Source organism: Motacilla alba, chromosome 1A (genome assembly GCF_015832195.1).
Source record: "Motacilla alba alba isolate MOTALB_02 chromosome 1A, Motacilla_alba_V1.0_pri, whole genome shotgun sequence".
NCBI lineage: Eukaryota > Metazoa > Chordata > Aves > Passeriformes > Motacillidae > Motacilla > Motacilla alba.
The window spans coordinates 6,782,528-6,839,466 of record NC_052031.1 but is presented as its reverse complement, the minus strand read 5'-3'; the positions used below and the strand labels follow the sequence as shown (position 1 = coordinate 6,839,466).

At 45.1% G+C, this 56,939-nt stretch overlaps 3 protein-coding genes across 7 annotated transcripts; 1 reads left to right on the top strand and 2 right to left on the bottom strand.

Annotated features, from left to right (window-relative positions):
* Positions 1 to 5,901: 5,901 nt before the first annotated feature.
* On the top strand, positions 5,902 to 15,212 carry PHYH (phytanoyl-CoA 2-hydroxylase). The gene is made up of 9 exons (XM_038155117.1): positions 5,902 to 5,991; positions 8,183 to 8,238; positions 8,355 to 8,465; positions 8,557 to 8,722; positions 9,318 to 9,399; positions 10,347 to 10,528; positions 11,298 to 11,447; positions 12,464 to 12,595; positions 14,202 to 15,212. The coding sequence occupies exons 1-9, from the start codon at positions 5,905 to 5,907 to the stop codon at positions 14,253 to 14,255; spliced, it is 1,020 nt and encodes a 339-aa protein (XP_038011045.1). The 5' UTR covers positions 5,902 to 5,904; the 3' UTR covers positions 14,256 to 15,212.
* Positions 15,213 to 18,983: 3,771 nt separating this feature from the next.
* On the bottom strand, positions 18,984 to 36,394 carry MCM10 (minichromosome maintenance 10 replication initiation factor). 2 transcript variants are annotated; one of them, XM_038154214.1, is made up of 20 exons: positions 36,358 to 36,394; positions 35,338 to 35,388; positions 34,225 to 34,545; positions 33,316 to 33,420; positions 32,597 to 32,731; positions 32,207 to 32,381; positions 31,332 to 31,497; positions 30,632 to 30,799; positions 29,225 to 29,341; positions 27,998 to 28,197; positions 26,982 to 27,082; positions 25,878 to 25,979; positions 25,662 to 25,779; positions 25,082 to 25,310; positions 24,098 to 24,257; positions 23,312 to 23,430; positions 21,703 to 21,816; positions 20,809 to 20,954; positions 20,555 to 20,597; positions 18,984 to 20,183 (listed from the first exon to the last, which is right to left on the bottom strand). In XM_038154214.1, exons 2-20 carry the CDS (start codon positions 35,342 to 35,344, stop codon positions 20,100 to 20,102), a joined length of 2,610 nt encoding a protein of 869 aa, XP_038010142.1. In that variant the 5' UTR covers positions 35,345 to 35,388; positions 36,358 to 36,394; the 3' UTR covers positions 18,984 to 20,099. The 2 variants fall into 2 exon arrangements, with proteins under 2 accessions (XP_038010142.1, XP_038010141.1); XM_038154213.1 differs by having other exon boundaries at positions 20,089 to 20,597.
* Positions 36,395 to 38,126: 1,732 nt separating this feature from the next.
* On the bottom strand, positions 38,127 to 54,865 carry OPTN (optineurin). Of its 4 annotated transcripts, none has more exons than XM_038154953.1 (14): positions 54,746 to 54,865; positions 53,912 to 54,088; positions 51,989 to 52,191; positions 49,576 to 49,731; positions 48,416 to 48,492; positions 46,189 to 46,323; positions 45,003 to 45,084; positions 43,628 to 43,743; positions 42,807 to 42,956; positions 41,740 to 41,833; positions 40,896 to 41,054; positions 40,091 to 40,221; positions 39,272 to 39,351; positions 38,127 to 39,111 (listed from the first exon to the last, which is right to left on the bottom strand). In XM_038154953.1, the coding sequence occupies exons 2-14, from the start codon at positions 54,075 to 54,077 to the stop codon at positions 38,990 to 38,992; spliced, it is 1,671 nt and encodes a 556-aa protein (XP_038010881.1). In that variant the 5' UTR covers positions 54,078 to 54,088; positions 54,746 to 54,865; the 3' UTR covers positions 38,127 to 38,989. The 4 variants fall into 4 exon arrangements, with proteins under 4 accessions (XP_038010881.1, XP_038010884.1, XP_038010882.1 ...); XM_038154956.1 differs by having other exon boundaries at positions 46,189 to 46,320; XM_038154954.1 differs by having other exon boundaries at positions 53,912 to 54,124; positions 54,746 to 54,802.
* Between the last annotated feature and the right edge of the window lie 2,074 nt (positions 54,866 to 56,939).

The following is a 56,939-nucleotide window of genomic DNA, read 5'->3' as shown; positions in this document are numbered from 1 at the left end:
AGTGCTCCTGTGCCTGCTGTCAGCGAGAGGAGGGCTCCTGGAAGATGCTGGAGCCGCTGTTTGCCCAGCCAGCACGGGAGCTGCCCCTTGCAGCAGCCTCACCGCTGACCCTGCTCTGCCCACACTCCCTGCTGTCCTGAACTGCGCTCAGCCCGCTCGTGAAGCTTCCCCAGCTTCTGCAATTTGCTCCTTGCTACTCAGACCAGCAAGAAGAAAATCGTGGATAATTGTTACTGCAGCAAGAATTACAAAGGCTTCCATCTATAAAAAACGAGTTGCTGGGTCAGATCGAGTCTTGCATCATGCACAGTTTAAATTTCCAGTCTTCCTTGTAACGGCATCTCTGGCAAAACTTGGCTCATCTTTTTTCCACTCAGTAGTGTTTTCAAGAGACACCTTTTGCAAAGCTAGAATTTTTTAATTCCCCCCGGTGAGTAGCTTAAACCACACAGTCCCTCACGCTCCTTTTCCTGGAAAAGAAGTCTGAGAGTTGTGGGTTCACCACAAAACCTCAAAGCAGTAACCAAGTTTTTGACTTTGCTTTGAGAGAAAAAAACAAAAACAAAAACTGTTAGGTTTTTCATGGCAGTTCTGAAAATAAAGTATCAAAAACCAGTTGTGCAAAAAATACTGATTTAATTCTTTTTGTTTTTCCTGCTGGTTTGTGATGTTTGTTCTGTTCATTTTCTCTATGGTCGTGGGCAAGACTGTATCTATATGGGTTATTTTAGTTTTAAAACACCCTAAGTAGATCCGATGGGTGCGGAACAGTTGAGTTCTGCATGGGAGTGAATGCAGAAAGGTCAGATGTAGTTGAAACGCTCTGGATGTGTGTCAATTCCCCTCCGGCAGAAGAAGGTCCTTGTCGGTCGATGCTGTTGGGTTTTTTCACTCGTGATAATGGGTTCATCAGGCAGGTGTGAAACCAACACTTGTCCTTGCCTGGACGTGCCCTGAATGGCAGAAGGTCCATCTCCAAGGGAAGGTGTCTGAAGGAGGCTGCTTGTCTCTGGACGTTCGGAGGAAGATTTCCTGTCGCGGCCGCTGGAGGCAGCTACGAGGAAAACCCCTCGGGTGAGCCGATTAAAAAACCTCTCTCCCAATGCTTCCTGGAATGGCTTCCTGATGGCTGGAATTTACATCCCAAAGCGCCTCCTGCTGCGCCGCTGAGTGGGTGATAACTTGGCAAGTCCACTGTGAGCATCACCCTTGTTGACGAAGTTTTATGATTTGTTTGGCTAAATCAGAGATTGTAGATCCCAGTGAGCTGTAGGGGGGTATATTGTAGGGCACTGGCAAGTCCTAAATCCTTCACCATTAAGCAAGATACCTAGAGATTCTTCTTAAATGAAAGGGGTTTGTGAGATGCTGGTGTCAAAAAGCTGTGAGAAGGCAACAGTGAACAGTGGTTTTTAGTAGCTAGGTCATTTATACAAACGTAATGTACTTTGTTCGTATAAATAGGAATCTCGGAATGCACCAGCTCCTATTCCTGCTTGGAGAACTCCATCCAGGTTGTGAAAAGAGTGGAGAAAAAAGATATCTTTCTTTGAAAAGAAAGCATCTAATAATCGAAATATTCACTAGGCTTTTGATAAGAAGCATATATTTTTGGGAAGTTTGTAACAGCTGTTGCTCTCTTTAGCCTGTTGTTTTCCTCAGCGTTTTGCTTTCCCCCCTGCATCCAGGAAAAACAACACTTTAAATCTGTGGCAGTACATAAAGCCAGAATAGCTTGGTCCTTTTTGTTAGGTATTTTTTGATTTCATGTTCTGCTCTAAATTCAGGATTAAAGCTTTTCTAATAAGGAGATAATGAAAGTTAATGTGACTGCTGCAGTGAGAGGGCAACAAACCTGAGTTGGGTGGGCACGGTGGCTGATGTTTAGTGTGTCACTGGAAGTCAGGTGAACATTTGGGAAGAGCCACCTGAGCTCATGTCTGCATTCTGACCCCAAGATTGCATCCCGTGTGACTGGTGCTTGAAAAGGGGAGCAGTAATAAAATACCCTCTTGTTCAGCCCTTTGGTAGGTGTTTTTCCCAGCTAGTTGGTTATGAGGGAGAATGGGATCCCTTTTGGGAGCTGTGGACATCAATAAGAGCAACGTGTCCGTGAGGGAGACTTTTCTTCTGGCTCACTGGCTGCTGAGTTGGCTGGCACTGCAAGAGCCAACCACAGCTGGGGTTCCTACACTCTGCTCAGAGCACTGGTGGATCCAGCTGTCTCTGGTATTTCCAAAGGGATGTGTCAACATGGAATGGCTGGGCACCCCCAGCTGAGAAGTTTGGGACAGCTGCAGAGAAGCCTGGCAGTAGCTCCTCCTCAGGATAAGGGTTGGCCAAAGCTTGGAATTCAGCAGAGGCCAGGAATTAAAGCGAAGCCCAAGGCAGAGAAGTCATGGAGTGCCTTGACCCTTTCCATGTCCTTTGTCACTGTGCCCCTTATTTTGTTCTCTGATTAATCTGTATCTCCCTTTCCCTCCTTCTCCCTTCCACCATCCTTAGAAGCCTTTCTTGACTCCTCTGGTGATGAGAAATGAACCTGCATGTTGGTGGTGGATTTTGTTGTTATTGTCTCATCAACATCTGTTTTCCCTGGCATCTCAGTTAAAAAAGCTAATTTTGCTGAGTTGGAGCAGCTGCCACTTCCCACCACAGTAAATTAAGCTTTCAGAAGACCTCATCTTTGGAATTACAGTTCTGATCATAATGTGGATTTTAATAGTCAATTGAGATGCTTATTAAATTATAAGGCTGTGCATTAGAAATGTTCCTGTGCTGCTGGAGGAATCTCAATCGTTTAGTTTTTATTAGTTTTGTGATTTAATGAACAGAAAACATTAAAACAAAAAGCCAAATGCAAACCATCTGTATAAAAATGCTCTATAAAATTCAGGAAACTGACAGACATAGCTGTAAAAGTACTTTGCAAAGACACAGCCTCTCTTAAATGCCATCCATTTTAATAAAATGATTAATGCCACCATCAGCTTCCTTAACAAAGAAAATTCCTCCCTTGTTTCTTTTCCTGGGTTCATGAGATTCAGCCAGGATTTCAATGATGCTTATCAACAGATTTGAAAATTATTCACTCTGGACTGTTTAGATGCAAAGGATGGGGATTTTTTTTTAGGTGTCCACACACTTCTAATTCTAGGGGGTGTGGCTCCAGCACCAGCAGCCTCCGGGTGCCAGCACTGGCCGAGATCGATCTTTTGTTGTGTTAAAGTTCGATCCACCAGCAGGAGGGTACAAACACAGGGCAATGACCTCAGCCACCCGCTGCTCCTGCCCAGGCGGGAATAGTTCTACCCACTGATTTATAGAAGGTAGATGGGATCATTATGAACATATAATTTTATTTCATATAAAAAAGCCAGATAATATCTACCTATTATTGGGTAGATTAATGATAATCCAAACAGCCTTTGACCAAAAAGAATTAACTAAATGTCATGGTTAGATAACCTTTTCCATCAACCAGTTTATTAGGTAATTGTCATTTTATGTATATTCAAATTAATAAAGTGGAAACTCACTTCTAAAGCTGATCAAAACTTACAGTCAGCCTTGGAAACCTAGTTTGTCATTATTTCAACCCACGTAAATGCTTGTTTATGAATTGCAGCACCAACTTTAACAGATTCTGTGATAATATCCTCTGCAGGTGGAACTGGACATGAGCAGAGTGTCCTGAATTCTTTGGCATGTGATAGAACACAACGGGGCAGTGCAGTGACACGGGAGTCACTGGTATCGAGATTGCCAGAGAGGCTGTATGTAAAATGGGATAATGGTATTTAATGCACAGGGATATTAGGGATTTTTGAGGCTCTTCTTGTTTATAAATGTATATATTAGGAAAGGATTCTTCATCCAGAGGATGGCTGGGCACTGGGACAGGCTCCCCAGGGAAGTGGTCACGGCACCAAGGCTGACAGAGTTCAAGAAGCCTTTGGACAACATTCTCAGGCACAGGGTAGGATTCTTGGGCTTGTGTTGTTCTGGGACTGATGGTTCTTGTGGGTCCTCTCCAACTCAGGATGTTCTATGATTCTATATGTATTTATGAAAGCGTGTATTATGTATATATAAAAGCATCTCCTAAATCAGTACAGCCAAATCCCTACTTTTTGTTCATTTTTTACAGGTATGAAAGACACCTTTGCATAAGATGTTGTCAAACACATACCCGTGGAAGAAATATCTACATTGCAAACAGGTCCATGCCACAACAGGTGTGTGTAGTATTATTCTGCTTCATCTTTTTGATAGGGTTTTTACCTAAACTTTGAAACACATGAGATTTATTGAGGTTCCTGTCTCAGTTGGGATTGTGAAAGCAATTGCAGCATAGATCTAAATTATATATAGGCCTTTCAATGCAGTTATAATTAGGAGTTCAGTAATAAAGCTATTACTCTAGTTGCTTTTTTTTTCTGTTCCCTCTTACTAGTTTGATTTGAGGGACTTTTATTAACTTTCTGTTTTCTGATGACTAAGAGTTTTCCTATGGCTCAGGAGTCAAAGGTCTGATTTTATTGGCAATGAAGGGTGCTGTCACTGCTGCTGCTGTTGTACCTCCACAGTGCCTGTACTCTTGCCTCTGTGACTACACAAAATCGTTTAGACAGGGTTTTTTCCTGGGTTCCCAACCTTGTTTGTCCCACTTCTGTGAACAGCCCATTCAGTTTTGCATCTGAAGGGAGTGACTCCACCAAGCATACTGTAAAAGCCATAAACACGAATGCACCACAGACCAGAGCAGTTTGTAAACCCGCTGTAGTTTATTTAAATCAATGGGAGTTTTGCCACTGAATTTTAAAGGGAACCAGCGTCCAGGACACAGGTTATGTACAGAAACCCCTTCCTACCCATGCCTTGGCTTCTGTTCATCTGCACCACTAACAGGAAGCTTAGTGTATTGACAGCTGAGTTTTTGATCTACCAACATGTCACCTGCTTCCAGCAAAACCTGTTGCAGAATGGGAGCTGAACTTCCTAAAGCAGCTGTAAGCAGAATTTTGCTGCTCATCCTGTCATTATGGGCCTGCCTGGAGCTACAGGAGACTTGTGATGGTGCCTCTTTGGGAACAGGTCCTGGACTGCTCATGAACGAGGGGTTTATGGACAACCTGGCAGGTGTGAGATCTGTTTTCATACTGGGGCCGCAAGAATTTCTCCAAACGTTTTCATGGAGGAATGAAGCGAACTCTGATGGTCTCCTTAGAGCCAGGAGATAAGGCATCGATCCATGCCGGCCTCAGGAGTGCACTGTGCCAAGCGCTGCTCTCCACACAGGGCTGATGAAATTCACTGCTGGCACAGAACGGGAAAAAGAGGGGAAGCGGCAGGACGAACGCAAAGAAATCCGCCCGGAAAATTCCAAGCTCTCCGCACGCCCGGCCCGGCCTCCCTCAGGCCCTTTCCCCCGGGGTGCTGCCGGCCCGCGGCTCCGGGCTCTGAGGGCGCGGGGTCCCTCACGGCCGCCTCCCGCCCCGCACACCCATCGCACCCGGAGCCCGCGGGGTCCCTCACGGCCGCCTCCAGCCCCGCACACCCACCGCACCCTGAGCCCGCGGGGTCCCTCACGGCCTCCTCCAGCCCCGCACACCCACAGCACCGCGGAGCCCGCGGGGTCCCTCACAGCCTCCTCCGGCCCCGCACACCCACCGCACCCTGAGCCCGCGGGGTCCCTCACGGCCTCCTCCGGCCCCGCACACCCATAGCACCCGGAGCCCGCGGGATCCGACCGCCCGGCTCCGCCCCGGCTTCCCTCAGGCCCTTCCCACCGGCGTCCCGCGTCTCCCGGCTGACCCGGGGCTCGGAGGGCGCTCGGGCTCTGAGCATGCGGCGGCCCCGGCTCCGCCCCGGCCGGGACAGCGCTGAGGCTGCCTGGGCGTCATGGAGCGGCTCGGGGAGCGCTCGGCGGCCCGGCTGGACACCATCCTGCGGCACCTCTCCCCGCGGCTGGCAGCGGCCCCGGCTCCTGTATCCTTCCTGGTGTGGGATCGGGAAGGGGCGGCAGCAGCGCGTTGGCCCCCCGTGGGTCGGGGCTCCGCTTCCCCCAGCCCGGCGCGCTTTGCCCCTCGCTCCCCGCCCTTGTGGGCCCGCGGTTCGTCCCACAGGGACACCGGCCCGGGAGGGACACACGGGGCGAGGGCTGCCCTGTGTCCTGGTGCTGGAGGACAGCGCTGCCCTGGCAGCCCCGACTGGAATTTCGGGGTCGGTAGCTGACCCACCCCAAAGCCTCTCCCTGAGCTTCAGCCCCGCAGGCGGTGGGGAGCTGCCGTGTGCCCCAGCACAGCCCCCCCAGCACCGGGCCAGAGGCTTCCCTGAAGCGAATTTTCCTCCTGGAGATTCAACTCCGCATAACTTAGAAGTTGCACGGCAAGTCACAGATGTCGTTGAAAGGTACAGACTCGACTGGTAGAGCAGCAGCAGGAAGAACATCAAGGTTTGATTTGTGAGTGGGAACCGAGTGGAAATGTTGGAGGCTGCCAACGTGAAGCCTGGGTACAAATTGGTTTTTGCGTTGATATGTCCCGTGGTTCCAAAAGTTAAGTGGAGACTGCTTGCTGAGAATATTTTTAAAGCTGCTGTCATAAATGTTGCTTTAAAAAAAAGTTTTTTCACAGAGCAGGATGCTGACAAGTTACCTCTGAATTATAGTACATAGAAGAGGATGTGATCAAACGATGTAGAAGTCCTCAAATCGATTAAAAATACGAAGGCATATGGATAGTTTTTGACTCAGATTGACATAACACAAGTAGGAGCACAAAATTAGGAATAAATTACAGGAAAAACACCTTGGTTGTAAGATACAGGAAGTAAGGAGAGGTGCTGCACAACCTGTTTGTGTTTAAATCTGGGTCATGATGCAAATAGCTTTGGACCAAAACATGTCTAAGCTGGGCTGGAGCAACAAAGGTGTGTGGGTAAAGTAAATTACAGACTCTAATAAGAATGATTTATTTGATACATCAGATGGTACATCAGTTCACTGGTTTTGTTTTAATATCTGTGCCTCATGGTTTCAGTTGTCCAAGCAGCCCAGACTTAGTCCTCTAAATGTTGCAAAGCATGAAGAGCAAAACCAGTGAGAGGAAGAGGCAGTGCAGAGCCTGGGAGGAAGGTGCTGGAATGGAGTCCAGCCCTGGGTGGACATGTCTGCTGTCCCCCTGTTGGGGAGGTGGAGGTGCTGGGGAGGGTCCCATGCTGGGGTTCAGCCACTGCCTGTGTCTCCATCAGCTGTCTGTGGACATTTAGGAGCCTGAGTGATCAGGAGTCCCATAATCACTGAAATTAGGCCTGAAATGTGGTGTGTGGAGCACTGGTGCCCTCAGTTGGGGGACTCCTTGCTCTGGGACCTGCTGGCAGTTGCCAGCTGGTCTCCCCATGTTCTTCTCTCTGTCTTCCATCCAGTTCCCAGCACCTTTTCCTCCCTCTGGCTCATCATTTTTGCCACACATTTTTGCATGTGTTGTTCTTCTCCCACTGTATGTGACTCTTGACAAGATGATGTTTAAGCTTCCTGGTGTGGGGACCATAGACACAGCTGCTGTGATGAACCCTGTTTCTCATTCCCAAAGCATTCATGGTTTTATGAGCAGTAGAGGAAAGTCAGTGGTTTTCAGAAAACCCTGAAGCAGACATGCATGTGCAGACCAAAATATCAGCGTGAAAATGCTCATTTTTGTTATGGATGACACTTCAGTACCATGCATAAAGCTCTTGTGAGGCTTCTTTAGCAGGTGGGGTTTAATTGCCCTGTTGATGAGAATGTGGCTCTGCATAAGAGAAAGAAAAAGCTTTTTTAAAACCTGTTGAAATGACTTGGAGGACAAGCCTAAAGCTCTCCTCTCTTCCTGCTATCCCTGTCATTTGGAAGGGACCTGATCTCTGCAGTAACTGGAGAGAAGGTGAAGGTTTGCAACACTGTGCGAGAACGTGAAACCTCAGGTTTACCCCTATTGCTTTATTGTTGTAGATTGTTTTCATTTAGAGAACATTTTCTATTATAATTTATTATTATGGGAGCAAAATGAAGACGAGCATGGATTGAGTGTCCAGCACAGCACCTGCCTTTAAGATGAACAGCACTGTAGGATCAAGGACTCATACCTGTAGATAATGTTCTAATTTTGTTTGATTGTATATTCCTTAATTCCCACCCCAGATAAGCATTCCTACTTCAGCCCAAGTCAGTGTTGCTCCTCATTCAGGGAGGTTCTGGTAAGCTCCCTCTTCCTTGGTAGAGATGAAAGCAAAACGCCCTTCAGAGCTCAGCTCTTTCTCCCCCCAAGCACACGTGTTGGTCACTGTGGTTAACGTGTCCCTCTGTGTCCCAGCTACACCGTGGACAATGATCTGCTGAGCACAGAGCAGAGGCAGTTCTATGAGGACAATGGGTACCTGCTCATCAAGAACCTCGTGTCTGACCAGGACATCGAGCGCTTCAGGTACGAGGCACTTGCCTGACGGGCTGGGGGAGCTCTGGGGAGCTGCAGATTGCTGGGTTCTTCCAACGTGGACGTGCCCTCTGGTTTGCAGCAAGGAGTTCACGAGGATCTGCAAAAGAGAGGTGAAGCCTCCAGGAGTTATGATTATGAAGGATGAGTCCCGGAGATCCCAGTTTGGTCAGTCTGAAAACGTGGTTAATAAAGTGCAGGACTTCCAGGAAGATGAAGAGCTGTTCAGATACTGCACTCTGCCAGAGGTAAAACAAAGGGTGGTGCTGGTGGAAGAGCCTGTATGGAGGTATCTGACCCTGCAGGTCACTCCCATGAACACACAAGTGCGGAAGGAAGATAAGTCAGCCTTTATGAGAGTTCTGCATGAGCAGGGGCTGGATGGAGGTTGGGGCAGAAGACTTAAAGCAGTGCTGCTCTGCCCCTGGTGTGGAGCCAGTCAGGAATGTGCCTTGGCCAAACCATGCCAGGCTGGAGGGGCAGATCAGCCACATGCTCTGAGTGTGTTTTGTCCAGGCAGACATCTGTCCCTGGCCAGGTCCAGCCTTGCAGCCAGTATTCATGTGGCAGATACAGCTCTGTGGGAGTACCCTCCCCATCTTTTCCACCCCTCTCAGCAGCCTGCATCTTCCCTCTTGGCCTCCTCCCACCATTCCCATTTGTGTGCCAAGCCAGATCCTCCCTCCCTCCCTCGTGTCCTGCATCCCTCCATCCTTTCTGACCCCCTCCTCCTGTACCCTTGTCCTCAGCCAGACATCCAGCTCCCAGTGCTTCCTCAGCAATATTTCTTCTTGTTTTTCATGTTTCTGATTTTTTTTTCCCCTAATGTTTTCTTCTTTGTAGGTCCTCAAATATGTTGAGTGCTTCACAGGGCCAAACATCATGGCAATGCACACCATGCTGATTAATAAACTTCCAGATTCTGGTAAGGAAAACTTGGATTAGAGGAAAATGGTGAATTATTGTGTGTATGCCAGAATTGAAGTTAGTGTTTTAGAAAAGCTATAAAAAAAATTAAACCCAAATAACATTGAAAATTTACAAAGCCATTTTGGTGATAGTTAGTTTTCTTTTTACCTTGGTTTAATGAGACAAGATGAGAAAACACAGGAGAGTTTTTGAGGCTGCACAAAGTCTAAATAGTATGGCCAATGAGGCAAGTAGAAATACCCTAACTGTATCTATTTAAGGAGCAAAATCAATGGCCAAATAAGTAAATAAATTATATATAAAAGGCTCTTCTGGTGTGGATGATGTTTCCATTTCCATAGGGGGAAAAAATAACAAGCAAGACTTCAAGAATATTTATTTATGTTTAGACTTCATGGAAGAGAGCCTCTAGGGCAGAGACTCTCTGTGGAGGCTGCAGTCCATAAATTGAGATTTTTTTTTCCCTCTTTTAAAGAGAAAGCTAAATAAACATGAGCAGGGTGCAGCAGAGACAGGGTTGATTCTGCTTGCATCACAGCAGTACATCCAGTGCCCGCAGAGAGCACAGCTGTTGGGAGGTCTTTGTGCTCAGGAGGTTTGTGCAACACTGTGCTGGTTGAAGTTCTCAAAACTGGAGAGCAGCCAAAATGAGCGATGAAAAATGTGTGCTGGTGGTAAAGGCCAGCAAAAGGAGACTTCTGAGGGGCCACAGGCTAAGCAGCCTCTTGGCTTTCACTGTGTGACCCAAGAGCCACCACCATGGTCCATTTGGGGCTGAGATGGCAGCTCACCTGCTCGGCTTCCATGGCTGGGCCGGAGCAGGCACTGAGTACACCAAGTGTCTCCAGCAGGAAGCAGCAGCTCCTTAGGATGTGGTTTAACAGGGAGGAGAAGGCTGTGCCACGTTGGATGAGGCTGAAGGTTTGTGTACCTGTGTTGCAGACAAGCAGACCTTTCTGCACCCCATGCACCAGGACCTGCACTATTTCCCCTTCCGGCCCGCGTCGCGCATCGTGTGCGCCTGGACCGCCATGGAGAGGGCTCACCAGGACAACGGCTGCCTGGTGGTGCAGCCAGGGACACACAAGACAGCCCTGAAGCCTCACGGTTACCCAGAGTGGGAGGTAGAGAGCCGTGGAGGGCTTGGGAAGGGCGTGCAGGAAGGGGACGTGTTTTGGCTGGGAAGGACTCGCTGTAGGGGGAGCCTGTGCAGGTCAAAGCTGAGGTTTTCAGTGATTTTTTTTTTCTGTTTATGCAAATACTGACATTGATTTGGGAGAGAGTTTCTTGAGTGACCTCGCTCCATGTGACAAGGGTAGATTTGCCTCTGTTGCCACCTTCACCTGGAAAATGTCCAGCACGTTGTGGCATGACTATAAACACATACCAACATTTTCCACTGCCCTTGCCAAGTGTGAGGGCTCTGTCTCCTCCTGTCAGCTTGTTCCTGCCTGGTAGCATGTGTACTGTCCCAAGGAGAAGTCTGACAGTAAACGGCTGGATGGAATAAAATACCAGTTGCTGTCTTCCTCTTAAGAGTGTGTGTTTCCTGGCCTGGACTGTCACTGGTGATGGTTATGCCAGGAGCAGAAGGCTGGACTCCAGCAGTGGCATCAGGCCACCCTTGTGGGGTTTTCCAGTGCTCTTCTCTGTTCTTTCCAGCTGAGAATGTCTTTGTCCAAATCCAGCTGCAAAAGATACAGAAAGTATCATTTTTCTGTATGTCAGGCTTGAGGTAGAAGGACTAGTAGGCAATAGTCAGATTTTTAGTTTGGATATGGAATATTCTCTCCAGGGGAAGGCAGATCCATAGCTGTCCCTGCTGTGCTCTGAGAATCAGCACTTCTTCTAATTCTAGCTGAGTGATTTCAGTTCAGCCTTTTTCTTTCCTAGGGGAAGACCAACAAACTTTTCCATGGGCTGCTTGAAGAAGATGAGAAGATTCCCAAGGTTCACCTTGTCATGGAGAAGGGAGACACAGTGTTCTTCCACCCCCTGCTCATTCATGGCTCTGGGATAAACAGGACATCAGGTTTTCGAAAGGTAGGAAAACATCTCTTGATACAGTTTTTTATATTCTTGATTTTTAAAACAAAATTATCCAACCATCCCTCTATTTTTATCATCCACCCCCTTTGAATCCTTTCTCAGTTCATGAATATGTGGATGAATGTTTTAAAGAATTTTTATCTTCCTAATATACTTCAGCACTCTCTTGTTTATTTATAATTTTATTTTTAAACATCTGTCTTCTGTAAGAAGAGCGTGCTGTGCAGCTGCTTGAGAAAAACAGAACAGGAGTAGAAATTAGATGTTGAATCTACATTTAAATTAAAGCCTGTCTGGCTGTACTTGCTTTTCTGAAAGTTCCCTTTCAGCTGTCCCAGATATCAGAACTTTACCTAATCTTTTTTCCCTGTCTTCTTGGTATCCCATCTCTGGATAACAGGAGTCTTCATCATTCAATAAATAATATTTATTTATATGATTGCACAACCCATTTTTCTATAAAAGATTTGTTGACATGTATGATTCTTTAACTGAAACAGGCAAAAGTGCCCTCCTTTGGAGGCCTGGTCCTGTCCCAGAAGGGATTCATCCAGGCACTGCAGCATGGGCTGCTCTGTTTTTATTTTGGTTTGCCTGTTGTGTGGCCTGTTCTTTCAGCCCCTGTGGCAGTTTGTTGGTGAATTCAAAATAAGTGGGTTGTGACCCTCGGGGTGCAGGAGCTAAGAGCCCTTTCAGAACACACAGGTCTGCCCCAGCCCTGACTCTCCCTATTTCCACTCCAGCTGCTGATATTCTGAGATCAAGTAGAACAGCTCATGCTGAGGGAGTGAGGGGGAGAAGGGAAGGAAGAAGAGCAAGGGAAGGAGGTCAGCAGCAAGAGTATTTCTCCAAGGAGACACTCTCCAGAGCGCTTGGAAAGGAGGAAGGGTTTTGCTGGCATGATCTGTAAGGAAGGAGCGATGTGTCCACAATCTGGAATGCAGGAGTTTTTGTCCAGCAGTGGTTTGTAGCCAGTGTGACAGTGAGTGACACCCCCTTTCCTCACACAGAGCATCAGCTGCCACTTCGCCAGCTCAGAGTGTCACTACATTGATGTCAAGAACACAACTCAGGAGCACCTGGAGAAGGAGCTGCAGGAAATGGTCTCCAAGAAATACAATGCAACTTCTGTGGACCTCAAGGTGAGACTTGGCCCAGTGCCCTTTGTTACAGACCAGGTCAGTTCCCTTTCCCAAGTCTCTCGTGTGGCAGATTGATGCTCTTTGCTGTGCCTCGTGTGGCAGATTGATGCTCATTGCTATGCCTTGTGTGGCAGATCAGGTGTACCAGGCAGAGGTGCTTGGCAGGATAAAACACCTGATGTTCAGAGGATGACTAGCAGGCTTTTTTGGGGCTTCTTTCCTCATAAAGCCCAGTTCACTGGCAGCCTCTTCACATCCTATGATCTCCAGAAATTCCTTCAGAAGCTCTGCTTGTAAATAAAAAAATGTGGTCATTTGCCCCGAATTCAAAAGTGTAAATTGGAATAAATTCAGTGCTTGTCCAGTTTTTATGTCCACAGTTCTTACAGTTCCCCTCCCAATGGTGGGTGGATTTTCCTTTTAAAACAAGTAGCCACATCTGATCACAATAACAAATGGGTTTTTTTTGCTTAAATATAATCCCACGTCAGTTGTTTATACTCGAGGCTGTAGCAGGTTTGTCAGCAGTGATATATATCTGCCTCAAAAGAATAATGGGACTAATGGACTCTTGCTGAATAACTGAGACCACTGAGTAAAATAGAAAGCAAATGTGAATTCTTCAGGGATCCAGCCACTGAAAGAAAAATAAACCTTGTTACTGGGGTGAAAACGTTCTGAATATCTTAATCCACAGCAGTTCCCAAGCGTGTGCAAAGCCAGTAGCAAGGCAGTAAAGTCTAGATGCAAAAGCAGCAATTTTCTTTTAAAATGTACATGTTTTACAATATCTGGGGCTTTCTGGAGGGGGGGGGGACACTTTGTTTTTCATTGTCACTGCAGGTCCCCAGCCAGGTATTAATTAGCATTGACTCCATGATTCTCAGAAGGCTGATCAATCACTTCATTATACTAATTAAGAAACCCATCGCCCTCACAGACAGTCATGATACAGGTGGACCCAGTTGGTCCTTGGATCTAAACACCATCACCACTGGCCAATCAAGAATCCACCCTTTGGTTAATAAATCTCCATAACACATTCCACACGTTCACAACAACAGGTGCAGCAAGTGAAGATAAGAATTGTTTATCATTCTTTTCTCTGATCTTCCCACGGGATGATGCCTGTTGCTCTCGTTGCTCTCTGTGGCCAGAGAGCTGCTGCCACCTTTCACCCTTGGCCTTTTTGTGTTGTTCTGCGTGTTTCCCCCAGTGTGCCTGGCTGTGGTGGGGTGCCCAGTTGTGTTTTGCAAGCTGATCTTTCATGGCTGTAAAGCCTCAGCTTGCTTGGCTTTCAGTTCCTGGGGTTGTTTAGGTGCTTGGTGAAATCCAAAGGGATGTGCAGTGAGGCTCTCTCCTCCTGAGTGGAAATGAGGTTGTTCTTACAAACCTCAGAGAAGTCTCTGTGTTCTTGTGTAGCTTTAAGGATTTTTTTTTAGCCAGAGTTGGAGTTTTCTCCCAGAGGAGTGCCCAGGTCTTATTTCACCTTCACAAGATGATAAGAACTAAGTAATCCTCTATTTCCATCTCTCTAAACTGGAATCGTGGTAACTTTTTTCTGGCCCTCAAGGTGCTTTTTCTTTGTCTCATTTTTGTTCTGAAGGATATTTGGAACTTCCGAGCACGGCTTGTGCAAGGGGAAAGAATCAACCTGTAGAAGACCCTGTGAAGAGCAGGATGGAAAACACGGGCCTGAGAATGAGCTTCTCTGAGGGAAGAACACAGACCCTGCCTGGGCAGGAAGAATTCCCTTTGTTGACCTCTAATGGTAACTTAGCCAAATGCTGCACTGCAAAATCGTTCTATGCTAATTCAGAATAATTGCACTGAGCTTGGGGCAGCTGATGTACGTCAAGGGAAACCTAACCTAGCAAAACACATTTGCTGCAGGTGTCTTAGACAATCGAAGAATCAAAGTCTTGAAAGAACACCTTGATTTTCTCGCTGTTTTCATTCATGTTTGTTAAAAATTTTTAACGTGACACACCTTTAGAATACTGCTATACTAATGTAGGATTTTGTGCAAGAATTTCCAGTATTTCCAACTTCCTTTCCTGTGCCAAAAAAAGAAATCACTTTCAGACGAGCCCTCAGTGACACGGGGAGTTAGTAGTGTAGCTGATGAAAATGTGGGTGTTGGTACCAGCAGAATCAACAGTGTAAGGAGGTGGCTGAAGAGAAAGCAGCAACCACTCCCAGAGAAAGATGGGATTTGTGGACAGGAATATGATTGCTGGTAGAGCTCCTCAAGCATGGCTTGGTGTGGCATTGGACCTGACCAGGCAGCTCTGGCACAGGTGAAATATGAGTCTGACAGTGTTGGGAGCTACTGGGCCAGCAAAGCAGCCTCCCACTGGCCTTGCACAACTGCTCCAAGGCTGTGTGAAGTGAGGGAACCCTTTGAGTCTGGCAGGTCTGGGAAAAGGAGCCTTTTGCTGCTGCCAGGTTGAGGAAGTGTTTGGATGCTCCCCAAGATGCAGTAGTGGCAGGGTGGAGTGATGCATACTAAAATTATCCTCTTGCTTTTGACAGTGTTTTTCCTTGCTTTCTGAAAGATTCTTTTGCTTTCAGAATCTGTTTTTTGAAATAAACAATAAACCAGAGCGAAACTGCACTCGAGGGCTGTGTTGTGTCATTGCTGCTGCTCAGAAACTGGCACTGGGGGTGTCGTTGAACACCCCAGTGCAAAGCATCAACCCTCAGCTTCTTTCCACTCCCCCACAGTCCACCCAAAACAGGACCAAAGGCTGCAGAGATGGGCTCTTTTGGCACCTTCTGCCTTGTTTTGTGATTCTTCATCTTTGTGCAACATCTCTAGGTTTTCCTGTTTGTTTGTTTTTAAAAGAAGGTGACGTCTGAGCACAGTTCAGTATTGGTGGTCCTACACCCTTGGTGCTGGAGTGAGGTGTCTGGGCTGTCCAGGGTACAGCCTGGAGCCAAACATAACCTCTCAGCAGCCTCTGGTTTGACCACAACACCAGAAGTCTGATCAGGGGTCACTTAGGACAGACCCTCCCAGCCCGGCTCAGCGGGTGATTTTGGGTGTCCTGGTTCCCATGCCCTCAATAACCCTGGCACTGACCAGCTCCTGCTGAGAGCATGGGCCCAGGTGGGTGATTCCAGTGAGCTGGAGATCCCTCTGGTGACTTTGCTGAGTCCTTTCCGTGGGATTTTCGTGAGAACTCGGTGTATTCTGTCTGGTTCACAGCACAGGATTGATGGAGAGACTTCCCTGTCTGGCGTCACTGGTGGAGCTGGTTTGACTGCAGAGGGAGCTGTGACCACAGAGAAGAGCTACAGGTGTCACATTCCCAGTTTTAAGACTGAGTTTCTCTTACTATAGCTAGGGAAGAGAAGAAAAGGAAGAAGTTTACCTTTGTTTTTAAAAATTTATGCACCTCTGCCTATGGCTTTCAGCTTACAATTGCCTCTTTGAGAAGAACAAACCCATCAACGACCTCAGAGATCCTCTAAACTCAGCACCTGATAAGAGACTTGTGTCCTCATTCCTTCCCACACCTTGTTGGGTAAGTGCCCTCTGGGGCAGGCTGTGCTCGTTCTGCTGGGCAGAACACAGTTGGATGAAGCTGGATTCTCCCAGAATGGATGTGTGGTGTTGCTGGATACCTCCTCTGTAGCAATAATACCTTTGAGAAATAAACTTCCAATCCGTTAGGCAGAGCTTCAAGACGCAGGGAAACGCAGAACCTGTTGACATGCTTGGGTTGCTGTGTGTTTTAGCAGCACTTACTCTATTAGAAAAGTTGCTTGAATTGAATCAAATTAAAAGCAAAATATTTATTTTGGTGATAGTGTGTTTTAGTTTGGCCCTGGCTTAGTGGGATGTCTGCTTTGCTGTAGGTGTCCAGGTTCACATGTTGGAGGTACGTGTGTGCTCCTAAACTGATGTCTCAGCATGTTACATCTAAAACTTTCTTTCCAACTAACTTCTTGCTCCTGCAGGTTAGGTTAACCATGTTCGCCCTTGGATGATTTTTTTTTTTAATAGCAACATCCAAGTTTCCAAAAGAACCATGTAAAATTAGACATCTGGTGGCTTATTTGGCCATCTGCAGTTGTGTGAAGCCCCAGTGTTTCAGACACTTTTTTTTTCCTGCCTTGACGTTTCACATGTGTTGAAAACAAAGGCTTCCTGGAGCTTGGTAAAAGACAATAAACACAGAGAACTTTTACTCAGAATTTATGTGCTATTTTCCAGACTAACAGTTCAGAAATGTCAGATTTAGTCTGACTCCTGACCTTGCTGACAGCGGTTGCACGCTCAGCGCTTTGATGTGAAGACACTGGGTAGGTGCCAAAGGAAGGATTTTGAATCCCAGCTTTGGCTTCTAGTGCTGTAGATCAAAGTCTTACTTCGTGCAAGAGAAATGGGGAGGAAAAGCAAGTTTAATTAACTACATTATAGTTTTTTCAAAGTAGATTTGACTCCATAAGCTGATCTGGGATGTAGGAGATCCTTTTCCAGCAGTCATTTGTAATCAAAGTGGCAGTGAGTGATGCCCAGTGTCCTCACACAGCTGTCACCTCACCAGCTTAGAGTGCTACTACAGGGATGTTAAGAACATGATCCAAGAGCAGCTGGAGAAAGAAGTAATTGAATTTGGACATGTAAAATATAAAACGGTTTCTGCTCCAGAGCTTGTGCTAATCTTAAATCACTACCTTATCTTGTAACTCACAAGTAATTGTGGCCTTTCTGCTGATAAGGGTTCTTGCTGCCTGCCTGTGCTGGAGAAACACCCTTACTCCACAGACAGCCCCTCCACATCCCTGGAAATCAGCCCAGGAGCTCTGCAAATCCAGCTCTACTCATCACTGTTCCCACCTCTGGGCTGCCAAATTTGATTTCATCCACGCTCTTTGCTATCTTTTCAGTGGAAATCAACCCAGGTAGGACGAGCTTGTGCCAGCAGGTGTTTAGATAGGAGAGGCTGTTATTCAACCCTTCTGTGACTGGATTTGCAAGAAGAGGACACAGTTTATAAAACACCCATCTGAGTGCCTTCTCTGCTCACATCACTCCAGTGAGCCTTTTGGCTTACACCAAGCAGGGGTTTGTGCCTTGGAGCTTGTAGCTTTTAATTTCATTAAGTGTTGTCTGTTCATTTCTGTTTGAGACTTTGACGAGACAGTGAATAAGTTAATTGGTGTTTTTATGGCCAAACAGATCTGCTTATACCAGGAAGGAGGAAACACTGCATTCAGAGATGCTGTTCACCAGGTTTGCTGTTGTTTTCTGCACAAAATCAACTAATTAATCATTTTCAGTTTGAGCTTACATGGGAAGTGACTGGTACAGCTGATGGAGAACGTGGATTTTATTTTGTTTTTGAAATAAAGATTAAGTTGTAGCAAAACCAGCTTTAATGGCTGCACTGGATTACTTCTGTGGCTCAGAAATTCTGTTGAGCCTTGTGTGGCTGAATAACCAAAGTGAACCCTGGAAAGGCAGGTGCTGGGTCTGAGGCAAACATCGGGCTGCTGCAGCTGAGAATCACCCAAAAATCCAGTAACTGCTGCTCCTGCAAGATGTTTGGGCCAAGCCCATTTTGGAGACAGCTTTGGGCAAAGCACCTGCCAGGATCTCCTCCTCTCCTTGCTGTGACCATCCTGACTGATCCCAGCTTCCCTGTTGTTAGAGCCAAGTATTCAGGGATTGGGGTAGTAGTGCAACCTCTGGCACAAGAAAAGCATCTCACAATAGTGAGGCACACAAATTCCAATACATCCATCTCCCCCACTCCTTGTTTACTGCTAGAGCTTAAGCAAAGGAACTGCTTTGGTTTCTTTACCCTATTTTTGCATACAAGCATTGCTTTCACTCCCATGGAGATATGTGTCTTACATATCCCAGTCCTGGGGACATTTATGAAAATAACACATTAAACACTCCTTTGACATTTTAATTTCTGCAGAATCTCCTTTCCTTGGGCCCAAGAGACAGAAACTGGAAAAAGTGTGAAGCTTTCAACATGCTGGCTGAAGGCTGATACCACTGTGGAATTCCATGGTGGTTTTGTGGACTCCAGGTGAGAAACTCCTGTTAAGGCTGAATGAGCAAATTCTGTGAAAGCTGAAGTTACAGATCCCAAACCAGCTCCTTTTGGTGATTCAGCACTGAGCTTGTAAAAAAAAAAAGATGTTGAGGAAGCAGCTCATCTTCCTCAGAGAAATACCATGCAGACCCAGGGAGTGTTTTATTCTGCACTCTATTTATTCTGCATGAGGAATCCACAGGAGATGCTGCCAAGCAATGTCACAGTTACTGATTTTGTCCCCTAGCAGTGACACCCCACTCAGCAAATGGTACAACAGGAGACTGAAATGAATGCCACAGGCCAAGCTGCACCAATAAAAGCACCAGTAAGAGACGAGGGCTGCAGAATGCTGATGTGAATCTGTCCAGTTGCTTCAAGTGAAGTAACTTATTTCTCTTCCAGCCCCTGTGCAATCAAACAAGAGACACTGACAAGACCACTGGGACATATGAGATGTTTAGTGGCCCTTTGATCGAATCACTAAGGTTAGGGGTGGTTTAGGCACTTAAAAATATCCTGTGATCCTACTGGGCATGAGCTAGGGGCAGGAAAAGGCTCAGGTCCAGGAAAAGCTGGTTAAATGCCCCAGGCATCCCTAGAGAGATGTGCTGTCAGAAAAATGCCTGTATGGAGACAGCATTGCTCAGGAGCCACCTCCTGGAGGGAGATTTCATCCTGCTTGGTCTGAGACAGCTACTGCTCCTATTTAATGTACCAGAAAAAGAGTAAAAACTTTTAAATATAATCACATAGCTCTTTAAAACCACTCACAAAGTGGTGCCAGATTTGTTAAAATGTTTTTCAAAGTGGGAGCTACAGGTGTGTAGCCACAAGAGCACTGTAGTGTGGATGGTGCTGGGGGACAGGGAGCTCTGAGTTTCCAACACAAACACTGCTGGCTTGCAGGGCCAAAACCATGGAAGGGTTTTGTAACAGCTAAGCCAAGGAAAAACACAGGACATTGGTTTGACATCTATTTCTCAGGGTTCAGAGTGAGTAATTTTGAAAACAATGGAGAATGCTCTGTGCCTACACCCCTCTCACACCCCTTTTGTCCAAGAGCTGAAGACAGGCTGGCATGAACACATCAGAGTATTAATTTATAAGTGCTTATGGATTCTACAGTCATTGCCATTCATGATGATTTGTGAGATCACTCACAAATAGAATAGTGTGAATAGTGAGATCACTCTTGTGGTGTTAGCTGGAAAGAACAGGCATGACTGTGCCTTTCACATGAAGTCTTATTCAGTCAATTAAAAGAAGATCCAAGTTCAATATCCATGCAGCAGCCTAGTTGACACTTGGCAGATGATCATTTCATCAAAAACTGATTCCCCTACTGATTCATCACTAAAACCTGAATCCTCCTGGCAGTCCAGTATAAATGTGTTTCAGACACAAAAATTCATCCATATGTTATGGAAAAAATCAACTCCAGGTCACTTGAGACTATTGAGAAATTTTGGTTGTTCTTCTCCTCTTGGTAAAAGCGTTTCTCCACCAATCTTCGGACCTTTTTTCTCCTGGAAACACAAACCATGGAGAAAAGAAGTTAAATGTGTGGTAGGCATCTCCCAAACACTTCTCTGGCAGAAATTGTGGTAGGGCTGAATTACCTGACTAAACATTGACAGACCCTGTAGGGACCTTGACATTCTGAATTCTTACAACTTTGTTCAAATGCCATTTCCTCACGGTTAAATAAAACAAAGCTTTGAGAACAGAAAGCAAAAAGTGGAAGTGCACTATAACACAGCCTGCAGGCACCTGTGTGTACCTGACAAAATGCAGAGCTGTTGGCTTTGCTGGGGGCTCGTAGGGGCACAGAACCAAAGAGGGGGACAGAAGCACCACAGGAAGCAGCTGGAGTGCTGAGGTGCTCACTCACACTTACCTTTAGCATCCCATCTCGCTCCCACTTGAAGAGGCCACAGTAACTGAAAGATGAAGATGGCATGTGAGGAGCACTGTGCTGAGTTTGCCACGCAGTGTGAGGGGTGCCTACAGCAGTCACACACCCAGCCCATGCTCCTTGGCACAAGGGCTAACACTGCCCTTTTAGGACATGGTTATGTGACTCACAAGAAGTTACTTGTGAAGGGACAGTACCTAAGTCCCAGTCACTACTTCATGAGGTTCATTTCTTACCTGCAGGGCTTTTTTGGAAGCCTGTCAAGGGAAATAGCTCTGCTTCCACAAGGACATTTGAAAAATCTCTTGATGGCATCATGCCAGAGGTAGTTGTGGTTATCCTGCACACAAGTCTCCAGAGGCTTGAAATAGGTGTAATTACACTGTCAGGGAGGAGAGAGAGAGCAAATGAGACCTGTTCTGGGGACTGGCAACAGCTGAATGTTCAGAGGAAAGCATCCCAGTCGTCTCCCATCCTGAGGAGCCCAGCAGTTGGATCACCACCCCAGGCTGTGTCACTGCTCCTTCTAATGCCATCCTCCCCTTGCCACCACCCTGTGGTCCTGCTCCTAGCACTTCATGGGGCACAAGTCCCTCTGTGCAATCCCAAAACAGATAGGGAAGGTAGCAGGAGGGAAAGTTCAGCAGGGGCTGAAACTTTGGAAGTGGGAGGGATGCTTCCCTTCCTCTCAGTACATTTGGGACAGTCATAAAGCTCCACTCCTCTTCCTGATGGCAAAATCCCTGGAAATGCAGATAGAGGATTCCCACCTCTATCTACTTTAATGTTTTCAAGGATTTTGCTTATTTTTTCATTAAGTATGGGGAACTGAGGGTCCTGGTACAAAGCACTTCATGGAAGAAATGGAGAAATTCAGGACAGCAATACCCACGGAACCAGTGGCATAAGCACTGAGCTGAGATGTTGAGCACAGCACTGAAGCCTTGCCATGTCTCAGTCATCCTGTGCACAGGCTGCTCTCAGCAACAGGCATAAAAAACAAAACATCAATCCCTGCACTGGACCACAGCCAAGAGAGTGACAGATGGGAGCCTGCAGGATAGTCCAGCACCATTTTGTAGGATCCATGTTCCACTCCCCTGCTGGTACCCTGGCTCCCCTTCACTCACTGTTTTACATGTCACAACTCGACATTTCACTGCTTTAATGTTCCTCATCTTCTCTTCCAGTTCTTCCTTTTTCACCAGGGGCTGAAAGTATTTCTCCTGCAGTTCAGCCTCAGCCTGTGGGGCACACAAAATGGGTTGTGAGGGCACAATGATCAGGCCTGCTTGAAGCAGACTGCAGTCTGGGAGCAGAGAAACACAACATCTCTCTTGTTTCAAACAATCCAGTATTGTACCCATGCTGTAGCTGACCAGCACTGACACGAGCCACCTCTGCAACGCACGAGTGGGAAGGTTTAACAACAGCAGGAAGTGCTGAAATGAGCACATACCCACAAAGACAGTGCAGAGAGGTCAGGGAGGCAGATGTAATTAATGGAATGGGTTCTTAGCCAAAATATTACTCCCCAGAAGACCTTAAAACAACTATGACTTCATGCCAAGAAGTGTCCAAGAGCCCTGTGCCATTGGAGGTGCTGTAACCCTGGAGTGTGGGAACCCAGGACATCCCTCTGGGTGCCCTGGATGGCCAGAGCCACTGGCGGGGGGCTCTGAGACCCTGGCATGCAGCCAAAGACACACGTGGGGTTTTGATCTTAGTCGTGGAGCAAATTACCAACTCTGTATGAAGAATTACAAGCCAAACACACAAGTTTAGGTATTGTAGTAGAAGTAGTCACAAAGTGAAAGGAAGGATTTTTGAGTGCTGTACAGGGGGGTTTTAGGCCTTGTACGCAGGGGTCCAAGTTTTGTACATGGGGGTCAGGAGTTCTAAGATGGAGGGATTTGGGTGTGCCCTGTCCTCCTCCTTTCTCCTTCCTAACCTCCATGTCTTTGGTGATGTTGGCACTCACAGATTGGTTTAGAGTAGAAAGTCACTATTCAATATAGATAGTAGGTATTGGGGGAAAGGTATAAACATGTAGTACGTAATGTATGATATAAAAGATGGCACCAGTCCCCTGGGAGGGCAGTGTGCCTTTGTCTGAGCTGCTGAACGGGCCACAGCAGCTCAGGGAAAAGAATCTTTAAGATAACCAACAATAAACAACCTTGAGACCAGACAACAGAGGACTACTGAGTCTTTCTTTGAAGGCACGGGTTGGAGGAGGGACTTTTCCATCTTTCGGGGTCATCCCAATCCGGGGGCGAGACCCCACACTGGGGTAGTGCTCTGCAGAGACCCCAGTGTGAGAAACCCAACCTCTCAGCTCTTCAGGGCACCTGATGGCATTTCACAGCTGGCATGAGCCCCAGATGAAGGTGGCAGCTGGCTTTATGTGGCCAAGATGTCAAGTAAAGAGGAACAAAATAGGCATGTAGCTCATTTGATATTAAGGCAGAGGGATTTCTTTGATTATCCACCAAGAGGAAACTTCAGTGATTCTTCCAAACACAACAAAAAAACTCGTGCCAACTGGCAACATGACCTTACCCTGGCTATGGCAGCAGTGCTGACTTGCAGGCACTGTGCCCAGAGACACCCAGCCCTACTCCTCGGGACAATCTGGAGCCTGTGAGATGTTTGGGTGCCTGCTTCTTGCTGAAATCATGTGGAGTCCAGTCAGCTCCCAGTTCTAAGCCCTAAGTCACAGCTGGATGGAGGCCATACCTCTTTTAGGACATCTGTGTGCTTGGACTTGGCCTGCAGGATTTTCTGGAACTCTTCTGACTCCAGATAGGCCAGCTGCTCACGCCATTTCTTTTGGGCAGGTTCCAGTTCATCCATTCCTAGGGAAATAAAAAGGTTCAGTCCTACAAAACAAGGCTGTGATGGCTAAACTTGCTCACTGCAGGAGATTTTGGAAGTCTCAGGTCTCTCAGGCAGATGTTCATGTCAAACAGCAGCCTTTCATAGTTTGGGAACATGAAAACAAGTTCAAATATGGCTTCAGAAAAAAATAGAAATATTTAAAAAAAATAACATTGCATCTTCTCTCAAAGCACTGTACTAGGAATTTTCACATTGCTCCCAGGAGTGCAAGCAGTGTTCCCTCACTGACTGATGAAGAAACTTTAAAGGGAATTAATCAATTCATCCAAGATCACACAGTAAATCACCAGCAGGCAAACTCAAGTTCCCACAAAAAATTCAGAAACCTTCCCAGGTGGGAGGGTTCTTGTTTTCCCTTGGTGAAGTCAGCCTTGCACTGCAGATGCTCAAGTGCTGGAAGGAAGGGAACAGAGATGAGCACAGGGTGATAGCAGAGATTACATCTCACACTGTCTCCACAGGGGAAGAGATTTTTTTATTCTTTCCAACAAACCCTTGAAGTTCCAAACAGACCTAACTTGGCCTCTTTTTAGCACAGCAATTAAGTCCTTAACCCAGAGCAACTCCTGCTGTCAGTAGGACAGAAGCACATTTTTTTCTGTTCTAGAAGCTAACAGTACATACCATTGTCTGCTTCTGCACCTTGTGGCTGAGCAACATTTTTCTCAACTCTTTCAACAATTTCTAGGACATCCTCAACATCAGTCCGTTTCCTCTTGATGCTGTTTGGGTCAGTTTTAGGAAGGATCTGGCCTTTTGCTCGTAGTCGTCGTATTGCAGCCAGCTGGAAAACAGGAAAGAGCAGGGAAGTGTGGGTGACCTGTCTGGCTCCAGCTCCTGCTTCCAGAAGTAGCAGAGGAAGGCTGTCAGCTGGAAGAGAGAACATCCACTAGCCTGATCGTGGAGCTGGCTAGAGAGAGGCCCAACAAAATTCCCAGCTCTGACATACACCCAACCTTTTGTGATTTCCCAAACGAGAAAATCACCTCTCCACAGTGTTACCAGGCCTGGTGTCTCTGCAGCTGAGCTTTACCTGCTTCACAAATCAGTAAGTTTTTCAGAGAAATCAAATCACTTGAGATTTCCACACAAATTGATAATAATTAGGAACTAATAGAAAACTTATTACAACTGTTCTTTCTTTCTCATACTCCCAGAATGCTAAGACTTCCTCATTCTAGCTGGAAAAGTTTCTTTGACGAACAAATGAACATATTTTTGCCAAAAAAAGATGCAGTCTGTTTTGGCTGGAAAACAAAATTATCCAGACTCATGACACAACACAGCTAAACCAGTTGCTTACCTACCTGTCAAACAGAAAACATCTACAATACACTGCACTAGCAATGCCAGAGTTTAGCACTCCAGGGATTTTCAGCACAAATCCCTTGCCTTAAGAGACTGACTGAAGGCAAGATGGCAGCATGGACTTTGGCACTGACAGCTATCAGGAACCACAGGTATCCTGTGTGCTGGAATATGGGCCAGTGTGATCCCACAAATGAGAAACTTCACTAACACCAGAACTGAGCTGACCAAAGACTCCTCTTCTACCACAAACCACATTTCCCTTAACCTCTGTTTAATAAAGTTCCAAAGAGCTGGTACCTTTTTGGCTTCTGCCAAGCTGTCTAGCTTTGGCCTTGGAGGAGGAGACTTGTCAAAAAAGAGGATATCTTCTCCTTCTGAGAAGCCTGTACCTAGCCTGGGCCTCTGAGGAGTTGACATTTTTGCAGCTTTGGGAAACTCTGCCCCGGGCACTGGGGACTGAAGGGAGGTCTGTCTGGAGGAGGATGGGAGAGCAGGAGTGCTGGCTTTACCTGTGTTCTGGAGAAACCTTGTAAGACAAGAATAATTCATTCAATTAGAGACACAAATCACAGATAAAAAGGTTTAGGAAACAAAAAGGAGGGGATGCAGACCATGATTTTTTACTATTTGGCCTTTAATTGCTAAAAGAAACACACAGCAATTTTGGCATTCAGGAGAAGAAAACAAGACTGGTAAAGGACTCACTGGGTCACTGAAATCAAAAGTGACTTGAAGAAGTCACCAGAAGGAGTGAATGACCAATTGTTTTCAAAGCTAAAATCAGAGAGAGGCACCACACAAAGCTGAGAAGTGAAAACACAGCTATCCTTACAGATACAATAAGAGAACCCTTCCTGTGAAAGCCTGTGTGTCTTACCGCCTCTGAATCTCTTCAGATCGCTTTTTTCTGGCCTCCAGCAATTTCTGTTTCTGTTGCTTGAGCAGTGCTGAAGCAGAGATAGACTGGAAATTTTCCCCTTGCTTCTTTTCAGCATCTGGGAAAAAATAATAAAGCAAAATAAAGAGGCACTTTGTTCAGAAGGAGGTAGAGTGATTTTAGGAGTGGGTCTTCCTTCAGGCAAAAGGACAATACCTGTTTTGGTCCAGTGTTTGCAGAGGTTTCGTGCTCCAAAAGTTGGCTGTGCCAGCAGTTCCCTGAATTCTTCAGAACACTGCATGGGTCTCTTTGCTGCACCTGAGTGAAAGAGGCAGAAATACAACAGATTTGATGCGAGGAAGGGAAGGATGCCTGGCTCTTGAGATGTAAAGTTGTCTAGGTTGGAAGAAACCCTTGCAGGTCAGCTGACCACTTCCTCAAAGCAAGACCAACCTTTATATTATATTTGGTTGCCCAAGAACCTGTCATTTGTCACAGACATTTCTATCCCTTCATCAACCCAATCACTCAGTTCCTCATCAGCCTTGGCTGTCTGTGTTACTCCCACTATTCCCACTTTTAGGATGCTTGACAGTCCTGAAGGCTCCACACTTTACCCCTGGAGAATTGAGAGCAGCTAAAAGCTGTGGACATACACTATGTTGTATGAAATGGAGGCAAGTAACAGATGGAACTGAAAGATGTAAATAAGACTAAGTGGCACCTAGAACACAGTTTGAATAATCTGTCACCTGCTGTCCAAGGAGCATAAAGAGTGTAATATTATATGCTTTACAGAAACAAAACAGAGGCAGAAGACTGATGACATCCCAGGGGCTACAAAAGGAACATGCTTTGACACAAAAGAAGAGCGCTAGAAACAGGGTGGTTTCTCAGGAGGTTGCCTGCATTGCAGACCTGACTGATTTATACTTAGTATTCCTTAGAAGCTTTCAAGGTGGCAGAAGTAATTTATTTTAATCAAATAAAACAAATCCTCTGGTTCAAAGTTCTTAAAACTTCCAATTCCCATTAATCTGGCAAAGATCTTCTGTCACTGTCCAAAGACAGAACAGGAGACTTAATTGGGGGGCACTGATGAAAAAAAGATGCTTGAAGCCACACAGTTGCTTATTACATTTGCCTTGAAACTGTGATCTCAAGAGGGAAGAGGAGTTTTGACCAACTGAGGAAGCAAACGACCCCTTCTGCAGCAAACTGACTGCCAGGTTCAGTTAGTGACTAAAGGCCCTGGGACACATCTACACATCAAGCTAGAAATATCTAAAGAGTGAAGAGACTATTTGAGTAATTTGGTACCAATTTTCTGTCTGGTTTCCTGGACAATTGCATCAGATCCTTTCACGACCAGGTTGGAGAGAGTGGTTTGAATCTTCCTTTTTGGCACGGCAGCTGCTGCACTAGAAAGAGGAAACAAATCCAGAATATCAGAGTTTTCCCATGCTTAGAACAAGGACAGAAGCCTGAATACTAGCCCAGTGCTACAACAAAACTCCAGCCACCCTAAAGGGCCAGCTGTCTGTTTTTTGGAAGGATGTGAATCTAAATCCAAATTTCAGCATAATGTTTAGGATCTCCCATTTCTGCCTTTGTTAAGATATGTATTTCCTATGCCTTACAGGAAAACCAAACATAGATCAAAGCTTTGCGTTGCTCACAGGTTGTTCCAGGGATGGAAAGGAGTTTGGAATTGCTTCATTACTGTGGAGTCACACCAGGTATCAGAGGGCAGTGGTAAGGGAATAAAAGCTGTGTCCAAGCACAGGGCTGGATCCAGCTGTGACTCATCTTTCCACAGCTGTCTTCATGGGATTTGGATCTAGGACCCTATGAGATGCATACTGATCTTGGTCAGTCCCATTCCCTCATTAACCCAGAGTGACACTGTATTATTTCAGCCAAGGAAGACATGAGGAAATACAGAAAACACTGACTCTGGGATTAAATGCAGTAAGCCTTAAGAAAATACAGTTACAATCCCAGAGACTCGAATGCTTGGGATCCCATGATGTCAAAGTCCATTAATCTACTGAAACACAAAGCTGCCTGGCTTCACACCACAGTATTAATGTAAGGCAAAAACAACCCTTACCACATCTTAGTACCAACTTAAAATTTTCCTGTCAAACAGCAGCTCTGTTACCATGTGGCCAGTAGGATTATGCCAAGTGTGGGGCTTTATTCCTATCTGGTGAATGTAGTAAAGGCAAAGGCATTCTCTAAATGAATAAACTCCCTTAGACATGGATCAGGCTCCCTTGTATATGTGAGGGAAATTCTGTTCAAAAGCAAGGGAGATAAATGGTTTATCTTACACTGAGGCTGCGTATGCTGCTGAAGAGACTCCTCCATAGTAAAACCCATCCTGACACAGCCTCTCCTTCAAAGTGGGATTTTTCCGACCAGCTTTTTTGGGAATGCGGCCACCAGAAAAGGTGGACTGCAGATCTGCCCGCTTCGAGCTGAGCTTCTTGTACTGGGACTGGATGTGATACTGACAGTATTCACAGTCATTCTGAAAAGAAACAGGAAGAGCCTGTTACAGAACACCAGCAATTCCAATTCCCTTCATTCCTCTCACCCACATGCATCCTTGTGTGGCTAAAATGAAGTAACACCTTTACTGTGGTACTCCAGCATTTGAACAACTAAGCAAAAATATGCCACACTTGAGCAACAAAAAACAAAGCTAAAATTGCCTATACTAATCACTAGAAATAACCCTGTGCATCTAGGAAATTAAAGGCCATTCCTTGAAATCAACTAATTTCCCACCTCTTGCCCAGATTCTGTATTCTTGACTCAGTTTTATGTACTGTCTGCACAGCCTCCTCCTAGAGTGGGTCTGCAATCACAGACTTGACTGGCTACAAATACCTTCTGTATTTGTATTCTTCCCACACTTCCAGCTCCTCCCCAGTTCTTCATTCCTTCATTTTTTCTCCTCCTTCTGATACCCTACTATCTTCAACCCTTCTGACTCAGGCAAGGCTCCTTTCAGGCATCACAGCATCACCACAGCCACGAAGTAACATAATCCACAAGTCCTTTAAACTAGTACAAGTCAGTAATGTCCTAAAAGAAGGATCCCCAAACTTTTTTCTCTCATTTCCAGTGCCCACATTCAGGTGTAAGTATCCTAACAGCTTTCAGGTATGCTGGACAAGGGAGATTACTGAGTTAAAATCATTCAAAAAAATGGCCATTTCCCCCAAAAATCTTGTGTTGTTTTTCTCTGGATGAGTTCTCTAGTGCAGTACATGGAAGCTTGCCCTGGAACAAAGGAGAGTGAAAGGGTGTGGCATCATGGGTCAATACCATCTCCTTTCACTGCAGCACCAACCTTGCATTTAGGGAAATCCCCTGCACAGTGACAGCACAAAAACAGCTTCTCTGGGTTTCATTTCTCACTTTCTCCACACACTATAGTTAGTTGCAAGTCAAGAACCAGAAACAAGTAAAAAAGTCAGAGTATCAGTACAAAATCAGCAGCCAGATTTTCACCAAAAGCTTAGGAATGCCCTGACTACTGAGATACAGACCAGGTTCACAATCTGTGCACAAGGATCACCATTCTTCTTCCTGGCTTTGCAGGTGCCCATATCCAGAGCTTCTCCCATGAGGAGGATCTTCTGGGGATGGTCAACGGACAGACACACCTAGACAGAAATCAGAACACTCCTGGATAGGCCTCTTTCTAGATGTCACTGGTTTGTCTCTGATCTGGCTCAGTACCTCTGGCACTAACAATGTAGTCTTAAAATGCAGGCCTAGCTTAAGAAAGACACTTGAAAGACATTTGAGTTCTATGCTGAGAGCCTCAGGAAACCAAAAAAACCTAAGGCGGTTCTAATTGTGCTGTAAATGGTCCTGTACAGCTGCTTGGCTCTGATACCATCATGACCCCCCACATCCAGCAAGGGATGGGAGGAAGAGCTGTACCAAGGCTCTCTGTCCTTCTCCAAATGTCTTGGTCCAATCAAAACTGAGTCCTGTGCAAGAAGAGCATCTGCTTCACACCACCAAACACACCAGAGACTGTGTCTGTAGCCAAGGGACATTTTCAGAAGTCAGTTTTTATGTAGTAATAAATGGGACCATTTTAGCTGGGAAGAGCCATTCTTGACAGTTGAATGCAGCCCTCCTATTAAATCTGGCGTGCCTTTCTGCTCACCAACGGGACTATCTACTGCTTATTCATGCTAATTTAAGCAATTATGTAGCTTAAAAGACAATTAATGAGAGCCTTAATTTTTCTATTTGGAGAATTTAACATGCAGAACACTACATGATCAGCCACTAGACTGAAATTCCCCTTGACAGAAGTAACTGGAAACAGGTTCCATTCCAGTGCAATTAAAATGATATTAATTTATTAGCAAAATGAAGCCATCTTAAATGTTCTGCGTGTTCTGTATTTATAAATAATCGATTAAACAAGTGAACTACTATGCATCAGCTGACATATATTTAAATAATACATTGTTTGTTTAATAAATCAAATATTGCTGCCTCTCTGTTGTGATTTTGGAACCAGAAACATTTTGAAATCATATCTCATGCTTGAATTAGAAGAGAGAAAATGTGCTTCTCCACCTTTTTCAGCTTTGAGAGACCTCTAGGCTGAAATAGGTGTTACACTGAAGTAGCTGAATAAGCTGAAATGAAAATACACTCTCTATATTTGTGGAAGAGCCAACTGCTACCAAGAGCAGATTAAAAACTGGAATAAATTCTAGGTTTAAATGCTTAATAGGACTTCTTGAAGTTCAGTCTCCCAGGAGGCCAAGAGCAGATATATATCATGCAACTACCTGAATGCAATTCAAATTGTTGGGCAGACTGCTGCAGTTTCAACCTGAAGATGTGCTATCAAGTGACATCTCAGCCAAATATGGAAAGGTTCAGCTATAGGTTTTTATTTACAGTTGAATCAAAAATCCTCTCACCTCGTCTGAACCTTCTTTAGGTTTCATGGGGTTGGCATTGAGCAGGCCAATGACAGTGCCTTGGTCAGTCTTCCAGTGCTCCTTGTGGACTTCACCAAACAGGAAGAGCGAGACACACTCATTGAGGTCCCGCAGGTCGTTCAGCCGCCAGATGCTGAAGGTCCTGCCCTGGAACAGACATTCCATTTCCTTTCAGCTTTGCTGCAGACACACTGACTGCATCCCCACTGGCTGCTGCTATTAAAGAGCTATTCTGACTTTCCCCCTCCCAAGGTTTTCATGATTTAGAAAAGCACAATTTGTAACCTCAGTAGAGCTTACATACAGTACCTCCAGCTTGCCAGTTCTGGGGTTCCTAAACCCCAGTTCTGGGGTTCCTAAAGGCCAAAATAGCAAATAATTCTGCTACCACCAACCTTTCTGATATCAAAGCTGGGCAGCACACTTGTTTGTTGAATAAAGAGGTTTTTACCACACTGAACACACAAAACCATGGCATATCCAGATCTATTTCATCAATGACTTTCTTTAAGACACATACAATACTGGATGAAACCAGACAAGCCAAGATCTTTTTTACAGAAGTTTTCCACTAACTACATGAAGTCGGCCGATTAAGTTGAAGATCTAGGGAAGTTTCTCAAGAAAGACCATCAGCATTTCACTTGAACTGAGCAAGGGATACAATGAAGTTACTTACATTATTTGCACTCTGAGGAGTGACCTTCCTCACTATGACTCCAAATGTTACCCAGTCTATTTCCTCCAGATTTTCAGTAGCAAGTTTGTTCTTCAGCTGAGACAGTCGGATGAGCTTCCTGTTAGCCATTTTCCTGTCCATTTCGGCCGAAGACACCCGGGGTTTTCTAGATCCAGTGAAAGCAGGTAAAAAACAACACATCCATGAGCACAAATGGACAATGAAAACCAACCAGCACTTCCCTGGGGAGACTACATCTTGCTGCAAAACACCTCTGTGCCTTGCTTCACTCTGAGGTCCCTTGAAATAAAACCCCCCATATCAGAAAGCCACTGATGACACTGGTTTTTGTCCAAATAGCTGCACTGCAACTCAGCCCCAAGCCTCCATTAATTAACTCTGCTCCTTTCAGACTAACCAAGAATGGCTGACTGAGCTGGGAATACAGCTCAGGTTTTGCTGAGGACACCATGAGGATTCAGAGTCCTCTTGTGGCCACACTGAGTATAAGGATGGTGAGTGGCTCTTGAGGCTTCTGTGTGCAGCCAAACCTGGCTCAACTGGAGCTCAGCTGAGCTTTGCACATGGCCACTGCTTCCCTGCTCTGCCACTGAGGATATCCCAGGGAGGGCAGTGCTAATGAAATTAGTACTTTTCTGTTAGAAAAGAGCAGAGGTGAAAACAGAAACATGGTACTAAGCCAAAAGTCAATGTTACATGATTACTGATCAACCAGCCAGTGCTGTGGCTTTCTGTTACATCTCTTCATGACAAGTGACTAATCTGACACAGTTAAACCACGTATATGCATTGTGTTTTCTTTGCCTTTACTGGAGGGGATGGCCTCAGACAGGGCTCGGAGCTGGGCTGCTGACCTTAGTCTCAGTCCTGAGAAGGTTTCCACAGACACTGGCTGCGTGGTTGCACTGGAGCATGCAGGCACGTGAGGAGTCTTCTCTCTGGTCACCTTACTGGGTGTGTTCCCTACGGCAGACTTGAGAGGCTGGAACGCCAGACTGAGGACTTGCTGTGGAGGAGGAATCTTGTTCTCTTGAGCAGAAGAAAAAAGGCATAGTTCCCATTAAAAAGAATACAATAATTAACCCAATAATGAATAATTAATTAACAAGCTCTCTGTGACCAGATCACCCCTGGGGCACTGAGTAGTGTAACACTGTCCTGGATGTGTCCATGCCACTGCTGGGAACTATAGGCTTGTGACAGAAGCTCAGTGTCTTTAGGAAAAGGTAGACTGGCAATGGTACCTGCTGAGGATGCTTTTGATTTCTGCGTTCCTTTTTTGGCTGGTGGTAAAGAATTACCCAGCTGGGCTGAGAAGCATGGCGACTCTTGCAGCTTCTGAACTTTCCTTTCCTTTAAGGGTGGACAAGGAGATTTACCTGGCCAACAGAATAAAAAAAACTATGAGACCTCGGGATCTGGACTCAGACTCTAAGCACTGCTCCAAACGGTGTAATTCCTGAATAACAAGCCCAAGTCAGTGCCCCACGTGGAAACCTTTCACCAAGTTGTCAGCTGAAATGCAACAGCTGAAAAAGCACCAAAGACTCTTCCCCATGACAACTTAAGACTTTGGATGTCACTGCAACCTCAAAGCTGCGGAAAGCAGAAACATTCCCTGTTTTGTAATCTTTCCATGAAGTTTCATTACCACATCCAGCACCCTATAGGAACAAACATAGCTGCATATATGGGTGTACCAACATCTGCCAGTAAGAACAGACACCTCCAGGAGAGTCTGGAGCACTTCGTCATGAAACCTGTCCAATGTAGAATTAACCCATGATGCAGAGACCAAAACTGATTTCACCTGTAGCTGTGAGAAACAACCTGTGTGGGAACACATCAGGCCACAATTCCTCCTTGCTACTTAGTGCCTGCTTCAGGATTATTTTAAGTCCTGCCTATAAAACTCACATTGGTAAGCCAATAAATCATAAATCCATTTAATTAGTTTCATTACCAGGAGTTTTCTTCTCGGGGCCTGAACTGGATTGCTGCCCAAGAGCAGTCTTCTGCAACTGCTCCTGTAACGTCTTCATCTGTTCCTGCAATTTTCTCAGCTCAGCTAGGAAAGAAGTGAGAAGAAAAAGGATAATAATGAAGACAGCACGAAGCCATTGCACACAGGGATTTATGAGATTCCTGCAAGTCTGGCAGTTTTACTGCATCATGGAAACTTAAATGAAGACTTGAGTCATAATGCAGATTTACTTGATTCCAGATAGCTCATAGTGAAGGCAAACTTTTCCATACAGCCTGGAGTTGAGCCCTCTTATAAAAACATTTTACTTAATTGTGGTAAATGTTGAATAAAACTTTTCCTTCCCATGTTGAATAAAACTTTTCTGATCACCATAAGACAATTTAAATGGCTGACGATTGCACTCCTTAGCATAAAGAAGTACTTCCTTATATAATCAAATATACAGCCTGGACACAGGAAAGCTGTGGCCAGCTATGCTTCCACAATGACTTCCACACTGGTAGGGCAGATCCTCCTGTCAATAATCCTGAGGGGGAAGGGACTGGTGTGCTGGTGAAAGATGCCAGGATGGTATCTGATGCCCTGAAGGCTGAGGGCCCAACATTGCTCTTTGTCAGACAAGGCACAGGTACACAGGCAACCTTCCCTATGCTACTCAGCACAGCTCTCTTAGTCTCCCTGGCTTACTTAGGTCCTCTGTCTTTCTTTTGGGAAAACAGGTTTGGTGAGTTTGGCCACTGGATGCTAAAAACTGAATTTAAAAACTTTCACAGGCCTTTCAGTATTTCCTCTCCAGCCATCATCAAGAGGGGGCAGGCCATACCTCCTGCTCTCTAGAGACAGAATATATCAAACAAAACAGATCAAAGATGCTGTTGCAGAAACCTTGCAGTTCTTCATTGGTTTTCTCCTTTGCCTGACTGGGAGCTGAAGTGGGGACAGCTTTCTCTGCCTCCTCCTCTTCCAGCAGGTCATCTACATCTCCAAACAGGGTAGCCAAGTTCTCCTTCTGCTCATCAATCGTGCTGTCCTCAGCATCAACCTCCTCAGTGTAGGATGCATCATCTTCTGCATCAAAGAGCTCATCGTACTCATCTGGTTCTGCATCTTCATCCTCAGGAGCATCTTCCTCCTCAGGAGAATTCCTCTCCTCAGGTGCTTCGTTTTCTTCCAGAAGAGAAGCCAACAGATCCAAGTCATCATCAGCTAAGGCAAAAATCAGACTCAGAGTTATTTCTGTCAAGTTAAAGAAAAGCTGCTAAGGAATAAACATCCAAGACACCTTGATTACAAGCTAATGACAACTGAAACTAAATCAGAGCAGCAAGGAGCATTTAAAAAAATACATTTCAGGTTTAACTAAAGGCATCTAGAGCAGCTTCTGGCTGTGAGGCCAGATGGAAATGTAGTTGCAGATGCTCTCAGCTCGTGGCACAGGCTGGCAAGTCAGCAGAAAACTTGCCAGCTGCTCAGCACTGGCTTTTCCTCCTATGCAGTTCCTTGAACGGCAGCTGCTGTTACACAGAAAAGCCTGGAACCTGCAAACATGCAGCCAACAGAGACACTGGTGTGGCTTTTGCCAATGGAAGGGGAAGAGGAATGTGCAAGCCAGGCAACAAAGCATCTCATTGGATACAGTTTGCTCCTGGAAAAACACAGAGAACAAAGAAATAGGGACAAAAATGGAGAAGAGAGAAGTGCAGAGAGAATGGGACAGACAGAGCAAAAATGAAAATGTGAGCAAACCAAGAAACTGATTTAGCCTTTGCTGCTGAGGAAAACACCAAACCAGGGAGGGCAGGCACAGAGCAGCCTCACAGGAAAGTGACAAGAAGGAAAGCAAGAGGCAACCTCAGAGGACTCGGCAAATAAATTCAGAGGAGTGTAAATTCCTTTGCTAAAAGCCTCACCAGGTTTTCTGAACACTTGAACTTGTTAGCTGACAGGCTGATAAGAAGAAAAGTTTCCCACTGAAAGGAAGAGAATTTTCTCCCTTACCGTCCATAGTTTCACCAGGATTTCTTCAAGAGCCACTCAAGGCAAAATATTCTGTTATGGGGAGAACAAAAGTGATACTGTTAAAGCACATATACCTTATCTAGAAATATATATTGTGTTCAGGCTCCTTATTTGACAATTTGCAATCTACCAGCTTGGTTTTGTTTACATCCACAGATGAGAACTCCACTCAATTTAAAACCCTCACATCCATTTTCTACATCAAAACTCTGACCCATGCTAAACCTGCTGCAGTGTAAGGACACTCCTTTTATAAAAAAAAAAGCCCATGACAGACACAGAATTTAAGAAATGCTTACCACGTTCTCATATTAATAACCATTTCCCCCTCACCTGATTACACTGAGTACACCATAATCACAACTAGCATTTAACTAGTTATTAAAGTCTAACAGTTGTTATTCTGAAAAATGTACATTCTGCGATTCTCACAGCTTCTCCATAGGTCCGTGAAAAAAAAATCAGCACGGCCGGACATGAATAGGCCAGGGAAGCCTGGATAACAAAGATGGGATATCCACTGAGGCCAAATGAGTCACAAACTCGAAACTGTGCTTACAGACCTTCCTGCTGCACAATATTTTGTTTCGCCCGCTTTTGATAGTTTTCTCATGCTCCAAAATATTCATTTTCAGCAACACTGTTTAACTCGCACGAGCAGGGAAGGCCAGTGACCACCGCGGACCCCGCGCTTTTCCCCTCACGGTTCCGTCTCCCCTCGGCCGCCTCCCTCACCCAGCAGAACCACGACTTCCTGCAGGGCTCCCTGCCCCACGGCTCCCCGACCCTCCGAGCCGCGGGATGGCTCCGGGATGGCTCCGTGTGCCCCGGGGTGGCTCCGTATGCCCCCGGGATCGCTCCGTGTGCCCCCAGGATCGCTCCGTGTGCCCCCGGGGTGGCTCCGTGTGCCCCCGGGATCGCTCCGTGTGCCCCCGGGGTGGCTCCGTGTGCCCCCGGGGTGGCTCCGTGTCCCCGCTCCCCCCCGCTCCCCTCACACACCCCGCTCACCGCCGCGCGCGCCGCCAGTACCCGCCAGAATTCGGACCGGCCCCGCCCCTTCCCGCGCATGCGCGCACGCACCATCTTTAGCGCCGGCCGGCGCCATCTCGGCTGTGGGCGGGCGGAGGGGAAGGGGCGGGCGCCTGCTGAGGGAGGGGTTGGCGGCCTGGGGATCACAGAATCTATGGGATTGGGAAAATGCTATCGCGTCCAACCTATAACAGATCACCACCTGTCAGCTAGATCACGGCACTGACTGCCACGTCTGGACTTTCCTTAAACATCTGCAGGGACGGTCACTCCAATGTGGAACCATCCTTTCCACAGGTGAAGATAAAAACCTCCCCTGGTGCAGCTTGAGGCCACGTTCTCTCATCCTGTTACCTGGGAGAGGAGCCCGACACCCACCTGGCTATACCCTCCTGTCAGGGAGTTGTAGAGAGTGAAAAGGTGCCCCCTGAGCCTCCTTTTCTCCAGGCTGAGCCCCCTCAGCTCCCTCAGCTGCTCCTCTTCTGGCTTGCACTCCAGCTCCATTGCCCTTCTCTGGACACTCTCCAGCACCTCAATGCCCTTCCTGAGCTGAGGGGCCAGAACTGGGCACAGGATTCAAGTTGTGGCCATACCAATGCCCACAACAAAGGGAACAATCACAGCCCTGGTGCTGCTGGACACATTATTCCTGATACAGGCTCTGGGTAAGCCCATTTGGCTGCAGAGTTGCCCATGTCTGGGCAGAATGGCTTCAGGAAGGGGTCACAGCAGGTACCATCCTCATCTGGACAACCTAAACAATGTCAACACTCGTTTTACACCACCAAATTCAATCTTTGTTATCATCACGCAGTGGACAAAATTTTGTAGGTTGATCAGTTTTTCTGTGGTACAACTGTAATTCTGTGAAAAATAGTTCTGAGGATGTAGAAGCTCGTTGCAGTTAGTAATGACAGCAAAAAATAATCTTCCCTGTAACATGAACAGGTTTCAGTGTATTGTGGCTTTATTCTTTGCAGTTCCTTGTCCCTCCTGGTTTGTACTATTAGACCTGCTCTTTTATCTTTCTATGAAGACCTATTTCACCTAATGGCCATATTTTCCTGTTAGCACTCCTGTGCTAACATCCCCTCTCTGAAACCTCCTCAGATGATTCATTTTGATTTGACGAATGAGTAAGTTATTCCTTCTTCGGCCTTTCACATTGATTTTCTGTGTTTTCATTAAGGTTAATACTTCTCAGATTAAATCAGCTCTATTATTCTGCTAGTTTGCTTCTGGCCTAGTAGCATTTCCATCAGATTTTAATCATTGCAGAATCTGTAACCGTCACAGCTCCCACAATAAAACTGGATTCAGGATTAAAAAAGCCTATAAATCCTACTGTCAAAAGGAACCAATTAAAAGCCAGTAAGAGATTGCATCTGCTGGGAATACTTGTAATTGATGAAAAAGGTTGCAATGAGGCTGATAAATACCTCTTCACAAGAGTCAGCTCTTGTGTTACCTTAAATTATGGATGAAGCTATAGATGAGCTATAATAGAAAATAAGAATCCAGAGTCTAAAAGTGATAATTAAAACAACAGTGACAACAAGCAAAGTAAAAAAGTTACTCGAATTACAACAACAAAAAAGGGATTTTTTCCTTTTTGTTGAGATAAAAACACCTGGGACGACAAGAATAGAACTAATCCACTACAGTTGTTTCTACACAAGCTTTTCAGACATAGGAATCTGAAATCCTGTTCCAGTCTCCCATGTACTCACAGGCACAGATAAATTTATAATTGTAATAGATTTATTTTGATACGTGAAAATCCACTATACTCTTTTTAAATTAGGTTACATCCATCTCAGTGCTTTCTACCACAATACTGTACAAATTCAAATGCTTGTATTATAATAAAGAAAAATTAAGACAACATCATAAAAATTAACAGTTCTATAAAACCAAGTGACTTGAGTACAGCAGGAGCTACATATATCTGACCTAGCTGATCTGTTTTAAACCTTACCCACATCTGGCTAAAGCAAGAAGTTACATAAGCCATCAAAAATTTAACATCAGATTAGTATGGTCACAAGGGCAGCAATGAAATGGCCATCTGGAGAAAGATCAGGGTTCACTTCAAATTCTCGATGAGTACAGCACTATTCAATTTTGCTGAAAGCTTCTCAAACAGTTTTTTTCATGTATTACTTTCCTGGTATATAGTACATAAGAGATGAAGTATTTACAGGCTCACATATATATTTTATATATAAATATATATTTAATCAGCAAATATCTCATCTCTCTTCTGACTTCAGTGATTCAGCCCCGTTCTGCAGAGTAGCCATAGAGCAGAGCACTTCAGGGGAATGTTCCTGAAAGGTTTCCTAGCAGCAGACACATTGCAAGTTCTGTAGCACATCCATGTTGTTAATCTAGGAAAACTCCTTCCCTAAAGCAGATTACAACAAGATTAGAGACTACAAGACACGGGAAGAGTTTTACCCTCTTCCCATTGTATTAGCAAAGCAAACCCCTGAAAACCTCCTTCATAGGACATGAGAGCTGAGCATTATTTGAGCAAGAAGGAAAAAAACCCCAAGTGTTTGGCAGGTGAAATTCCAGAAGACAAAGAATTGGAGGGCACTCAATTAATGCAGTCCATAACGTGAATCTGCAGTGTGTCCAAATCAGGTAGAATTTCTTCACATTTAGGACATGAATAAATGGAAATATTCCGCTGCTCTGGCCAATCTTGACTATTAGTTCCTGCAAGCAGAGAAGATAAATGATGAACTATTATATTACCCGATTTTGCTCTCTGCAGCTACCCAGCTGCCAGAGTAACCACAGGGAAGCTGTCTGCAGCCAAGCAAAGCTGGTTTAACCTGAACCTAACCCCAAGGGCTGGAGAAGGTGTCCACAGTACCTCTCTGGACAAGGTGAGGTGAGTGCTCCTGATCCGGCATCCTGGCTCCGTGGCGACTCTGCATCTCTGCCAGAGAGGTCCTGTGGGTAATAAACAAGTCAAGGGCTCTGAAAACAGACTCCTGTCAACTGGTCATGCATTCAGTTCACAACTGCTGCTCAGAAACAGGACCTAGAAATGCCACTGCTTTGTGAGATCATGCCAGAGGTCTGCTGAAATCAGGGTCATGCAGCTGACAGCAGAAGGATTTGGGCAGCCACACACCTAGGGATCTAGGGCACCCTTCTCTGGAAAACTCCAAGGGCTCTCAGCTGTTCAGGGAAAACTGCAAATTTGCTTTAAGTAGAAAAGCAAGTTATACCATAAAAAGCACTCGGTGTGCAGTTAATGTGAAATGCAACTTGATTCAACTACCACAGTACTCAGAACTGTGTACTCACCACTGCCTCCTGGAGAAGCAGCAGATATCCCTGGCACACATGCAGGAAGATTAGCTGCCAATTCACAGCTAAAACTGAGGCCAAAACCCAAACAAACTCACATGGATCAACAGAGAGAATTTTCCAAGCATGCATCATCCAAAATGAAAACTTACTAAGGCACCCAACTAAGAACTAACACACTTTACAGAGATTCTACCAGAAAATTGAGAAGTCAGCCAATTCATTTTTTTTCTCCTTTTAAGTTCAAATTAAGCAAGAAATGTCTGCAAAGTTATTTGCCTTTCTACTGAGATGCTCACAAAGACAATGTTGGTCAACACCAGTACACAGAGTAACAGGACAGTGCAAAGACAGTTCAGCCAAAGTCTGTTCTCACCGGCCAAGATCTTCGAAGTTTTGCTGCTCTTTTAGTAGGTATGCCAGCTGGAGAGCCAACTGCTCCTTCTCCTCATGGATCTTCTCTCTTGCTGCCCTCTCAGCATGGAAATCAGAACAATAAACCTCCATCTGATCAGAGAAATGAAATCAGGCTTAAAATGTGTAACTTTGACTGAACTGTATTTGTATATTACATGTCAAAATCACAAATCTGTATCATAATCTGCATCTACTCAAAACACTGCAAAGCCAAGACCCGCACTTCTCCCAAGGTGAAGGAGACATAACACTTTCTGGAGTCTGTAAAAGATACTCTGTCTTACTGGGACACAGGTATTGCCTCTGCTGTACCTGTGGCAGAAACAAGGCACAGACAAGCAGTGAGGAGGTGACTCGACTGATTACACTGACAAATCCGTGGCTCAGATAGTGGAACCAGGCCAAGATGCCAGTTCTGTGCCTTAAATGTGAGGCAAACCCTTTTCAGTCACTTAACACATGCTGGTTTGAGTAAAATCATTCCTAAAACATATGCAGCGATTCTCAAGCCAGTGGTTCTAAATACACATCTACTCCCAACTTCTGTTTGTTGTGCCAGACTCCAGCACACACAGTTCCTCCTACAGAGTCCTAGAATACAGTGGGCAAAGGCTCTGCAGGTATCTGCAAGACAAGCCAAGTAAGGGGTGTTATGCTTTGAAGTTAGAAAACCTATTCAGCATTGCAGAGTGAGCCATTAAATACCTCCTGCTTTCTGAATATTGGGTGGGGGAAGTAGCCAGTTGGTGTAGAAGAGCTGATACCTGAGCACGGAGCACAGACATAGTTTCAAGGTCCTCCTCTTGCTTAGCAATTATCTGCTTCATTTCATCTATCTGGAGCTGCTTTGCAGCAAGGGCTTGTTCTGCCAGCTCCACCTTTGCTGTCAGTTGTTCCACCACAGCTTTATCTACTCTGTCCAGCTGCAAAGTAGAATTGTGATTACAAGATGAACTCCAAATATGACCCTCCTCGAAGTGAAAGTTTGCTTCTTACTCCTCCTGTCCTTGGAAAAGGTTCCCATTTTGGTTCCTAAAGGAACTTGGACTAAAACAGCAGTGGTGACTGATATTTTACCTTAAAGATTAATTTTGAGCTTTCAAACTACATTGTATCAAATTAAAAGACAACCCCCTAGTGGACACCATAAGAGACGTTTTCCCAGTTTCTGAAATTACACAGAACAATGTGGCACTTCCATGGTGGTTCAGTTCCCAACAAGACCTCACTGTGGCAGGCATTCTATTTAAGAATACAAAAATGTTTAGAAATTTACCTTCCCAAATTTTTATAAATGATGCTGCAGAAACACTGATGTATCTATCACTTCTGTCTGAGGACTGGACTCTCTGCAGTGCTGCACTGCAAATTAGACCTTACCCAGAAAACACCATGGAAGTACTGATGTGTGGATAGTTTTCTGTAACTGACAACACAGGATCTGAGTTTATCAGAGCAGTTTCAATGTTGCAGTTACATGCTATGTTGCATGTAATTACATAGAAGGGATGACAGTTGTTTCCTGACCAAATCTGATTCTAAAGATGTTCTCCCATCCCTTCCCCCTCACCCCTAATTAATTATGATTTCTTCTTGTGATGAGTTTACCTCTTTGAGTTTCATTTCATCAATTTTTTTCTTTGCTTCAGTGAGTTCTGGAAGGAGTTTGCTATATGAATCCTGGAGGTTATTGTATCTTGCCCTGTTTATGACAAGAAAAGAGAGAAAAATTTGAAACAATTATTTGAAATCTAAATAATGTTTAGAACTTAAAAAAAGCCACTACCAGCTCCTTGCACAGCAGTGTGCATTTCTGGTGAGAAAAAGTCATGTCCCACGTCTCAACATCTCTCTTCCAGAGAGTTGTGTGCTGCTGTATCCATGGATTGAGTGCAAACCAATGTCCTTACTGATCATCTGCATTTCATATTGAAGAATCCATCACTCAGTTTTTTTATCTGAAGCTCACAAATTCTGGTTAATGTAACACCCCTCTAAGGAAGGCATCCAAATCTTGACTCAGACTTCAAGTGAAGGAGAATTTATCAGAATAACCAGACACAGACTCTGAAGACAATGAGCAGCTTCTGCAGCAGCTGAAGATGTGTCCTTCAGGAAGCTCAGCCTCTCTGAACAGTTTGGACTGACATTTTCACACTCCTTACATGGCCTGCACATGAAAGGGAGCAGGGAGCCAAAGCAAACAGCCTCTCTTTACCTCAGCCTGACCACACACTTGACTCCCTAGTGCAAACATATTGTAGGGATTGCAGACCTCTTCATTAATGTCACTTTCCCAGCACTGTCACCACCTGACTTGTCCCTGCCCTCCAGGATGTGTCCGCATGTACCCCTGCTAGTCAGTGGCACAGCTGTTGTCACTTCTCTGCTTCCTCCACTTGTATGTTACACCCGGCTCTATTCCACCTTGGACTTTATGATTAAAGGAAGATACAAGTCAGATTTGACAGCTCAAGTATTTCTAAGTGAGAGGTTCAGTAGAAGAAAGAATACAGACTTCATAATCTACAAACATAGCATAGTTTCAAAGGGTACAGGACACAAAAGTAGTATTTCAAATTCAATTCCCCTTGGGCTGGGTTGCTTTGGACTTTGCTTCTTCACTGACAATATCTTCCTGGAATATAAAACCAAGTGAATCAATTCATACTCACTTTTCTTCATGTGTCTTGGCTTGTTCCAGCTTGACCTCTGCCTGCATGCTCTCCACCTGAAGTTCCAGCTTCTTGATGGTGTATATTAGCTGCTCCTTCTCCTCCAATTCCGATGCAGCAGCCAAGCTTTTTCTTTCCAGTACCTGGCACCTGATGGAAAAGAAAGAAAGGTTAATCTCTTTTGTTCACCCTCTCCTGATGGATTTTTCCCACGAGGCATATAGCAAAAAGAGTATATGTATGGTTCACTTTAAAGGCCTATTTTGACGAAAAACATGGAAAGACAAAAATTAGTCTATAAACAACCATCAGAAAACAAAGTTATAGAAACCAACATTTATTTTCTTACTATTACAAATCTCAAAGAACTGGTATTTGACAGGAAATTAGGCAAAAAAAGTGAGGGTCTTGCAACCTCTTTTATAACCTATACAATTTTCTTCAAAAGCCCAGACAGCTCATGTGAAAAGGTTATAAGCAAGTCCCTTGGCTTTTTCCCCTAAAGCCAGAATAGGGATTGATTATGTGAAAGAGAAAACAGAAAAGATTTTTCTTTACATCATGAAGGGTTGCAACCCAAATCTTGTAATTCAAGGCACTGAGGTTCTATTTGCAGAACTAGGTTGGCAGCTCAGATTTTCTGACAATTGCTGTATTTCTGCACCTCAGCACTTACAAAGAAGGATCACTCTTTAACAGCACTTCTAAGAAACAGTTATTTAAGTTGATATTTGTAGAGCCAGTGAGTTTCCCAAGATGGGAGTTGTCATACAAGTATGTACTGGGTGTCATTACAGAACTTTTGCTCTTCTGAGCCTTACTTTTCTTGAAGTTTCTTCTGAATCAATTCTGCTTCTTTTAACTTCTCATGGGCTTCCTGAAGCTCTTTAAACAGAGCACAAACTTGCAGATTCAGGGCTTCTACTTCACTGCCAACCTTTTAGAGAAAAAAAAAAGGAAATTACATATGGACAATTCAAGATAGTAAAGTTACAGGCTAAGAAAGATAAGTAAGAAGTCTCACTCTAGAGAAAACTGCCTAAGTTAGTTTGCACAGTTACAGTCTACACTCAGAAAAAGGCCTCATCTACAAGGCTTCACAATTATTCCACACTGCACCCCCCCATTGTTCCACTAAAGATTTACATTTTACCACAGAGACAGGTAACATGAGCTCTGCTGACAGAGCCTCTGAAGAAACACAACAGTGTCATGGAAACAGCTGCCAGCACAAGCACAAGGGCTGACCCCAGTATCCACTTCAATGAGTACTGGGCCCAGGCTGCAACTCAGGCAAAGTGGAGATAAGAGCACTGGAAAACATTAATTAACTGAGACATCATCTGCTTTCCCTAGGAAGGGCATCTCTTGGCCTGACTGCAGCCTGGTCTTGTTTAACCAACCCAGCCCTGCCCTAAAATACTTCTCCTGACCTTCAGAAGGGCACAGGTCTCCAGCAGGTCCCATAGCATATTTCCAAGTCCCATGCAGCCCTTCAGAAACTCACACACCTCACATAAAAAAACCTCTTAGTTGCCTGCATTATGCAGTTGCACTGAACCAGCATGGACCTCCAAGGCTATGGGGTTGCACTCTCACCTCACACAGAAGCTTACAGCTGCAGGCACAGAAGTTGAAGCATCTGACTGGATCTGAATCCCAACCCCAGCACACTTTCAAATCTTAATTGAGAACATCAGGACTAAATTTCTGCCTAGAACTGTCTCTCAATCCAAAATAGTTATGCCCCACCATTGTAATCCCACTAGAAACATGAACAAACCTAAAGCAGGTGCCACATGAGCTCCATATTTAAAGTGTGTTTTATAGTATGCTGTCACTGGATTCTGATCCAAAAGCTGACCTAGGCAGCAGCAAGGAAATTCACACACTCTAGATGATTTCTGGAGGCAGAAATTATTGCATTTCTCTCTGTTTACTGGGCATGGCCAGGGCAATGTGGTATAACTGCAGTTATGCCAAGCCTCCTGAATACTTGGCCTCCAATCCCACCCCTTTGCAGTGGCTGGTGTAATTTGGAACCACCTCTAAGATACATCAAAGTTCACTTCCATTACCTGTGCAGGACAATTGCTCTTTGCTCCCTGAGTGCAAGCGGTAATCTAGACCCTGAGGTTGGTGACCTCAACAAGTCAGCTGTATGTTGTTATATCTTTATTGAGGACAGGAACTTACAGCTTCTAAACTCTCTTCTTCCTGTTCAGTTTGTGTCCCGCTCTCCAGGCAGTTTCTGATCTCCTTCTCCAGCTTTGACAGTCTGGAAAAGAGAAGGGGCCAATAATGATGGATTTGGCTTAGGCTTCAGGTGAGATTGTGACTATACAAGGATTTCATGCAAGTAATGACTTTCTTTGTAACATCACAGCCCCAAAAAAAACCACCAAACCACAAGGCAGAATGGAAAGCACGGACATACAGGAAGGCCTGCACAATCATGGGGGTTCTTGAAGAACACAGGACACTGTGTACATTTAATTAAAATGGATATGTAAGTCTGCAGGTGTGATGAAGGTCATGACATTTAGTCCAAAGGGATTGATCTTTGATACAATCCAAAACTGCAAACTCTTTGGAAACAGATCATTCTGTTCACTGAATCGAGTTATTAATATTGTTTCTGTTTTCCTGTGGTATTTTCAGGGACTGAGGTTTCTAAGAATGGTTTGGTTATGGCTCATTACCTCTTCTAGGAAGACCACTTAGAAGCAATTACTGTGACACCAACCTTTCAGAGTAGATAATGTCTTACTCTGAAGTGGGGATCTGGAACTGCTTGGGGAATTAGCCACTCCTGAACAGTCGTGCTGATTTACACCCACAGAACTGAGCTGAGACAGACCCTCACGCAGGTCTCACTGTGAAAACTTTCTTAGGAAAGTTTGGAATTAAACTTATTTTAGACATTTCTAAGGAGTTTTTTCAAGCTCACACACTGCTAAATGTAGCCTGCCAGTATCATGAAGAGGACTATAATCCTGTTTTAGACATAGTGATTTGGTTAAGGCTGCACACAGAGATGATTCATACAAAGCCAAATGACTATGCAGGAGTGAATGGAGAGAACAGCCTCAACTAGTCATCCTATCTTTCTGAGTAACCCAGGGATAGTTCAAACCCAAGAGGAAAGGGGTCATTTGCCTTGATCTGTGGCACTTCAGGAAATCAAAATAAAATCCCTTGAAAGAAAATTTGTGGTTTATCTGTATACAGACAACCACAAAATGTTATTACAAATGAGTGCTCAGGAAGTTCCCCAAATCACACTGATATTTCAGCATGTTGCTGATCATTCAGAGACTTGCTAACTGCAGCAGTCCTGAAAGAAAACAGCTCCAAATGTTACAGTGCACCTACTTCATACCTCTCTCTGTGATCCTGCAGCTCCTTCTCAAGTTTTTCCCTCTTCTGAGTTTCATTCCTAAGGCAGCAGAGCAGCTGGCTCACAGTTAGCTCCTCAGACTCCAAATTCTTCGATTCATCTGTAGATTTGCTCCTGCTTCAAACCAAACCAGATGTAAATAACAACAGCTACCCCTTTAACAGCACACTCTCTTAACCCTAATGCTGGAATCCAGTCTGAGAGGCCACCAATTGACACAGTGCTGGAAACCAGTGCTCTGAGCAAAGGGTTCATTCCCAATTGCCGAGAGCCAAGACCAGTAGCCACAGCCCCTGTGAGTGCAAATGAAGGGCACAGGCAGTCCCCTTTCAGCTGAGGGAACAATTCAGCACTTAAGCAAGGGAAGCTAAAGCAGTCATGACAATGCAAAACCCAGTGCACTTATTCTGACCTATTTTGCAGCCCTTTCTGCAAATTGCCGCTGTCCATTCCTACAAACGACTTTTTCTCGCAATGAAGTGCGGAACATTTCTTATCTCTGCCTCATTCCTTAATGGAAAAGAAAGCATACCCCACTAAAAATGGTCATCAGAAATCACCTTCTTGTTCAGAAAAAAATCTATTTAACACTCTACTCTCCTCACATTCTATAGCTCTTTTCAACATCATATTTTGCCACTGTAAATGAACCAGAACAAATACAAAGCTCCAAAATATAGGATAAGTGATGAAATACTGTGTTCCATTATATCAATTTTTATGGCCATCTAGGCAGAAAAATCAAAATCCCCAAACTGTATGGATGACAGGCAACTTAGACTGTATATTTCAGAGTCCCAGCTGTAAAACACCACGTGTTAAAATTTCTGCTTTTGTATTTCAGAAAAGAAAGCAAAGCAGAGTCTTCTGTGTGCTTCTGAGAGCTAGAAACCTCTGGTGAACAAAATTCAATACCCAGAAGACAGTGTTCAGTCAGGATATTTTAAGTAAATAACTTTTATCAGGGGATTTTTAGTGCAGTTCTACCCTTACAGAAATAAATCCATCCTGAGTGGATCACATTTCATTGGACCTGTTAACAGCACCCGTCTAAAGTTTCAGCGCTGGACAAAGACACGTGGTGACACTGGAAATATTTTAAGAGGTACGTATGTCCCCTGTTCTTGTAGACATGGCCCAGATTCTCCTCCAAAGGTAAGCAAGTTCCACGGGGAATGTCTTCTCACAAGCCACAGCCAAGCTTAATACTTGCAGCTCGCTCTGTGGTCAGCAACTCTTTCAGTTTTGTCCACAACTGTAACCCCCTTTTTCTCTTTCTTCCTTCAAGTTCTTATCTGCATGCTGAGGGACAAGTTTCTATGATATCACACTGAAGCACTGTTCTCCCTTGCAGTGACATAGGAGTGACAATGTGGAGCACAGCTTTCTGGCTTGCTATGAAGTGAAAGGAAGCTATGCTTCCTTAGCATTTTCATAGCAAGGAAGCTATGCTTCCTTAGCATTTTCTGTATCCTTCCCTTTCAAAAGCAAAGGCATAAAGTAAATAAGAGTTCAGCCAAAACCATCTAGCTGCTAAACTGGGCAGTATCCAAAATGGAAAGCTGAACAGTATCAGATGTCTATGTGCACGAGGAGTGAAGTTCAGCCAGGGGCAAGAAAGTCCCTTGTGTCCTGGAGCTGATGGAAAGATCAAATTTTGAGAAGTAACCTGAACAGAATGCTGCTATCTTAAACCCAATAACCTGAAAAGACTGTATTGCACTGTGTGTCTACCCCATCATGGATACACTTCATACCAACCACACTCCAGCAGGGTCAGATCTGAAAGACTATAAGACCTCTGACTCTTGCCAACATCAGTACAATTGGGTAGAGGACAGATCCTCTATTAGATGGTCTCCAATGATTAGGAGGGAAGAAGACCCTGCAGCCTCTATCTTTGTCTTTTCTCTTTGGCCTCCCTTAAAAGCCTGAAGAGTTGGCAAGTCAGACTGTCCATAAATGCCTGGCCAACTTGCCAGAATATGCACTCCCTCTTGTCTGCTAGTAAAAATTGGAAGGAAAAATGTCAGAAAGCTGAGGGTCCTACTGCATGCTAGGAGATAGAGCTATTGCAATGGAGGGGTGCAAAGCCAAAGAAAAAAGAGGATTTTCTAGTGCATTCCTCATAGAAAGAAATTCCCTTACATTGAAAACAAAACCCAAGGCAGAAGTCTGAATCACACATATCACACAAGAACCTACGTACACATAGACAGCAACATCACTGGGCATTTCACCACTATTCTCTTGATGTTCCTTGGCAGTTCTATTTATTTCCTCTTCCTAGGAGAGAAGAAAAACCACTATTAGCTTGGTATTTTATCTAAGCAGGATAGCAGGACTTTACTTATTTGAGTTAAGGAATGAAGAAAAACAAGAAGAATTGCTATCATGGCAATACAGATAAATAAAAAAAACTTCCACAGATATTCTTCATGTTTGGGAATTCTTAATTTAAATACTTCACATGCCTTTCCCTGTATGTCTTCCAGCTTAATTAGAGAATAGGAACAACAATGAGATGTGCCCTTCTTCATTCATCAGCAACTTCCACAGCCACTCCTCCCCTTGAAGATGACTGGGCGCCACACAGCAAGTCAATGACACTGCAGGTGACTTTCAATATAAGCCTAGAGATCACTCTCCAGCCTCCTAAAAGAACCATTCTTCTTTCCCACTACAAACCCCATTCCTTGACAAACTCCCCACTCCTACAAACCCCACTTTGTAGCCCAAAGGAGAATCCTTCTAGCAAACAAAAAGGAGAATGCACCCCTACGTTTTCTCGGACAACTCCCAACAAATTTTATTTACATTTTTAAAATTTCTTGTGGCACATCTACTTTCCAGAGGGAGGATATGGGGAATAGAGGAGTAGCAGAGGCCTGCATTTTCACATTTCAGTTTGTGAACATCTTCCAGATACAAGAACAATAAAAAATTACATTTTTTTGCCTCTAGAGAATACTCTCTAGAGTTTTGCACTTAAGTTTTGTTTGCCTGCATCTCTATTTATCTGTCAGCGGGAAGCAAGCCCCATTTTCCAAAGAAAATGCCCCATTTATCATTTATGCATAGGTGTTGCACCTTAACAAAAGATAGTATTGATGTTCTCAGAAATTTCAACTAAGACATGACTTAACATTTTTAACTAGTGCAACAGAGGCTATCCATGAAATTAATTTGCTTAGAGCTTTAAAGTGGAAAGACAAAAACTAATCCTAAGTCCTCTACCACTACCTTTACACTATCTTGTAAGACACAAGTGCTCTATGGCAGATAATGTAGGAGACCAAAGAATGACAGAATTATTTAGCCTGGCACCTGGTTGCAGGTTACTGTGCTCCTGTTGTTCCCTTTACTTACATTTATCCCAATCTCCACAAAGGAATCCTCTGCTGAGATGTTCAGCTTGACCTGCAGCTCTGAAATGATGGCGAGCAGATCTGCCTTCTCAGCCTGGAGCCGCTGCACCTGGGACTTCAGCTGCCTCACTTCCTTCTCGGGAGCCATGCAGCCCTCCTGGGATAAGCACACCCTGCATTAGCCAACCAAAAGGGAACAGCAGGCAAGGAGCACACAGCTGGAACGTAACAGTGTCCTACATCCCTTCTTTTCTGTTCAGGCTTGCCTGAAAGCCCCACAGTACAGACCCCTAAAGTATCTTCTGGTTCACTGAACAGCAAGAAGTCTAAACTGTGAAAGCAAGTAAATCAAACACTGGGCATCCCACTGCTGGAAAATATGGGATTGGTTCTCTGAATGTACACATAATTAGGATGTAAATTTTTGCCTGAATCTATGCCTTTTGCTACCACACAGAGTATCAGCCAACCTCCAGAATTATTTCATTTTTTTACCCATATCCCTATTCCTCTTTTCCCAAATCTAAGATTCAAGGGAGAAAAGACCAGTGGGCAGACAACTTTCCCACAGACCCCATTCTTAGCCTTTTCCCACCTCCTAGCTTCTTTGTACCCCATTTCCATGCATAAATCTTCCCAATTCTTTGACCTTCATACAAAGTCCTAGATTCCTTCCACAAAGTATCTGTTCCTCAGAGATTCTCCCCAAACTTCCTTATTTCCAGTCACGATCATCTCCTTTGCCTTCTGCCTTTTCCCTTTCTCTTTTGAGGGTTACTCAAAACCCTCTCTTAACCCCCTACATAATCAGCAAGACTCATTTTTTCCTGTCCTTTAAATGCTGCTCCCCTCTATGAAACTTATCCCTGTGAGTTTGTTCCTTCCTCATTTTGTAATCTGAGCTTCCACTTCCTGATAATGCCTTTAGTACACCACATACCATCAATGCAAATTCTGAACAATTCCTGAAGTCTGAATTACATTCTAAGATATGATTATGCCAAATCTCCAAATTATCTCTGTGTTGACAGTGTCTCCCATCCCACAATATCACTCTGCCCCTCTGACCTGCTGCTGCCTCTGATTTTGTGCTTATACTGTAAGAAGATGCATTTAGAGTCAGTTCCAGGGAATGAGAGAGATTTTAGATTTCTCAAGCAGGCTGGAAAACTCTGGCAACAGCATACTTCAGGCATTCAAAGTACAAGAAGCTCTACAACAGATAAAAAGATTATAAATCCTCTGCTGCCCCTTAAAAATATTCCAGATTTATGAAATTCTGAACAATTTATGAAATCCTGAATTTTCTTGATAATCCTGAAACACAGCTTTCAGTCTGTAAAGACTGTGTAAGCAATTACACAATCACACTATTTAAACATGACTTTTTCCCCCCCATGCATCTTCTGCCCTTATTGGCCTATTTCGATTTACATGCTGAAACATTTCTTACAGAGCTCCATCTGAAACATTTCTTACAGAGTTCCATCAAACAGTCAGGAGGAAGGGAGAGTCTGCTAGTGACTCTGTTGAGAAAAAGGTTCATACACCCATTTTTCATCAGACAACAGAGAATCCACACGGGTCTTGGAGGTACCAGACACCAGAACGCATCAGTTTGGCTCTGCATGAACTTCTTAATTAACTTTTCACATGACCCTTTGGGACACAAAGCAGGTTTTGTTTTGGTCAGCTTTGCCCACAGATGCCTTCAGTACCACCTGCAAAATGTTGCCTGGCTACTGTGCAACCACCTGCAACATTAGAAATGATGTGTAACAGAGCCAAAGGAAGGACACAGAGAGAAAGCTCAGTCAGACTCGAATGGAGCAGCAGAAGCTCCATTCTAATGGAGATCTAATTCTAACAGATCTAATCTGACCTCAGTAAAAGAGCTTTCAGAAAATAAGAGTGATATAATAAAAATAGATGGTACATAATTTTTTTTTTTGCTTGTTTACATGTCAACTTCTCCCTGGAAACATGCTCCTGGAAACACAATACAAAAAGCAATTAAATGATCATGAGAGACAGATAATCTAACAAGTAAAGGGAAGGACAAAGTAAAGAGATAAAAGAATAAATGAAAATTAGCAAGAAATGCTAATTCTTATTTATTATGTAATAAAGATTAATTATTATTGTTTACTAAATGCTAACAAAAAAAGTAAATTATCTCAGGTGTGCCATAATTTTCTGTTACTACACTCTGAAAAGTCTTACTTTTTAAACACTAAGTCAGGTGAAGGCCTTTCTAAGAGCTAAGAGCTCTTTCTAAGAGCTAAGGATAAAAATGGAGATATTAACAAATCTCCAAACCATCCCAGTGTGATGAATCCTAGAATCATAGAAGGGACTGAATGCTCTAGACTTTCAATTCAAAAGCATGTCAATCTAACCAATCCCTTATTTACCATTTCAGCTCCTTCTTCTCTTTCCTTTAAGCTCTGAAGTTGCTGCTGTAGCTGTTCATTTTCAATGCACTTGGCCTGCAAGCACTGCTTTGCCTCCTTAAACTTTAACTCATAAAATTCTCGTTCTTCTTTCTGCTTCTCTCTCCAGGTGGAAAGTTCCTCATATCGGTCCTTCATAGCTTGGTTGTGCAACTTCATGGCCTCTAAAGGGTAGCCAGGGAAGACATTGAATCACATCAATACTCTGTCCATGAAACAGCAGATTTCCACTACACTGAGCTCAGCATTCTTCAGCATCAAGTGGGCTGGCAATAATTGGGTATGAAATATGAGCCCCTGTCTGGCGTACCTTAAATACCAAAACTAAACTTATCGTAGTCCATTAGCACTATAATAAACAGCTTTAAATCCACTGCTGGGATCACATGCCCACACTCACTGACTTCTTGACTTTTTCCTAAACCAAGAAGCCTGAAGGATTGTTCACAAGAGATACTTGGTATCTTGCTGTGTGTGGTATTTACATGATCAGCCCAAATGAAACTGCTGAACTGAGCTTCTGAAACTACTGAGACTTGGCAGGGAAAACATCCTAGACTGGTGAATTACTGCTTGGAAACAGATGCTATCAAATCAAATGTCTCAAATATGCCCAACAACGCTCTCCCCCAACATTTGGTTAAGATTCAATTGCAAGCATTGAAAAAATATAACAAACAACTTACAGCCGAGTCAGTTCTCTGTAAGTGACAAAGTCAGTACGTAACAGTATCAGTCTTACTATTGCAAAATAATTACAAGATTTTTAGGCAGAGTCAATGAAATTATATCATTATTATTATATTATTATTATTAATATATGTTATTATTTTAGTCAATGAAATTATTATATTATTATTTTATTCTTTTTTCAAAGCAAACAACTCAAAGCTGGTTACTTAAAAATCCTTTATACTTGTACTTCCCAGTAACTTCCATTACATCCTGATGTCATATGATAAACTGCCCAGGAATCCTTCAGGTTATGGAAAAAATATAGTCTGGAGAATGATTCTGCAAGTTATGGATTACAGCAGCTGTAAATATGTCCCAAAACATTACCTTATATAAGACCTTTTAGAAAAATACCAGACGTACTTCTACAAACAACTTTCCTGCTAGATTCCCGTGAGACAGAAAAGTTGGACCACGTCCAAAAATGATTCAGGAAGAATTTAAACACCAGTGTAAAATCACAATACAGGAGACATGTGACTTCATGCTCTGCTGTCAAATAAACAGTGAGATACCTATGTCTTTTACACAGAAAATTCTCAGATCCCCCAAGTTTTGCTCTAATCATTTAAAGAAGAAAATAACTGACACCTAAATTCCAGATCCAGAAGTAAATGTATCTCACACGAAGGACTCAAATCATTAGGAATTTTCAGGGAAGGCTACTGGTTTCTCTCAGATGTACCCTGCCATAGCCACCACTCTTTTTTGAAGTATGGAAGGTACACTACCCACCCCTCCTAATGCAGTTTAGCAAAATGTTTGTAATGGATCAAACAGTTCTACAATACAAACCAAAAAAATCCTTTAGAAGTTGATGAGCAAATAGCACATCATAGGAAGAGACTTTTCATGTCACCCTCTAAAATGCACAGTGCTTATATATAAAACTCAAGAGCAAGTATGTCACCCTTACATTGGGCTGCTCTCCCCCAAATCTACCACGCCAATGCAATTTGATGTGTGCTACCAAATATCCTGTTGATGTGTATTAACAAACTGGCATTGTCACTCGCAGAGTTGTTTATATAGCAAATGCTACCCAGCAAGGGCAAACAAGCACAGAATTCATACTCATAGCACAAAACAAACCCTACAGAAGAGACTCGGGGCTCTTGCATTTTAAGACCAGCTCACATGCGCATTCACCTTTTAACTCATTGTTCTCAGTGATTAGTTCTTTCATCTGTTGCACCATCTCTTCTGGCGTGTAGGTGTTAAGGGCTGGGGCTGCCATGCTGTCCACTCCATTTTCCATTTTACTCTTGGAATGCTCTCCATTTTCAGCAGGACGGCCCTTCGACTTGCTGGACATCTCTGAAGCAGCTGTTACAAGGTTTGCCAAGAGCAAACTTTCAATTTCTTGCCCAATTATAAAGAAAGCATAATCATACACTCATTTTATTAACACATGCCAGCCACACGCCTTGTCACAGCACACAGGCACCTTCAATCCCTCTAACCCCTCTACACCACAGTGTCCGTGAGTGTACGTAAATCCCCCATGGACCTAAAACACACGATCCCCAAGACGTGTTTCGGGCTAACCAACCCTTCCTCAGGAGCCCATTTCTCTGGGGATGAAACGAGACTCCCGCCTCGCCCGCTCCCTTCCCTTCCCATCCCTGACAGCACTCGGGCCCCGCCGCCCGCCCGGCCCTGTCGGCGCCGCCGTTCACGCCTGGAGCCCGTTTCCGCTGATTTTTAACTTTCATTTTCGCTTTCCTGTCCCCTCTTCCCTTTCTCCTGCATAGCCCACCGCGGTGCTGGGGAGGCTGCGGCGCCTGCACCCGCCGCTGCCCAGGCACGGCCGCTCCGTCCCTGGGCCAGACCGGCCCCCGGGAGCCGCAAGACGGCGTTTCGCCGCCTTGCCCTTCCTCCCCGCAGGCCCACCCCGGATCCGCCGAGTCACCGGGCGAGCCCGGCCATGGCGACCGCCACCCCCCGCTCTGGGCTGGCCTCAGGGACCTCGTCCCCACTCACCCCTCACGGCGCGCCCATGGCGGCAGCGGCCCCGCTCAGCTGACGGACGGACTGCCCGCCCTACCCTGCCGTCCCCGCCCTCGCCTCCGCCTCCGCGGGGACTTCCCAGCCCCGCGCCTCCCGCCTCCCGGGCACGCAGCTTCGCTTCCTTCTGGCTTTCCCGGCTGCCGCCCTGAGGGCCGCCGGCCCAGCGCGGCGGGAGCGGATTCCCCCGTGGAGCAGGAAGGTGGCGTGGGGAGCACTGCTCCTCCGGGAGGAAAATCCTGCGGGCCGATGAGGTTGGAAAAGACCTCTGAGATCTTCGATTCCAGTTTATGATTGAGCACTGCCTTGTCAACCAGGCAATGGCACTGACTGCCACTTCCAGACTTTCCTTTACGGTCACCTCAGGGACAGTGACTCCAACAACTCTCTGGTCGGCCCATTTCAACGTCGAATCACCATTTATGTGAAGAAATCCTCCCAATGTCCAGCCTAAACCTCCCCTGGAACAGCTTGAGGCCATGGCCTCTCATCCTGTCGCTGATTTCATGGTGGCAGAGCCCGACCCCCCCTCTGGCTACAACTTCCTGTCCGGGATTTGTGGAGAGCAATAAGGTCACCCGTGAGCCTCCTTTTCTCCAGCTTAAACAAACCCAGCTCCCTCAGCTGCTCCTCTCAAGACTCATGCTCCAAACCCTTCCCCAGCTCCATTGCCCCTCTCTGAACCCCCTCCAGCACCTCTGTCCCTGCTGAATTGAGGGACCCAGAGCTGAGATCTCGAGGTGTGGCCTCACCCCTGCCCAGTACAAGGGGCATTGCTGTGTGTTTTATTTCTGTTTGTATATTCCCGGTTCTGTATGTGATTTCCCAGTTATGTATGCTTTCTCCCTATAGTTCACAGAATCACAGAATTTCTAGGTTGGAAGAGACCTTTAAAGGTCATCGAGTCCAACCCATGTTCTAACACCTCAACTAGATCATGGCACCAAGTGCCACATCCAGTCTTTTTTTAAGCACATCCAGGGATGGTGACTCCACCACCTCCCTGGGCAGATGATTCTAGTATTTGACCACTCTTTCTGTGAAAAACTTCCTCCTTAATTCTAGCCTGTATCTCCCTTGGCACAGCTTGAGACTGTGTCCTCTTGTTCTGTCTGTTGTTGCCCGGAGAAAGAGACCGACCCCAGCTCACCACAGCCGCCCTTCAGGAAGCTGAAGAGAGTGATAAGGTCACCTCTGAGTCACCTTTTCTCCAGGCTAAACAACCCCAGCTCCCTCAGTTGTTCTTCATACGGCTAGTGTTCCAAGCCCCTCACCAGCCTCGTTGCTCTCCTTTGGAAACACTCAAGCATCTCAACGTCCCTCCTAAACTGAGGAGCCCAAAACTGGGCACAATACTCAAGGTGTGGCCTCACCAGTGCTGAGTACAGGGGAAGAATGACCTCCCTGCTCCTGCTGGCCACACTATTCCTGCTACCGGCCAGGATGCCATTGGCCTTCTTGGCCACCTTGGTTCTGGCCAAGCTCCCTTTTCCTGCCAGAAGCTCTGTTACCCCCCCCCCCCCCAGTTTCCCCAACTTGGTATTCCCCATTTTTTGCTGTGTCATTCTTCATACGTCTTGTGTTCCAAGCCCCTCACCAGCCTCGTTGCTCTCCTTTGGACACGCTCAAACATCTCAACATCCCTCCTAAACTGAGGGGCCCAGAACTGGGCACAATACTCAAGGTGTGGCCTCACCAGTGCCGAGTACAGGGGAAGAATGACCTCCCTGCTCCTGCTGGCCACACTATTCCTGATACTGGCCAGGATGCCATTGGCCTTCTTGGCCACCTTGGTTCTGCCCAAGCTCCCTTTTCCCACCAGAAGCTCTGTTACGCCCCCCCCCCCCCCCCCCCCCCCCAGTTTCCCCAACTTGGTATTCCCCGTTTCTTGCTGTGTCATTCCCCTAACCCCTCCCCAGCCCCCTGTCCGTCACTCGGCAGCCTCTCCCTCCCTTCCAGAAGGTTCCGTAAAGGTTGTCGAGTGATTGGTTCAGGGGCTGGAGTCCCTCCCCTTCCAGATACCCATTGGTTTGTACCCCTTGCCCATCTTACTCTGGCCACACCCCTCTGATGTCTCATTGGTCGACTTGCTACCACGCCCCTTCCTGTTCTACCCTTTATAAACCCCTGTAACCGCTCTTTCCCTTGCTTCATCCGGCTGGTTCCCCTC

Excerpts from the sequence above, each read along its gene's own strand:
- MCM10 (XM_038154213.1), bottom strand. Across the intron at positions 31,498-32,206 it reads TTCTCAGGACTGAGACTAAG|AAAACCCCGGGTGTCTTCGG; the intron begins GTCAGCAGCCCA and ends CACTGGATCTAG. Across the intron at positions 30,800-31,331 it reads CTCCTCAGAGTGCAAATAAT|GGCAGGACCTTCAGCATCTG; the intron begins GTAAGTAACTTC and ends TGTCTGTTCCAG.
- PHYH (XM_038155117.1), top strand. The coding sequence starts at position 5,905 with ATGGAGCGGCTCGGGGAGCGCTCGGCGGCCCGGCTGGACACCATCCTG. Across the intron at positions 8,466-8,556 it reads CAGGACATCGAGCGCTTCAG|CAAGGAGTTCACGAGGATCT; the intron begins GTACGAGGCACT and ends TCTGGTTTGCAG. Across the intron at positions 10,529-11,297 it reads ACGGTTACCCAGAGTGGGAG|GGGAAGACCAACAAACTTTT; the intron begins GTAGAGAGCCGT and ends TTTCTTTCCTAG.
- OPTN (XM_038154953.1), bottom strand. The coding sequence starts at position 54,077 with ATGTCCAGCAAGTCGAAGGGCCGTCCTGCTGAAAATGGAGAGCATTCC. Across the intron at positions 46,324-48,415 it reads AGTGATGTTGCTGTCTATGT|CAGGAGCAAATCTACAGATG; the intron begins GTACGTAGGTTC and ends TTTGGTTTGAAG. Across the intron at positions 39,112-39,271 it reads ACCTCACCTTGTCCAGAGAG|GAACTAATAGTCAAGATTGG; the intron begins GTACTGTGGACA and ends CTCTGCTTGCAG.